Source organism: Saccopteryx bilineata, chromosome 4, assembly GCF_036850765.1.
Source record: "Saccopteryx bilineata isolate mSacBil1 chromosome 4, mSacBil1_pri_phased_curated, whole genome shotgun sequence".
Classification (NCBI taxonomy): Eukaryota; Metazoa; Chordata; class Mammalia; order Chiroptera; family Emballonuridae; genus Saccopteryx; species Saccopteryx bilineata.
This window is the reverse complement of record NC_089493.1, coordinates 269,324,233-269,396,321: the sequence shown is the minus strand read 5'-3', so window position 1 is coordinate 269,396,321 and position 72,089 is coordinate 269,324,233. Positions and strand designations below refer to the sequence as shown.

Below are 72,089 nucleotides of genomic sequence, written 5' to 3'. Positions count from 1 at the left end.
GGAAGCTAACTGAAATGTCCATCTTTTAGGGATCAAAAATGGGAAAATCACCCAAAACTAGAAAAAAAAAGTGCCAACTTGCTAGAGTTTGACTTACTGTGTTTATGCATTTACTGCCTAAATATGTAATAAGTTTAAATGATAATAAAAGCATATACAAATATCTGGGAGTAAAATGAAAATCCAGTTGACCCAAGGTGGTGTTTGTTTTACATCAGCGGTTCTCAACCTGTGGGTCGCGACCCCGGTGGGGTCCGATGGCTTTAGGCGACCCCTGTGTTTTGGTCGTTCGACTCCCGCCGGGGTCGCGACCCACAGGTTGAGAACCAATGTTTTACATGTTGCCAAAAACCTGAGGTTGTTTTGAGGTATGACATATGTACGCACATCTAAGTAGATGAATTTTTACACAAGCATATGTATACATGCAACCACCATTTAGATCTAGGCATATAATATCTTCCAGCACCCAAGGAGGGTTCCTTTTTCCATTTGTCTCCTCAGCTGCCCAACCCAGTTCCCTGCAGGTGAACTTTTTTCTGACTATCTAGGGTTTTTGGAAATCATGGTCAAACTGCTGGATTTTTTCACCAAAAATGTTTGGTGTCAAAATAGTTGGGCTTAATGTTTTCTTTTTCTTTGGTGTTATTCTGTCCCAGAATTATACTCACAGAGGGAACCAATTTCTTTCTTGGCACTTTCTCTGTCACTTTCTATAATTTTCCAAAAAGAATGAGGAAAACAAAAATTTGTCTTCCTATCCTTTTATCTGTCAGGAACTACTGAAATATCTGCTCACCTACCTAAATTTCTCTTGTAAGTAGCAGAGTAAGAACCACAAAAGAAACTATTAATAATAAACAGCAAAGAGTTTAATTAACAACCCTTTAGATGAGTGAAAGTAATGGTTAAGATAATAAGTTGGTGAATTAAAAAATCTTAAAAAATACTCATGATCTTAGCCCAGCAGTTCTATATCTAAATACTTATTTGAAGATGTGTGCAAAGATTCACATACACAGTATAAAAAATTGGAAATGAACTAAATGTTCCCAAATGAGAGAATGTTTAAATAAGCTATGGAACGTTCATACAATAGAATGCCATGTAATCCTTAGAAATGAAACTATTAAAGTAAATTTATAAACAGAATATCATAGTTAGGACATGTAAATTAAAAGAGCAAGTCACAAAATAGTTTATATAAAAATATCCCATTTGGGGCAGATTACCACTTATAATCTGAGATGTTTCTTGGATAAGTTACTTAACATTTCCAAGCCACATGCAACATTATTTTATATTTATCTATAAAATAAGGAAAAAAACAAAAACTACATAATGTCATTGTGAAGCTGAAATAATATTTGACACATTTATATATTTTGTTTGCTATGATCAATAGCAATTTATTAATATTAATTAGCTATTATTAATATATCTATACTTAAACATACTTAATATTAATTATTAATACAATAATTGTATGTTATTGATGTAATTTTCATGTTTAAATTTTAAAATGATATCCAAATATTTTCTTCATATAATGGCTGAAATATTGCTTGTGAAGCTAAAATCCATTTATTATCTTTCTTTTTACCTAACTAGCACTATAAATTTTGGATTATATTAGGTTATCAATAAATCTTAGTGAAAACTCATGCATTATAAAACCATCCTGCCTGACCTGTGGTGGTGCAGTGGCTAAAGCATCAACCTGGAACACTGAGGTTGCCAGTTCGAAATGACCAGCTTGCCCGGTCAAGGCACATATAGGAGTTGACGCTTTCTGCTCCTCCCCCACTTCTCTCTCTATCTCAAAATGAATAAATAAATCAAATTAATAAAAAACCCATCCTGATCGCAAGATTGCAACAATAACTTACAATATACAGATTAAGCAAAACATTAATTTATCTTTTAGAAAATAAAAAACATACCTAGAAGAGTTCATAGAATTTCTTTTAGTTCAAGACCTTAAATTTATGAAGAAAGGAAGGAACGGAGGTTCAGTTTGGGTCTTGAATCAATTTTCTTGACTTAACATTTTCAGCTCTGTTTTCTGAGAGCAGGCATCTAGCAATTGTATGTGACAAAGCATTTGTTTATTAAATAAATTAATTAAATGTTAACTAAACATTGTTGATGATGAATCAGAAAATGACTGAGTTTCATAAAAAATAGGGTGAATAAAAATAACTTTTGGACAGCTAAAAATAAACAAGATTACTAAGCAAAATCTTCCATTTGTAGCTATTTTCTTTACTTATGTAATTTAGAGGCACAATGTCTCTGATGGAAGCAGTATATTTTTTAAAATTAACTAAAATGCACCATGACAGTTCATTGTCCTTTTGGAGATTACCCAGTCTCTGAAATGTCACCAATAAGAAGGCTGTTTACTAGTGATTACATTTAAAAAATCTCTATCTATTTGTGTCGCAGGAGAATTTACTTATCCAAGTGTAATATGTGCTTTTACAAATTCAACACTGTTTGCTTCCTTTTGAAGGTTTTCTTCTGTTTCAGTCCTCTTGTCCTTTTAACTTCAATTTTTACATTGTCTTTCAAATGATCTAATCAGTGGGAGTTTTGTACATTGTTTTCATTTTCTTTCTCTGTTCTTTCTAAGGATAATTCTTCATACTTGACTAATCTTGTGTACTTGCTTATGCAAATGTCATATTTAATTCTAATTATTTTTGCTTTGTATGTATTTTTAATTACCTAATTCTTTTCATATCATAATTTTCAAGTTGACTCTCCATGTTTTTCCTAAATGCCTGTCATTTATCTACATCTCTAAAGTTTAAGTCCCTTGTAGATCACTGAGTAATCACACAATTTTTCATCCATTTATTTGGCATTACATTTTAAGCACTTCCCTGTGTTAAAAGATTTAAATTGTCTCTAGTTATATTTCACTTATATAATATCAGTTCTCTCTGTATAATTGAAGAAACCCTTTTTCCCCCTATATAGTTAATTCTCATTCCATACATTTGCAATTTACAAACAACTATCCTTCCCTTGGGGACCAAGAAGCCATCAGAAGCCTTATGTCAAAACACTGGATTCTTTAGAGAAGCAAAAAGGGGATGAGGCTGAAATAGGTAGGCATGCTTAGGAGAGCTGTCTTATAAGAACCTCACTACCAAATATCCTCCTTCACACTTAAAAATTTTTTTCCCATTGATTGAGGGGAAGGAGAAGAGGAAGAGAGAGAGAGAAAAGCATCAACTTGTTGTTCTACTTAGTTGTTCTATCCAGTTGTGTACTCACTGATTGCCTCTCATTGACTGGGGATTGAACTGGTGACCTCTGGGCTCCAGGATGACGCTTTACCACTGAACTACCCGGCCAGGGTCCTCCTTCACACTTTTTGAAAACCTCAATGGTCTCTGCCTGGGAAAGTTAAGGGACATTAATCATAGATGCCTTAGAGTTGACCATGAGTTTGACAGCTTCCCAACACCTAGCATAGATACCAGTACTGGAGGCAGTGTGTCTGAGAGAAAAAGCCTTCTTTCATCTTTCTTTCCCTTCCTTTTCCTTTCTTTGTTTCTATTCCTCTTCTCTCTTGCATTTATCACTTCTTTCTTCCGGGACACAGGCTGGTTTTAGTGGAATTCTCATGAAGTTAGAGTTTTAATGGTTAAACAGCTTTGGCGGGCCGCTTCTGGAACTTAGTCGTCGGTTATCACATTGCTTCTGGGGGGAAGTATTTCTCAGTTACCAAACCAGACAGTGAATAAAATCAAAACATCACAAACTTCCTTATAAATTGCAGACTGATGTTTTATTTCCAGGCTTAGAACTTGAGTTCTATTTTCAGATTCTTGTTCTTCCCATCTAAATATTTATGCGCTACCTTTCTTCAAAATCATGTAAGCCTTTTAGTAAATACTTTGGAATTTCACTTAAATTGCTTCTATTTGAGGCACACTTCTCTTTCTTACACTTATCATTGAACCTGATTATACTTTGTCTTCCTGAGCTATTCTCCTTTTGCCAAACTCATTAAGTAGTCAATTTTGGCCTCAGTTTTTATTGCATGGGTCCACCCTTGTCCTCCTTCTGTTCTCGGTGTTACAAATCAATCCCTGTCATGGCGTTCTTCTGGGCACACAAGTCCCATCTCCTTGTCAAAGCAACATGAATAATTTTATGTCCACTCATTATCTCTTTAGTATTTTGAAGTGCTGTCTCTGTTCTCTGCTAACCACCTTATTATTTTTTTTTCTTAACTTCCATTGATTTTTAAGATATTTCACTTTCTCTTGCCACCGTTTCATTTTATGACAGGGTATACCTGAAAGAATTCTTTTTTTCTTTGGTGGTTAAAGTTAACATTGCTCTTTCTGGCTGTTTTCAAATGCATTCACAGATTCCACTGTCTTCTTTCTCCATCCTCACTTCCTTCCCTCTTTTTCTTTCTTACCTCTAACCTCAACTCTTTTTTTGTTGTTGGATCTCCTTCACACGGTGGTCTTTGTCCTTTTTTCCTATCATTTTTGAGGGAACATTTCCTGTACCGACATATGATTTCTGTCCAGAGTTTCGGTCCTTACAACATCAGCTCTTCTTCCAGAGAGACACATATTAAATGTATGAAGCATTCCACAGAACTGTCTTTGCTTGTGTGCATGTGCTACTTCAGGATGCCTTGCTCTGGCTGTAATGTCAAGCCCAGATAAAAATACTAAGATCTTGGGCCACTGAGAGCTCCGGTAGGTGTTAGCATCTTTCCCCAGGCTGTTCACCCCTTACTTCAGTAGGATATGGACGGTGACTTCTTCCACGGAATCCATGCCCACCCATAATTCTGAGGGTTGCATTAGCTTTTTAGGATGGGGAAAGGCAAGGCTTATGTTTTCTTGTATTAACCGTGACTGTGTACTGAAGTTGGGCAAGTAGAGAAGTCATTCATGTGCAGAATATAGCAGCCAAGATGATAAAGAGATAGAGGTATATTTTCTCTTCAGATCTCTTCATCTGCAATAACCTATCATTTTTTCCCTTTGTCTTTGATTCTCAGGTGTAGTTTATAATGGCCTTCACTTTCTGTTTAAATAAGACTGTTACTCAATAGTGTATTACAGACTATTGCTACTAATGGCTTTGCCTTACGGTATACTCACGTACCGTTTAATGATATCCCAGTACAATACTACATGCTGATATGTCTTAGTTATGGTTATTTTATTCCTAATTAGCTCATTAATTTACGCTTTTATATTTCACATGTACTTGCATTCCTTTTAAAAGTTTTTTTCCCTCTTCATTCAAAGTAAATGAGGCTTTGTGTTTGCATTGTATTTATTAAGCACATACCATGTGCATTTCACATTTATTATGTATTGAGTGCCTAGCAAATTGCCTGACACATTTTTAAAATAGCTTTATTGAGATATAATTTACATAATATACAGCTCATCCATTTAAAGGATATGATTCAATGACTTTTCTTATAATCACAGAGTTGTACAACTATCACCACAATCAATTTTAGAATATTTTCATTACCCCCAAAAGAAAACCTGTATCTCTTACTTGTTCTGTCATCCCCCATTATTCCCTCCCCCACCCCCTCTTTCAGCCCCAGGTAATCACTAATCCAGTTTCTGTCTCTATTCACTTGCTTATTTTGAACATTTTTTTTTTGTATTTTTCCGAAGCCAGAAACGGGGAGGCAGTCAGACAGACTCCCGCATGCACCCGACTGGGATCCACCCGGCATGCCCACCAGGGGGCGATGCTCTGCCCATCTGGGGTGTTGCTCTGTTGCAACCAGGGCCATTCTAGCGCCTGAGGCAGAGGCCACAGAGCCATCCTCAGCGCCCGGGCAAACTTTGGAACATTTTATATAAATGGAATCATACAAGATGTAGTCTTTTGTGACTGGTTTCTATAATATAATATAATATAATATAATATAATATAATATAATATATAATTATACATATTGTAGCATATATCCATACTTTATTTCTTTATACTGCTAAATCATGTTTCATTATAGGGATATACCACATTTTATTTATCTATTCATCAGGTGCAGGGCATTTGGGTTGTTTTTACTTTTTGGCTATTATGAATAATGCTGCTAAGAACATTCATGTATGAGTTTTTGTGTGGCCATATGTTTTTTTTTCCCCCCTTGGGTATATACCTAGGAGTAGAATTGCTGGGTATTACAGTAATTCTGTGTTTAACTTTTTGAGGAAGTACCAGACTATTTTCCAAAGTGGCTGCCTCATTTTATATTCCCACTAGCAGTGTATGAAGGTTCCAATTTCTTCACAGCCTCACCCATACTTTTTATTTTATGTCTTTTTTATTATAGCCAGTCTAGTGGATGTTAGTGGTATCTGATTGTGGTTTTGATTTACATTTCCCTGATGGCAAATGATATTGAATATCTTTTCAAGTGCTTATTGGACAGTTGAATGTCTTTGGAAAAAAAAAAGTCTACTTGGATCCTTTGTGCCTGGTACATGTAATATGCATTAAAATTTTCAAATAATTAGATTAATTATAAAACTTAATCATCGTAGTAACCAAGTGAAATAGATTTTATGGACAAGGATTAGAAAGTTAAATGATTTACTGAAGGTCATATTAAAGGTCTATTGCTTATTTAGGCTTTTGGATCCCATTTCTCTACTATTGGGGACAAATGCTTCGGGTGATGGCCCTACCATATATCTCTAAAGATCACAGTGAGTAAGTGCCTCTGATAATGGCTACTTTATGTGCTGCCAACCGAGCCCCACAAAAGCCTGTAAATCAGAATAAATACTTGTACTTGGCCTTGACTTAATCTATCTGTTCGGTACCTTTCATTCTTATAGAGTTAATTTGTTACCTGTCTTTTGTTTAGTTTGTTTTTTAAGGAACATTTTAGGTGATTACAAACTGACTTATTTAGGCTCTTTCAGAGATCAGATTCAAAAAGAAGAGTTGAGTCTTGTTTTTCTATACTTCCAACACTTGTAGAAAGACCATTTCTAGAAGTGTCAAAGGTTACTTAAAGATATATTCATTTTATGATCAAAGAGGAAGTTGATTGCCAATCGTTATCAGTCCTTGTTTTAAAATTACACACATTATGGGCTCTGGCTGGTTTGCTCAGTAGTAGAGCATCGACCTGGCACATGGAAGTCCTGGGTTCTACTCCTGGCCAAGGCACACAGGAGAAGCACTCATCTGCTTCTCCACCCCTCCCCCTCTCCTTCCTCTCTGTCTCTCTCTTCCCCTCCTGCAGCCAAGGCTCCATTGGAGCAAAGTTGGCCTGGGTGCTGAGGATGGGTCCATGGCCTCCACCTCAGGCACTAGAATGGCTCTGGTTGCAGTGGAGCAATGACCCAGATGGGCAGAGCAGAGCATCACCTCCTAGTGGGCATGCCGGGTGGATCCCAGTAGGTGAATGCAGGAATCTGTCTGTCTCTCTGCCTCCTCGCTTCTCACTTCAGAAAAATACAAAATAATAATAATAGTAATAGTAATAATAATAAACAACTATACACATTATGAATTTCTAGTGTCCAGCCCTATAAAGGAAAAGAGAGTACTCTTGAAAGATTATCTCTGTAAAGCTAAGCTCTTTGGCAAAGCCCATCTGATGCCCTTAAATACTGTGGAATCTTTTCTAGCTCACCCCTTCACCTTCCTGTGTCCCCCGCCTTCCGCTTCCTGCTCAGTGTCACTGTGAGTATAGCTCTGAAGTTCCAGGAGGCTGAGGGGTTTTCCCTTGAGTGGAGGAGTTTGCTGCAAGCAGCACTCAGTTCAGTGAGCAGCAACCCTGATCAGTCACCCCAGAAATGTCACCACAACATTGTGGAGAGCATTGCATGCTTTCTGCCCTGCTGTCTGCCTTAGGGGCTTAGCAGTACAGATGTGGAGCAGCCTTGGAAATTTGCCAGTGTAAATGAACAGAAACGCTCATCATTTGCCCACATTGCACCACTGACCGGGGTGTTGAATGGAATCCAGGTCTGGTCTTACTTCCTCTGGCCTTGCAGTAAATATTAAGTGCCTGAGATAGAATTTGTATTATGTGTGCCAATGTGCTTCTCCTAAAGCAATGTGGTCTTCTCATAGACCTCAGGTGCCTTATTAGAGCTTTTTGTTTCTCCCGGATGCATTAAAATGGCTTTAGTCAAAATAAAAATCAGCTACATTCTGGGCCAAGCAGCAAGAAAGCAATTTAATATCAGCACACACAGGACACTTAGAGTGGTGGCGTTCGGTGGGGAGATGTTAGTGTGTTTATCACACTGCTCAATGGGATGGTGTTAGATGACATTTTTAGCTACTGATTCAGAGTCAGAATCCTCTAAGCCTTAGGATCACAAAACTGGTGAGTCTTAAAACTAGTTAATACCACTGAAGCCACCCCATCTAGCCTCTCACCCAATAAAAAGTTGTCTCCGTAGTGACCCTCAGGGATGTTCGCCCAGTACCATTGAAAATACTTTTGGTAAAAGGAGGTGCCTTCTTACAGGTAAGTAAGTCTATTTCAGTGCTGGAAAATTCTGGTCCTTAGAATGTCCTTCCTTATGTTGAGATTTTCAGAATGTCCCCAGACATTTCTTTTCAAAGGTGGTCTTTTATTTCAACAATAATATTGTCAAAATCGCAAAAACTAACGATAGTAAACTAATCACTTCACCACGTTAACTCTCTGGACATTGAAAATGCTGAAAGCCCGTATTATTATGAGCACCTGTGTTATAAAAGTGTTGTGTGTACGGCCCTGGCCGGTTGACTCAGTGGTAGAGCGTCGGCCTGGCGTGCAGGGGTCCCGGGTTCGATTCCCGGCCAGAGCACACAGGAGAAGCGCCCATCTGCTTCTCCACCCCTCCCCCTCTCCTTTCTCTCTGTCTCTCTCTTCCCCTCCCGCAGCCAAGGCTCCATTGGAGCAAAGATGGCCCAGGCGCTGGGGATGGCTCCTTGGCCTCTGCCCCAGGCGCTAGAGTGGCTCTGGTCGCGACAGAGCGACGCCCCGGAGGGGCAGAGCATCACCCCCTGGTGGGCAGAGCGTCGCCCCTGGTGGGTGTGCCGGGTGGATCCCGGTCGGGCGCATGCGGGAGTCTGTCTGACTGTCTCTCCCCGTTTCTAGCTTCGGAAAAATACAAAAAAAAAAAAAAAAAAAAAAGTGTTGTGTGTCCTAGATTCTTAGTCTAGGCAAAGTCTTATGTTGGAATTTATAGTAATAGAATGTATATTATAGGCTAGGAATTTAATAGAAAGCATTATTGGAACGCTGGCCTAAAATGCCTAATTCACTGCAATTTTGGCTAGTATTGCTTTGTTCTTTGGCAATCTTTTGGCTTCTTTTGCTTCTTACAGAAAATTGACTTTGATTTCAGATAAATTTATATACAGATTAGGTAGATATAATGATAGGTGATAGAATATATCTTCCTATTTGTATATACATATATTTAAAAATCTCAGAGTTCTAGAAAATAATTCAATACCCCTTCCTAAACAATTTTGAGTGTTTCTTAATTTCCAACAAGAGCTTTCTTCTGCCTCTCATTTCTATAACAATAAAATTTCATTTAAAGTAGTTTTCCAAAATAATTTTTTTTATATTACTCTGTTTTCCCTTTAAAATTGAGAGTGTTATTGAAAGTATTGGGGTTACTCTTAGGAATCACAAGCTTCCATGTATGAGGGGGCTTTGAGATGATTGTGCCCATGCATCCTGGCTTGCCTGCAGACAGCCTGTCCAGTTTTAGCATTTGTCCTGGCAAGAATATCTCGTTTTTACAGTAAATTATGTGATCTCCCTTCTTACAGCTCATTTAGTCCAATAGTCTCATGTTAGGGAAGAACTGAAGACCTGGGAATGACTTTCACGAGATCTCCCCATCAAGCTGGTGATGGAGCAGCCCGGCAGTCCACTAGCCCTGCCCACAATAAGGACAGTTCTTTGACCACAGCAGGCTCCCTTCTTCTCAAATGGGCATCTGATTTCTGGGGGACAGCTTGTGAGGCCCCACGAGCCAGAGAACATCAGCAAGTTATAAAACCAGTCTTCCATGCGATTACAGTGACGAAAGCTAACAGCCACTTCTGCCCTGGGTGCTCTTTGCCCATGAAGAGCAGTGTGAGATCACGCCTATTTCCCCCCTCCTGTCTAGCCCATGTTTCATTCCCCCACATGAAAGAAGCACCTTTTATTTCACAAACATTTAACTACCTCACGGCTCCCATTTGAATCACTTTCAAGTTCATCACATTTTTCTTTACTCAGGTAACTCATATTGGAAAATGCATTCTTCCAAATATATGCCTAAATATATATTTTTAAGATAAAAGTTAAAAAAAAAAAAGAAACCTGGCTAAACAATAGTGGCCAGAAAGAATACAAGGTATGAATGATGACATAGGAAAACGGAAAGAATGGCAGGTTTAGGCTTTGAGACTGAGTGTTAATGGCTCACTTGTCATGGGGTCCCCGGTGTGAAGCGAATTCGACTTCGTGCCAGTAGTAAGGCAGAAGGTCTCATTTAACTAAACAAATTCTAGCCTTCAGAGCCAAAGCCTGAAAGGAAATCACTTTGCTGATAGTTTCTTCCTGTTTGCCCTGACTTGAATTAATAACCAGAGTTTGATCTTAGCTATAACATTTACACTTGCGCACACATATGCACGTCCCAACAACTGTTGGCAACTCTTACAACGTATAGGGAGAGCAGGAAACTTCCTTCAACACATCCTTACTTTGTGTTTAGCCAGCAATTTGAGGCCGTTTCCCAAAGCTGCAGGGGGGGATGTGTTAGCCGAGTAAGACTTGAAGGACTGAGAGAGTGCTTTCCCCGTTCCAAGGAGCCACGAGGAGGGCTTAAAGTGCCCCACAACATCGCAAGCATTGCCTAGAGACTTGAAAGGAGAGAGTGTTGCGGTGCCTTTCACAGGCCTCTTAATTTTTCCTAATCCATTCAAATGCGAGATTTGTATATATTTAGGGGGCTCGGTTGTTTAAATGATCAGTGAGGATTAAAAAGAATTCTGGAGCCTCCAAACCCCTGCTGGGCCACTAAGTTGCAGACTGTTGTGGGAGTAAATTTTTTCAGCTGACCCATGCTTCCATTGCCAGTGGAAATAAGCACAAAATTGGCTCCTTTTCTGGGCTCTAATTAGGATTAAACTTCCCAACTGGTGGCAGAACAAATAATAAATCCATGTGCCTTTGTGCGGGCCGTTTCCTCTGTCTGCAAAGCCTTTCATCCCCACCACTTCCCATGGGTCAAGACCAAGCTCTTGACACTGCAGCTTGATTTCCCCAGGTGGAAGTTATCAGTCCCTCCCTTGAAATCCTATAGGACTTTGTCTCTGCTGCCAGCTGTTTATATCCTTATGGCCTCACTTCTTTAATTAAAAAAAAAAAAAGAAAACTCTTGGAGAGAAGATCTGTTTTATGCATCTTCACATACATCCCTCTAAAAACCTAACTCTTTGCTTGGCATATAGTAGGTGCCCAGCAAATATGTATTGAATACATGGATGATACATAAAAAACACTTAATTTTTTTTTTTTTTTTTTGCATTTTTCCGAAGCTGGAAACAGGGAGAGACAGTCAGACAGACTCCCGCATGCGCCCGACCGGGGCGGAGAAGCAAATGGGCGCTTCTCCTGTGTGCCCTGGCTGGGAATCGAACCCGGGTCCTCCGCACGCTAGGCTGACGCTCTACCGCTGAGCCAACTGGCCAGGGCAAAATCTAGTTCCTACATGAGCTAAAGGAGAATTCAAAGGAGCTTTCCCTTAGGTGCCTTCATAGGCCTGAAATGCTGCTGGTTGTCAAATGAAAAGTACAAACAATTCAGTTATTCGAGGTCGTGTAGACAGCTCCTCACTCACCCGGCAAACATAACAAATCCAGTTATTGGTTGTCTGTTCTCTTGACTGTAGTTAAACCAGTGTGTCTAACTTGGATAGGTAAGATCTGGAAGATTCTCTTCGCCCCTCTCAAGTAGTTAGTAGAAAAATGACATTATTATAGCTATTCTAATCTTTTCCGTGATGCTTTTTACCTGATCCTTCCTGTATTACCACCTTGTCAGTCTTTTAGGTAAAGACTAGCATTTCTATCCTAATTAGACAATTGCACATCATGATGCACTAATTTGTTAACCTATGTTCACAAATCATTTAATTACTACTGCCGGCTTTGATGTGTGCTGTTATTATTCAGTTACGGGAGTAAACAATTTGACAGCTAACAGGACAGAGAAACTCATTATTTTCTGGGACATATTATTGTTATTTTCACTGTTTTAAAAATACCTTAATCAAAACTTTTAAGAAATTTGACATTGTTCTTATAACCACAGTAAATAAACAGAGTATTCATTCTTTTAATGTGCACAATTATTTAAGGGTCAAACAATAGCTCCTGAGTTTCACAATAAATAGATTTCTTAGAGGAAAAAAAAAGGATAAACTTTTCTTTCTTTTTTTTTTTTTCCTCCATGCCAATTCACAATCTCCCACGATGGTGTAATTTATAAAATGCAGCTCCTAATATTGATTTGTGAAGCACTTTGATGGCCGGAGATAAAAGGAGCAATCTCTTTCCTACTTGATGCTGCTATATATGTCGTTCAAACTCTCTTGATCTTCTAGTAGCTTTAGTTCCATTTGGTAAGCAGCCTAAGTCCCAGACACATCCCGGGAGCTGTAGGGTCTTTTGGGTTCTTTCTTGTGGCTCCTTGATAAACAGGGAAACCTGGCTGCCAGGTGCGAACTCCCATCAGGTTTCACAACTGCTTCTGCTGATAGTTTGCATCCAGGATCAATAATATCATTATGCATTTATGTGCAAACATCAAAATTACTCTAAGCAATTAAGTTTCTATCTTCCATATACTCCCCCAGTAATAAGATTTCCTATGGAAGGGAGATGCCTGTTATATTATTAAAAGAGAGATCTATCTCAACCTTGTAATAATATTATTGACCTATACTGTCGCCATTTATCACATAGCCTATGCCTGCTTAGATTGTTATTTATCGTTTAGATTCCTGGTTGTTTCTCTTTGACAACACTGTGACTTTCTCCAGGGCTGAGAGACTGTGGCCGTTACCTCTTGAAATCTCTGTATTACCAGGAAGACACCTGGCACATAGTAAGTAGTAGACTCTCAAAGGAATGTTTGTGGCTGGTAAGTAATGTTTTTCCTTTGTAACTCAAGGGATAGGCAAAATTGTTCCTTGTCTTCCTGTTATGCCAAAATACTCTCTTTCTCGGCTTTCCGTGAGACTTTTAGTTGATGGCACTGCGCGCGTCCTTGGAGTGAAAACTCAATCTTCAACTGCAGGAGAGCATACCAAGTGAATGCTAATCCAAGGAGTAGAGACGCAGACCTCCCTTATGTCCCTTTGGTTAGGATTAAAGAAAAGCTGAGCCGGTGGTATTTTTGCATTCTTCCTTTATCCTCTATCAGTCAGCAGCTTTACCCGTTGTCCACACTTTCTGACAGTTTGCATCTTCATTTCCCACAGAACGTCAAGGGAAATGACATCAGCAGGAAGGGTTGAAGAGAGCTAACTCTTGAAGTTTTTTGACAGGAAGGCTCCCTAACATTCTGTCTTCAGTGGTATTAGGTATCACCCCTTCTAGCAACATCAGGGTACGATGCTGTGATTCCTCCTGCAAAGGCACAGAAACCAGGCCACCCAACTGAAAGTGATGCTGGGGCAAACCGGAAGTGCAGGGAACAGTGTGTGTTGCTAACCAGCACTAGCGAGGTGCTAGTTTTCAGGCAAATCGGAAAGCCTCCTTTGTTGGGAATAGTTGACCCTCTAGAACTGCAGTTAGAAATATCCTTAAATGATGCTTTTTAAAATTCATGAGCTTCGGGGTCCTCGAGCCACCCTAGGAAAGAGCACTTGAAAGGATTTGCTGAATGCCGTTGTCTTGGGAGGAAAAAGTTGATGCACTTTGTAACGGCTGCTGTCAGTCTTCCAAATCCCAGAACTCACATGGTGCTGTGAAGTTGTTCACAATATCAACAGGTAACCAGCAATGAGGACCTATCAGTTCCAGTGGGAAATCCTTTATAGGGAGCCTCTTAAAAAAAAATGTATCTTGTGTGGAAAACATTGTAGATGATAAGAATGTAAGGCTTTTGTTCCAGTTTATTCCTCCATTTACTGGATGTCTATGTGGGAAGAAACATTTACAGATCTTTGTGGGAAGGAACAAAAAGAAATCACAAAAGCGATGAAGAGAGTGCACATAACGGGGTTTATGGCAGTAATGCACAAGGAACCTGTGCATCTCAAAGACCCTGAAGTTCGTAACATCAAATAGAGGGGGTAAATTTTATAAAGTTATCGTCGATAAACATTTTAAAACAAATAGTTGTTGACTCAATCTGTAAGATTTAATAACCTTTAGAAAATTAGGCTAAAATAAATCTTGCCACCTATAAAATTCATGAGCTTGGGCTTACAAGAAGGGGACACTATATATCTTTCCCGATTTGGTCACCTTACCTGAGCTGTGAAAGGAAGAGGGCCAAGTGCTCCTTACCCTTGACTCGACCTCCTCAGAGGAACCCCACAACCCTCTCTGGTCCCTCTGGGGTTCACTTCTTCCCCACCAGCTCCTCCCTCTTCCAAGGGTCCCAATTTGAGGGCAAGTAATGGTATAAAAACATATGACAAACCCCTTCTCCTGGTAAGGGAATGTTAAAGCAACAGGGGACAGCTTTTACTTGGCCTCTGAACACCATTAAAATGATTGCTTCAGTTGATGAGATCTAGTTTCCTCTTTTTTTTTTTTTTCAATAAAAGATAAATCCCTTAGTTGAAACCAACTAAATGAATAGATACTAAACATTAATAAATTTAGACACATAATTATTCCTGGGTGTTATGAGGTAAGGAACATTCAGGATTCTTTATTTATTCTTATTTATTTATGTGGTGGGGTTTTGATGATCTCTTGGTTATCACTTACAGTGTCGAAAGCAGCTTTGGGGCCAATGCAGTTAGGTCTTACTTTGAAAATGCTTGCGCTTGGAAACTTTTCATAGGTTAATTGAATTAGCTAGAGAATTTCCCAAATCTCTTGGTCTCAGCTCAACTGAAAAAATCTGCTTGCAACTGAAAATTTTCACTCGAACTTACCAATTTCTCTGACGGTGTCAACAGGAAAAAGTTATGGTAGAGCGACTGAGATTGAGTCCAGGTATCTGAATGCTTAGAGTGACAGTGGTTAAATGTAGATTCCTGGGCCCTTCCCCAGGTTTCTGAATCAGTATTTTAGTTTGGCTTCTGCCAAAAGTACAACCTTAGACAAAAATTTGTGTGCCAGGAGTTTGAATGGTCATCCCAGTAGTGCACTGGAGGAGATCTAAGGAAGGGAGACAGGGAAGAAAGGCAAGCCAAGAAAAAGGTATGCTAATGAGAAGTTACCTCCCTGGGCAAATAGGACTCAATTCCAAAGGGTTCTGAGAGACTGGGAGCCACATAATCCAGAAGTCTCCCACCGATAAGCAAGGAAACTGGAGTATTTATCTACCAGCTCCTGTTCCTCATTGGTCCAAAGTTGCTCCTGGGAGCATTAACTCCCTGATAGTTCTAGCCTCCTGCGTGGGTGTACACAGCAAGCTTCGGAGACCAGAGAAAGCCATCAGACGAAGACTCACAGAGATATTGAGATAGGAAGCTGTCTGTGTGCCTGGAACCGGTCATAGAAGTGGCAGATACAGGAGAGAATATGGGCAAGGTAACAATAACATCTACAACCAGAATCTCTAGATATGCAGCTGGCAATCTGTATTTTTAATGCCAGATGATTCTAATCTTCATAAAAATTTGAGAACCACTGCTCTAAAAGGCAACCTGATCCTGTTACCTCCGTGCTCTACTGCAGTACTTTTCTCTCTTCTGAGAATCCAAAGCCCTTATGATGGCATAAAGAGCCCTCCAGGGTCTGGCTTCTTCTGGTTTCTATGGCTACCTCTCCGATTCCATTATTTTCCTCCTTAAACTCTGGATTTAGCCACCTGATTGCTTGCAATTACTGGAAAACCAGGCTCTAACACTTTTGCCTTGTGCTCAGAATGTTTCTACTGCAAGCAACAGAAAACTTGACCAACAATGGCTAAAACAAATATGGACTTATTTTTCTAACATAGCAAGAAGTGTAGGTAGAGCGTCGGCCTAGCGTGCGGAGGACCCGGGTTCGATTCCCGGCCAGGGCACACAGGAGAAGCGCCCATTTGCTTCTCCACCCCTCCGCCGCGCTTTCCTCTCTGTCTCTCTCTTCCCCTCCCGCAGCCAAGTCTCCATTGGAGCAAAGATGGCCCGGGCGCTGGGGATGGCTCTGTGGCCTGTGCCTCAGGCGCTAGAGTGGCTCTGGTCGCAACATGGCGACGCCCCCGGAGGGGCAGAGCATTGCCCCCTGGTGGGCAGAGCGTCGCCCCTCGTGGGCGTGCCGGGTGGATCCCGGTCGGGCGCATGCGGGAGTCTGTCTGACTGTCTCTCCCCGTTTCCAGCTTCAGAAAAATGAAAAAAAAAAAAAAAAAAGAAGTGTGAAGGTGGGGGGCTGCTGACACTGGTTGGTTCTGTGGCTTAGTAAAGTCAGGGCACTTTCAGCCCCAGCGGGGGAAGCACTGAGCCAGCAGCGCCTCCACTCTGCCCCGGGTGCTTCTGTGGCACCCTTTGTGACGCATCATGGAACAGGCTATCTCCTTTGCCAAGGACTTCCTCCCTGGAGGCATCATTGTCACCATCTTCAAGATGGCGGTGGCCTCCATCGAGCAGATTAAGCTGCTGCTGCAGGTGCAACATGCCAGCAAGCAGATAGCAGCTGACAAGCAGTACTAGGGCGCCCTGGACTGCATTGTGTGTCCCCAAAGAGCAGGGTGTGTTGTATTGTCTTTCTGGAGAAGCAACCTGGCCAAAGTCAACTACTACTTCCCCTTGCAAGCCCTCAACTTCACCTTCAAGGATAAGTACAAGCAGGTCCTTCCTGGGGGGCGTGGACAAGTGCACACAGCTGTGGAGGTATTTTGCTGGCAACCTGGCATCAGGTGGTGCTGCCTGAGCCTCTTCCCTCTGCTTTTTCTACCTCCTGGATAAAGCCAGAACCTGTTTGGTGGCCTGGGAGACTGTCTGGTGAAGATCACCAAGTCTGATGGTATCCAGGGCCTCTACCAGGGCATCAACGTCCCCCTGCAGGGCATTATCATTTACTCGGCCGCCTACTTCGGCAGTACCACATGGCCAAAGGTATGCTCCCTGACCTCAAGAACACCCACATCGTGATGAGCTGGATGATCGTGCAGAGACATCCCGGGCAGCCATGGTCTCCTACCTGTTTGACACTGTGTGGAGGCGGATGATGGCGCCCATGTCATGTCCAGTGGACTGCTGGCAGAAGATCTTCAAGGTCAGGAAGACAAGGTCTTCTTCAAGGGTGCCTGGTCCAACATCCTCAGGGGCATGGGTGATGCCTTTGTGCTGTCCTGTATCAAGAGCTGAAGAAAGGCATCCAGGCATGTTCCTCATCTAGACATGGTGACCAGGAGAGCCACATAGAAGACTTCACTGTTGCAACTCATTGATTTCCAGATTTCAATGTTCTTGCCCAGCCAGATCATGTGTACAGCGCTGGGGAGGGCTCTGGAACGGGCTCCTTGATCGTGGCCACTGGTGCATTGATTGGGGGGATGGGGACCCTGACGTCCTCCTGTATCCATGGGTAGGGCTGCTCCTCCACACGGGCCTAGAGCTCAGGTGCTGGCAGGACCAAGCTGTGTCAAGTGTTTATTTAAAGAAAATCATGTCGCCATTTTTACTTAAGCACTTTCCTCTTTGCACAGCTGAATATTTGCAATTATTTTCTATGTTGTGTATTCTGCTGCAAACAATTAAAACCGAACAGACAAAAAAAAAAAAAGAGGCAGGATTTGTATTCTTTTAGATTTGTCTTCACAATTGCGAGGGGCTGCTGCCGCCTTAGGTATCGTATCTGGATTCAAGTCAGGAAAGAGCAGCACCAGCTCAGCAAAAGCCTTCCCAGAAGAACCAGCAGAGTTCCCTTAATGCTTCACTGGTCAGAACTGTGCCACATGGCTACCCTGGCAGCTAGGAGGTAAGTAAATATTTGGCTATTTCAGGCTCTCTGGAGGAAGTGGGAAAGGCAAGCGAGGTCTGGAAGATTGAAAATGGCGTTAGGTTAGCCTTTTGCCTGGGGAGTTCCAAGTTAATTTTTTTTGTTTTTAAATAAGAGGAGGGAAGATAGTGAGACAGACTTCCACATGCGTCCCCACCCGGATCCATCTGACGACCCCCCTCTGGGACCGATGCTCAAATCAACTGAGCTATTTTTAGCACCTGAGGTGGACACTCAGAGCATTGAGCTATCCTCAGCACCCAGGGCTGACACTCAAACCAGTCAAGCCACTGGCTGCGAGAGGAGAAGAGAGAGAGAAGGGAGAGAGAAGGGAGAGAGAGAGGAGAAGAGAAGCAGATGTTTGCTTCTCATGTGTGCCCTGACTGGGGATCAAACTGGGATGTCCATACATCGGGCGGACTCTCTCTCCACTGAGCCAACCATTCAAGGTTCCTATGTCACTTTCAAGACTCATGCTCTCCCCTCCCCCAATATTTCATTTTGAAAAGCTTTCAAACTTTCAGAAAAGTCTAAAGCATTGTACAATTGTATACCTATTACCTAGATTCTACAATTGACATTTTACTCTGTGTGCTTGATCAAATCACAAATCTTAAGTGAGTTTTGACCTTCTATAAGTTTTGACCTTAATAAACAAACCCTTATCAAGATATGGAATATTATCACCACCCAGGAAGTTTTGTCATGTTCCTTCCTAACCAGAAGAACTGCCACCACAGCCCTCCCCTCCAAATGCAATCTTTGTTCTTGTTTCTTTCATAGTAGATGAGTTCTTCTTTTTCTAGAATTTCATATAAATGAACTCATAGAGTATGTACTCTTTTATCTAAAACTCAAGACATTTTGAGATGCTTAAGGACTGACGCTTTTGAATATCTTCTTTACATGCACTGCCTTCCGAAATAGTAACTGTAATATATGTATATATGTTTTAACTTACTGTTTACACATTGATCTTTCCTTTGTAGTATGGGATTCCTTCAAGGGAAAAGATCTTTTGTATTCATTCATCTTTGTATTCTTAGCACAGCCTCTGCAGACATTTAATAAATGTTTTTGGAATGAGCTAATGAAGGAATAGATTAAAGTTATTGGATCATAGTAGGTTAGTAGAAAATTTTAATTCATTTCCTTTCCTTTTATACTTATCCCATTTCATTAGAGTTAGCTGTGTGGGCATCTGTCTTCCCTGCTATGTAGATGTGCCCAATTCAGGTAGGGCTGTTTCTTAGGCACCCTTGTAACCAAGTGCTTAGCACAGTACTTGGCACATGGTGTACGTTTTTTTGAAGGTACAGATAAGTAATCTGTACACAGGTTCATTGTAGGACTGGGGTCCTGAAGATTCTCCTCAGTGGTCCTTTTCCATTAACAAACGGATCATAGACATTTGTTGAGAAGGGCAAAATGATGTGATGTTTTGTTTTCCATGGACCAGAGCTCTACAACCTGTGGTCTAGTGAAGCAGGCAGAATGGGTCTTTGCCCAGCCTTGACCAGGAAAGTCCTCTTCCTCTGCTCAATTCTTGCAGGTCAGTAACCCCGTAGTAATAGCTCATGCCAAAATGTTAACTGATCACTGAGATGGGGTTGGTAAGTGTTTGTGGGGTATTTTGCATTTGGCTTGGGGAATCTAGACCTCTCATATTCTGTCGAGTCCCTCCTGCTACACATCCAGGCAATTAGCATTTCTCTCCAACCCAGGTTCTGTTCCTAGCTTGGCATCAGAAGAGGTTGCCATTCTCCATTACCTTTGACTGCCTGGGCCCACTTCCATCCTCATATTCATCACTTCACGGAGAAATAAATCCCAGAGTGAAATGCTTAGGAGAGAGAGATCTCTTCCCCAGAGGAGATTATGTATCGGAGGCACCACCTTGTACCTCTTCCTAGCCCCACATATGTAAGAGCGAGAAGCTGTTTCTTGTCTCCTTCTTTTAAGATTGGTTCCCTTCTCCCCAAGCACCATGGCCGCTCCTGCACATTTTGTTTTTAGCACGCCTTTTGGAGCCCAGGTCCAGATTTCACTGGCGTGTCCTGAAAGCATTAGCTCACGGACAGGATCTGGGCTCGGCAGAAGAAAATGGTCCTGCAGCCTGGGGTCATGACCTGAGTGTTAGACCTGAGTCCCGGCCCCGGCTTTGCTATTGACCCCTCTGTGTTAGTTCCATGCTTGGAGCCTCAGTTTCCCCTTCTAGGTAAAACATCCTAGATTCCATCTAAAATCACTGCCAGGTCTAAAATTGCACAAGCTATTCAAGAGTCAGGTTCAATTTGAAATGTCAAATTTAGGCTCCACATGAGAAAGACCTCAGCTGGCAGATCAATAAGGATTCCAAAGAAGTCATTTTTCAACTGCGAGTCCTTCATTCATCATTATCTTCCTTAATCATCTCGTCGCCAGTGCCGGCCCCGAGCCAATGGATCTGCCCAGCTGCCCAGCTCCCGCTCTTCTGGACGGGCAGCAAACGCCGGAGGAAGCAAACGCAGCTCGGTTGGACCTGGCACAGGGCGAGACGAAAGTATTACTCAACACAGAAGCGGCTTCCGGCCAGAGATCAGAAGGCTTTGTCCAGGTTCAGTGAGTGAGGAGGGCGGCCGTGTACGCTAGGGAGGGTGCAGAGCGTAAAGGCGTTTGTTTGGGACTGGCCACCGCAGAATGCTCTGTGCAAGGGACACAGTGATTGGAACACCTTGTCCGTCTTGATGAAGCATGGAGCACCATGTGTTTTATGTTGGTGCTGAAAACCACCTAATGGATTATTTTGGGCATCTTGTCTCCTCCATGTGAAGGCAGTGGTGTCAGGCATCCCCAAACTACGGCCCGGGGCCACATGCGGCCCCCTGAGGCCATTTATCCGGCCCCCCGCCGCACTTCCGGAAGGGGCACCTCTTTCATTGGTGGTCAGTGAGAGGAGCACTGTATGTGGCGGCCCTCCAACAGTCTGAGGGACAGTGAACTGGCCCCTTGTGTAAAAAGTTTGGGGACCCCTGCAACGGAGGCCAGAGGGCTGGCCAGCCTTGAGAGGGGAAAACCAACGAGGACAGAGACACTGAAGCTTCACAGAGCTTGCTGGAATGCCTTTCCCCAAACTAGAGCTTAGACACAGAGGTGCTTACCCGCTCTGTACCATCCATCCACTTCCAGACTGCGTGCCTTAATTAGAGGCAGTATTTTGGATGCGTGTCATACCCCGCTGCTTGTTAACAGCACCTCGCCTCTCCACTGTCGGCTGCACGAAGTGACTTCCTCAGGAATATTTCAAAAGCTGGAGTGCAAAGGGAAAAGTGCTTTTCAAAGGCAAATGCAGTGTAAGAAAGAATTGAAGGAAGTCAAGCATTAATCTTTATCAGAGTATCTCAACCATTTCTTTACTACACATTGTTATTGGCACAAATGTACCTAGTGCCTTATGGAAACCTGATAGATGAACATTTAGGCGATTATAAAGGAATAAATCCAGGGACATTTATGCCTCCTACAAAAGGACTTCTCACTTTACTGAAGATTGCCTTCAGGAGTTTTTTTTTTTTTTTTTTTCTTCCAAAATAGCAGCTTCTCTGTGTGATTAAAATGTGGTCTGATTTATACACCTGAATTGATTCTATTCTAGCCCAGGCTAACTTTAAACTATCTTCCTAGAGGCAGGAGAAGTGCCTGCTTCTCTCTCTCTGACTGCTGCTCTCCTTTCCAACCTTCCCCAAGAAGCCATGCCGGGGGAAGGTTGGAAAGACCGGCGGGGTCTGGGCGTGCTGCCGAGGCCACGGTGCCAGGGCTGGGGGGGCCTGGAGGTGCATTCCAACCCAGATTTGACATGCGAAGACTGGGCTCCCAGGGAGAGGACATACCTTCTTTGAGATGATCTAGCACGTTAGTTCTATTCCCACTCCACAATATTATCCCCTTACTATAGTGCCTTACTTTATACCTGCTTATGTTTTTTTTTTTTTTTAATTATGATTGATTTTAGAGAGATGAAGGAGGAGAGAGAGAGAGATCTGTTTCTGTATGTGCCCTGACCAGGGATCAAACCTTCTGCGTATCAGAACAATGCTCTATCCGGCCAGGGCTACCTACACTTGCCTATTTTTCTTTAATTAAGTGAGAGACGGAGAGGGAGAGACAGACTCCCACATGTGCCCTGACAGAGATCCACCCGGCAAGCACCCTACTGGGAGATGTTCTGCCCATCTGGAGCTGCTGCTCCATTGCTCAGCAACTGAGCTACTTTAGCACCTGAGGTGAGGCCATGGAGCCATCCTCAGCACCCAGGGCCAACTTGCTCAAACCGTATGAGCCATGGCTGCAGGAGGGGAAGAGAGAGAGAGAAAAGGGTAAAGGGTGGAGAAGCAGATGGTCACTTCCCTGGTGTGCCCTGACCAGGAATTGAACCTAGGACTTCCACATGCCGGGCTGATGCTCTACTGCTGAGCCAACCGGCCAGGGCCTACATCTGCCTATCTTAAATCGTATCCCTAGCCCAGGGGTTGGGAACCTTTTTGGCTGAGAGAGCCATGAATACCACATATTTTAAAATGTAATTCCGTGAGAGCCATACAATGACCCGTTTACCTTACACATTATCCAATAAAAATTTGGTGTTGTCCTGGAGGACAGCTGTGATTGGCTCCAGCCACCCGCAAATATGAACATGAGCGGTAGGAAATGAATGGATTGTAATACATGAGAATGTTTTATATTTTTAATGTTATTATTTTTTTTTATTAAAGATTTGTCTGCGAGCCAGATGTAGCCATCAAAAAGCCACATCTGGACCTGGCTGGTTGGCTCAGTGGTAGAGCATCAGCCTGGCGTGCAGGAGTCCTGGGTTCGATTCCCGGCCAGGGCACACAGGAGAGGCGCCCATCTGCTTCTCCACCGCTCCCCCTCTCCTTCCTTTCCTTCCTCTCTGTCTCTCTCTTCCCCTCCCACAGCCAAGGCTCCAATGGAGCAAAGTTGGCCTGGGCTCTGAGGCCTCTGCTTCAGGTGCTAGAATGGCTCTGGTTGCAACAGAGCGATGCCCCAGATGGGCAGAGCATCGCCCTCTGGTGGGCGTGCCGGGTGGATCCTGGTCGGGCGCATGCGGGAGTTTGTCTGACTGCCTCCCCATTTCCAACTTCAGAAAAATACAAAAACAAAAACAAAAACAACAAACAAAAGCCACATCTGGCTCTTGAGACATAGGTTCCCAACCCCTGCCCTAGCCCCTCTGATGTAAGGAATTGTTCCTAGTGAAAAGGCAAACCCTTAGCCTAGAAGGTTAACACACTCAGCTCCCATTAACTTTCACCTTTGTAAGACCTGGTTTGCCAGGTTTCTTCTCAACATGACAGCTCTCTAAAAGAGGTTTGGGGTGCTAAGTCATGGAGGCAGGGAGCCAATGGGCCAGTGGATATGGGGTCAGGCTGGAGCAGAAAGCCTGAGAGCAGCGTGAGCGGCTGGAGAGAAGGTGGCAGGAGAGGAAGGCAAGATGAACCGCAAAGCAAAGTGTGCTTGGCTTCTTACGTTTTTTCCCATTCAAGCTAAAAACTGGCCTTTCTTACCTACTTTTCTTATGTTTATAATTACATGTGCCATATGTGCCTTTTGATTGCAGATGCCTTAGAGCCTAAGCGTGCTTCCAAACCAAACACTGAAATGGCTAGTTCACCGTCACCCTGCCTTCATCTCCCCCTCTCCAATCCATTGCAATCTGGTTTCTGGCGCCCACTCTTCGGGTCCCCAACAACCTCCATGTCCCTAAATTCAGGGTATACATTTTTCAATTCTTATATCTCTTAACCTCTTGGCATCACCTAACAAGTCCCTCATTCTTAAAAACCTCTGTCTCCCATTCGACTGGTCCTCCTGAATTCCTCCAGGCTCTCAGGCCATTCCTTCTCTGGTTTATACAGATTCACTTTTAAGTCTCTTTCCTGAACCCTCTTCTCATTTTATAATCTCTCTGGACAACCTTTTCTTATCCACATCTATAGCTTTAATTATCACCTTCATGAAAATGACTCACAAAGTGGTACTCCAACCCAGACCTCTGTGTTCCACCTCCATGAATCAACCCTACTCGGCCCTCTTGTTGGATGTCTTAGGATCTGAAGCTCAACACATCCCAGACCGAACTCATTTTCTTTGTCCCACAGATCCAGACTTCTTGCAGTACTCTGACTGGTACAACCATGGACCTAGTTACTCCAGCTTGAAATATTGAGGTCACCTTTGACTTTTTCATACTCACTCCCCCCCCTATTCAATCTGTCATCCAATTCTGTCAAGTTTACCTACTAAAAATCTCTCCAATCCATCCGCTCTCATTCTCCACATCCACAGTCCATCCTCTTTTACCTGGACATCTGCAGTAGTCATGTGACTATTCAACCCACATCCATCTTAGCCTGCTCTAATGTGTTCTCTACACTGTATCTGGAATAATCTTTCTAAAACACATGTCAAAGAGTGCCCATCTTTCCCCGTGCCTAAAGACCTTTTATGGCTTCTGGTTGTTATTAGAATAAATGTTTAAAGCCTTTCACATAGATGCATCATGCTGGGCTCTATTCTTTCACGCCCTGCCACCCAATCACATTGACCTCCAGTTGTCTTGTTGAGCTCTTTCCCACCACAGGGCCTTTTCATGTGCTCTCCCCTGTGCTTGGGACGCTGATCCCTTCCCTTTCCATGTACTCTCCCCTTTCTCCTCAGCTCACTTCACTTCCCCAGGACAGCTATACCAGGCCTCCTCCACAAGGCCAAGGCCTCATATTCTAGTTCCCGGAGCAATATATTCTTGATCTTTTCATAAAAAACCTGACATGTTTTTCAAACACATGACTTCTGCAATGTTTTTGATGGAATATCTGGGTGAAAGATGATCAATTTTAGTTGAAAATTTACATTTTTGGTATAATTACTTACTTGTCTAATCCCCACACTATACAGCAAACAATAAGAGGGGATACCTGACCAGGCAATGGTGCAGTGGAAAGAACATTGGACTGGGACGCAGAGGACCCAGGTTCAAAACCCCGAGGTCACCGGCTTGAGCGCGAGCGCGGGCTCATCGGGTTTGAGTGCAGGATGACCAGCTTGAGCAGCAGGGGGTGGTGTGGTGGTGATGGGGGGGGGGTGGTGGAGAGGGATGGGTTTCCTGGCTTGAACATGGGATCACAGACATGACTTCATGGTCTCTGACTTGAGCCCAAAGGTTGCTGGCTTGAGCAAGGTGTCATGTGCTCTGCTGTAGCTTCCTGGTCAAGGCACATATGAGAAAGCAATCAATGAATAATGAAGGTGTGACAAAGAAGAACTGATGCTTCTCATCTCTCTCCCTTCTTGTCTGTCTGTCCCTCTCTTTATCCCTGTCACAAAAAAAGTGGGTCGATTACACCTGCTTTTTCTTATCATTGTTCCCCTAGCATGTAATGCAGTGCCTGCCACACAGTAGGCATGCCATAAGCACTTGACTACCTTCTTATTAACTGTACCTTGGTTTTCTTGTCTAGAAAATGGGAATATTACTAGGAACTCAAGCTAGATCACAGGGTCTATGACAGAACCGAATACTGTAAGTGACTATGCTTTGACAAACTAAGGTGCTAGCCAAATATTAACGTGAAGTATTGACACTAATGAAGGAAATAGGTCACCCACATGTATCACAGAAGAAACACATTAAAAGCATTTACCCCATTGCCTAAATGAGGCAAAAACAGCCTGGTCTTGTGTTCTGAAAAGTCTGAGGACTTTTAGCCTCAAAAGTGAAACGAATCAGACAGCGACCTGTCTCAGTTTGGGACTCTTCAGGTAGCAGGCGTGATAGACAGTTTCTCAGCCGATTTGACCCACAGCATAGGGAACAGCTGGGTCTCGAGGTTGTTCACTTCACTACAGAGATACTCATTGTCTATAGATAGTTTAAGTAGTTAAACTCTCCAGATAAATTATAACTCTTGAGATTATAAGCAAATGTAGGCTGTAAGACTTTATCCCTCCAACTGTCTGTTATTTAGAAAGTCGCCTGTCTCTGTGGCCTTACCTGTCAAAGGGAATACTAAAGCCCACCTCACCTCATCTGCTTCAGGGTCATCGGTAGAGTCTAAAAGGAAGTTAAACAAGTGAGATTATTTTGTGAATTATAAAGCTCAATACATGATGAATTCATTCTTGTTAACAGTAATGGTTGGTATGATTATTATTAACATTCTACATGTAAGTCATCCCTATAAATAGCCACGGTGATTAATTAGGTTACGATGTTCCTGCCCAGACACCTGCTATGGAACGAGAAATGCCTCTCAGATGACTTGGGTGAAAAAAGAACAATAATTAGGAAATCAGAATGTTTCTAGATTTAGCACTTTATGGTCCCCAAGTGGCCTTTTTCTGTCTTTGCAAAGAACTGTGCTGTGTCACCAACAAGAATGGAGTTTTCTTGGTCAAAAATAAACAGGTTACCTTGATAATGGCAATGTAGGGCTTCAAACAGAATGGTCGGATGCTCTGAGCATCATTCAGCTGGTGTCCTCCGTAGGGCTCTGGCCCTTCAGCCACATACCCATTAAAACATTGAGTAAATAATGTGTTTTAACCACACGCCAGGTTTCAGGGAATAAAAATCTCTTTAATTATGAAACGGTGTGCACATCTGTTAGGTGCACATGCTGGGTGTCCATTTTATAAACGTACAACTATGAGGGAAAAAATGAAAAATCATACACAGAGAGATGAATCCGGAGTACAATAGGAGAGGCAAGAACATTGTTTGAAGAGAAAGACCTAGAGGACTCTTTTTGCTAAATTTCTGATGGTTCAGAATTTTGCACCTGTCAGTGCCTTTTATTTGCTTCAGTATAAGATATTTCTTCAGGCTTACGGACAACTCTGAAATTGCAAAATCTGCATGGAAGCACATTCGCAGAAATGTAATCTTGTCTTCCCCTAGACCTGCGGGGACGACAAGTGCCTGGGTTTCCATGAGCTGCACTCGGGATCCACGTGCCAGAGAGATGCAGAAACCCGAGCTGCCCAAGCGAAAGGTGACCGCGAAGAAGGACCTTGGACTCAAGGGCCTGAGTGCAGCAAAAGTGAAAGAAGTTCACACTTTTAAGTAATTGAAACAACTGCTAATAAATACACTTGCCCCAAGGACGTGAGATAATAAAGGCAGGCAGCTGATCCAACTTCCCATGCAGCGGAAGAGAGGGAGAAGGAGGTAGCGTCCTTTATTAAAATGCAGCCAGGGCGTTCGAGGGTAGGCACCAGGAGCAACTGGTGATGCCCTCAGTAGATGGCAAAGACTTGTTCAGTTCAAGGACATCAGCACCAGAGCTTGAGGAATTTTAAACAATGGAATGGAGGCTGGAGTGGGGGGGGGGGTGAAAAGGAGCTCAGGTTGTGTCCTCCTTGGCTGGCTCCTCTTTCTTCTAAGCACACTATCTGAGCTGAGCTGAGCTGGTGTCCGTGTGCCTAGGTTTGAAACCCGATCTACTACTTACTAGCTGTGTGACTTTAGAAAAGTTACTTAATCTCTCTGTGCCTTAGTTTCCTCTTCGGTGAAACAAGGATGATATTGATAGAAAATTCCCTTCAGGGTTGTGAGGATTAAATGAGATAAGCTTTCCCTTTCCAGACCTGATGGAGCCTACATGAGGAAAGTTGACATCTGCCACAACAAAGACCAAAAGTCTTGGCTCAGGAAGAGCCAGGGCATCTACCTACCACTGTTGGTCAAGCTGTATAGGTTTCTGGTCACAAAAACCAACTCGACCTTCAACCAAGTTGTGCCGAGAGGTTGTTTCTGAGTCACATCAACCAGCCGCCTCTGTTTCTTTCCTGGCTGATCTGTAAAGGAAGTAAAGCTTCTTGTCCGGGAAGGCAGAACCGCTGTGGTTGTAGGGACTGTAACCAATGATGAGTGTGCGTGAGAGGTACCCACACGAATGAGTGGGCACTGTGTGTGAGCAGCTCTGCCCGAAGGTGCATCCTCAAGGCTGGGGTCAAGAGCTTCACCTCAAACCAGCTGGCCTGGGACTCCCCCAAGGACTGTGGCACTGTCCTGTTCTCTGGTCTCAGGAGGACACGGAGAACACCATGCAGTCTCACCAAACCCTGCGTATGCTCCAAAAGCCTGAAGTACCAGCGTGCCGCAGGCCGACAGACGAGCTTTGCTACAGAAGGATTTTAGAATGCTGATTAGAAAACTAAAGGCCTTTTATATCTTGTCACCATTACAGGCTCACTGATTCCCTTACTTTAGCCCGAGATTCTGAAGCCTGCCCCGGCCCCTATTGGCTCCCTCATTCATTCCGACCACCCCCACTGCCAGTTCATCCCAGTCTACTCACTCCAATCACTTGACTAATCTTCCTAAAGTTCCACTTTGCCTTGGTGAATCTCCTGCTTAGGACCAAAAGCGACTTCTGACTGTCGCTGCAGTCCAATTCAAAGTTCTATCTTGGAGTCAGAATTATTTTGTATCTGGATTTGGGTGGTGCTTCAATGGTGTGTTGATTAGTCTGCATGGACGGCCCTCACAGATACCGCAGACTGGAGGGCTGAGACAACAGAAATGTATGTTCCCATAGTTCTGGAGGTCAAAAGTTGGAGATCAAGGTGCCTGCAAGTTTGAGGTCTCTCTTGTTGGCTAATAGGTGTGGGCTTCTCCCTGCGTCTTCACATGGTCCTCCCTCTGTGTGTCTGGGTCCAGATTTCCTGTGCTGGTAAGGACACCAGTCCTACTGGATTATGGGCCACCCTGATGATCTCATTTTAACTTAATTACTTCTTTAAAGACCTCGTTCCAAATACAGTCATATTAAGAGGTACTGGGAAGTTAGAACTTCAACACATGATTTTTTTTTCATTCTGGCCAGGTAGCTCAGTTGGTTGGAGTGTCATCACAATGCACCAAGGTTGTGGGTTTGATCCCTGGTTAGGGCACATACAGAACTCAACCAGTGTATGCATGGATAAGTGGAAAAACTGGTTTTTTTTTTTCTTTTTCTGTCTCTAAAATAAATACCTAAATAAATAAATAATTTAAAAAACATATGAAGTTTTTTGGGATAGGGTGGACATAATTCAGCCCATAACAGTGTATGTATGGGAAAATTCATCAAGCCATACTCTCAAGGTACAAAAGTATTTTATCTATATTATACTTTAATAAAATATTTTAAAAACCAACAATCATAATAAAAAATCAACCTCATTTGCTTGACCTCCAATCCAATTTTCTCTCATCCCTTCCCAGACAAACCCTCTGTATTCTTCTCGCTTCCCCAGTTCCCTCTGCACACTCTTCACCATCTTTGTTTCCACCCCCACACTCTCCCCTTTCCTCATCTCCATAGCTATTAAAAATCTACCCTTCAGGGCTCAGCTCAAGTTCCATCTCCGGCATGCACACACTTATTCACACGCTCCTTTTTCATTCCACAAGCATTTAAGGAATGTGTTCTATGTGCTGAACTCAATGTTCTGGAGATGGACCGTGAGAACATACTCCCTGCCTTCAAGGAGCCTGCCACTTGGAGAGACTGATGAGTAATAAGCTGCCAGGATGGTGATGAACACAGGGTGTCTAAGTCTGCTTAAGCTGCTCTAACAAAATACAACAGACTGTGTGGTTTGAATAATGGATATTTATTTCTCACAGGTCTGGAAGTTGGAAGTCTAAGATCAAAGGGCTGGCAGGGTCGGTTCCTGGTGAGAGCCTACTTCCTGACTTGTAGACGGTTGCCTTCTGGCTGTGACAGAGAGAGAGCTCTGGTGCCTCTTCCTCTGCTAAGAAAGGCTCTGATCCCATTATGGGGCTCCACATCATGACCTCATCTAATTACCTCCCTAAAGCCCCACCTCCTCTTAATACCATACATTAGAACAGTGGTTCTCAAAGTGTGCACCAGGGCATATTGGTGCACACTAGAAGATTTTCAGGTGCGCCCTATGGTATTCCAGAGAAATATGTGCCTGTTGGGGACCAAAAAACCAACAGGGATTTGGAGTTTAGATTTTGGGGGAACAGAGGTGTGGGGAATTGGCTGTAAACTCTCAGCCTGCCCAACCCCCCACCTCACTTGCCTGATTAGGTTGCAAAAGGCTGTTAAGCTGTGGTGCTGGATTGTTTACACTACCCCCCATGTTCCCCAGAAAGACTGGAGGCAAGTTTCTTCTATCCTTTGTTTGGTGTAAAGTTAAGATGATATGTATGGTGGGGGTTTTCTGCACTCAACACAATTAAGAGTAAAAAGAGAGGAATTCTTTGATGTATTGATGAGGAAATGAGAGTTTGCTTTTCAAATATATGCCCAAACATTGAAGAAACCGCTAGGACACATCAGGCTCATGTTTCTCATAAACACAAGAATGAAAAAACTTAACACATTGCGCTGGGACCTGCCAAATTTACTAAATCTTACTAAGAATGTATCTATATATATAAAAAAATAATTTTATTGTCTTTTTAAATTTTTTTAACCCCTCTTTTTTATGAATTCTAAGAAGCATAACAAAAAATGTAACATAAAAATGTTTTTTAATGTCAGAATAAATTTAATTTTGTCATATTTATTTCATTTAATTACATAAAAGCATGCTTGAACTTTATATTTTTTCTTTAATATTTGACTTATTATTATAACATATTTCTCAGAAATTTGTATATAGTGTACCTACAATTATTTGTAGGATTTTATTCTATTATTATTTTATTTATTTATTTATTTTTTTTACAGAGACAGAGAGTGAGTCAGAGAAAGGGATAGATAGGAACAGACAGACAGGAATGGAGAGAGATGAGAAGCATCAATCATTAGTTTTTCGTTGCGACACCTTAGTTGTTCATTGATTGCTTTCTCATATGTGCCTTGACCGCAGGCCTTCAGCAGACTGAGTAACCCCTTCTCAAGCCAGCGACCTTGGTTGGGTCCAAACTGGTGAGCTTTTGCTCAAACCAGATGAGCCCGCACTCAAGCTGGCGACCTCGAGGTCTCGAACCTGAGTCCTCCACATCCCAGTCTGACGCTCTATCCACTGCGCCACTGCCTGGTCAGGTTATTTGTAGGATTTTAAATGTGCCCTGACTTCAAAAGTTTGAGAACCACTGCATTAGAAGTTAGAGCTTCAACATAAACATTCAGTTCACAACACAGGGCATAATGGGAGAACAGAGGAGGGGCACTGAGCCAAATTTTGCAGGCTGTTTTCTGATGGCATGTGGTCAGAGGCCCTATGGATGAACAAAGATGAGCCAGATGAGAGACTGGGAGAGGGGGAAAGGCGTTGATGCTTCTTGCGAAGGGGTGATGCAGACAGTGGGTGCTGAGGCTGAAGAGGGACTCCGGGGGCAATTTGGACACTTTAGACTTTACCCTGTGGGTAGAGAGGTGTTACTGAAGGTGATAGTTGGTCAAAATGATGGTTTAGAAACTTTTTTCTGGCAAGGGAGAGGGGGATGAATTAGGGGTGTCCCAGTGGGAGGTTTCCCTAAACTCTTTACATCCCAGTTTAGAATTCGATGTTGCAATTTTTTTCCTCCCAGGACTCTAGATTTCTCCCCTCTCCTAATTATTATAAGCTTGTTCTGGCCAGGGCCCCTGTTTTCTCCAGGGCCACAGCATACATTCTCCATAAAAACCCTAAAGGGATCCCCTCCTGGGTTTTTTTTGCCCCATTGCCATGTCAGATGTCCCTACAACACTTTCTTTGAATAGAGAATGCTTTTTCCTACATGCTTATTGTGCTTGTTTTATCGGTCTTTCTTGGGCATGTCCAGAAAATGGTCTGAGGTCAAGTGCAAAGGTCACAGAGCTGTGGGCAGAAGCAGTAGGACATGGAGCAGAGTTTCTCAGATCTTGACGTGTGCACAGACACGGGGTGGGGGTGGGTTGTCTCTTGTTGAAACTCAGATTTTCATTTCCTGGATCTGGGGTGAGGCCAGAGAGGTACTGCTTTTCCGACAAGCCCCTTGGTGACACACATGCCACAAGCGCACAGACCACACGTTGAGTAGCAGGACGTGAAGGAAAGCACCCCAGCTAAACACCTGAGGGCCTGGGTTTGAGTTCTGCTTTGTTGGTGAGAGGATGCGAGACCTGGACCGCATTGGAGACCATTTCTGGGCCTCAAACTTTATCTTGACAGAAAGACTTTGCCCCGTACATCTCTAAGGCTCTTTCCAGCTTTAAAAATTAATCTCCGATTTGGTCAGTTACATCTGGCAAAATCATTTTGAGATCCTTGAAGAAAAGAGGTATATGAATTCAGTCCATTATAGTTATTAATGTTACTGATAGAGGGGCCGTGGTTTGAGTTCCAGTGGATTAAAAAAAAAAATAATCCTTTAATCCTCCTAGCATAGTCATTCACCACTTGGCTTGGCACAATGTAGATTGCCGCTTTGAACGTGCTGGGCTGAAACAAAAATCTCAAGTTGGGATCCTGTTGGCATTTCTATTCCCTTTGTGGCTGCGCTGTCTGGGCTAAATGTTGAAATAAATTTTCAGTCTCAAAACAAGCATCCATTTACTTTAAAATAAAAATTTTAAAGAGATGTATACAAGCCCCAAATTTACCACGGTAGCCTGGAAAGAACAGGTGCAACTGAGTGTGGAGATCTGAATTTAAACATCGCTAACTGGGGATTTGGTTGATGTGATCCCTGAAGGTCTCAGCCCCGCTACTGTACATGGATGAAAAGGGTGGATAATGAAGAGAGGTATAATCTCATTTGTTACGGAAAGCTATTCGTGACAGCTCATTGGAGCCTCCGCGCTGAAGGCCAATAAAGAGGTTAAGCATTTCTTTTTTTCTCCCCCCTCCCCCCCACCAAATGCTGATTATTCAAAGCAGTGGCAGGAAAATCAGAAAACAGCATCACAATAAGATAAAGGCAAATACTTGCTTTCAAATGCAATCCTCTTCTTCAGAATTAACAAGCTGCCAACTGGAGGAACAAGTGGAGGAACATCGTTGGGACTGGTGGGCTCCACTTCATTCCCACAGGGCTGGTGGAAGGGAGAGGAAGAACTGCAACTCAGGGGCAGCAGGGGCAGCGGGGCGTCTGTGCCTGTGTGTGCCGTGGTGGGGGCGGGGGAAGGACAGGATGCGGGGCGTCTGTGCCTGTGTGTGCCGTGGTGGGGGCGGGGGAAGGACAGGATGCGGGGCTGTGAGGGAAGAGGCTCCAACAATGGGCCACTAAGCTTCAACAAATTACTCATCTCAAAAATAAAAAAAAAACAACACAAAAACAAAACACTTACAGACCCTCCATTCAAATCCGGCTTATAAGATGTTTTTCTTTTGTAATAAGTGATTTTGAGATAGCATGTGCAATTATAAAAAATGTATAATAAGTACAGTCATTTGCCACTTAATGATTGGAATACATTCTGAGAAATGGCCTATGTCGTTGTGCAAACATCACGAAATATGCTTACACAGACAGACCGAGATGGTGCAGCCCACTACACTCCGGGGCTGGATGGGATAGCATATTGCCCCTAGCCTGCAAACCTGTGCAGCCTGTGACTGTACAGAATACTGAAGGCCACTGTGACTCCATGGTCATTGTGTATCTGAATGTGTCTAAACATAGAGAAGGTATAGTAAACATTGGTATAAGAGACAAAGTGTGTGTGTGCTGAGTGTGTGCGTGTTGGAGGGGCTGGGGGAGAGAAGTGGACTGAGGTGACAGAAGAGGTTTGAGTAAACATGAGGAGGAGGGAAGGGGGAAGGATTGGACAGACGGAAGGAAGAGAAGGGGAGAGAAAGGGAAAGCAGAAACAGAAAGCCATGCAGAGGTAAGGCTTGAAAGCAATAATGAAATGGAGAGGCAGTGAGACAGGAGAGAGACAGAAAGAGACATGGAGAGAAGGGAAGTGAGTTTGTGCACACGAGCATGTGTGCAAGTGTAGGTGTGCAGGGACAGGGAAGAGTGGGCTGGGGGGGACTCTGGGCTCCCTCACCCCAGCCCACTCCCCTGGATCTCGCCAACTCCGGACCCCAGCCAGGGACTCACGGAAAAGTGGACAGCATGCTGAGCCTCCTTGTTCATTCAATCACTCAGAGCTAGTAATAAATGCAGAATCGTAGTTGAGTCCAGCCTTTTCTTTCAATGTTGCCCAGGCCCTGACCAGTTAGCTCAGTTGGTTAGAGCGTTGTCCCAAAACATCAGGTTGTGGGTTCAATCCTTGGTCAGGGCACATACAGGAAGCGAGCAATGAATGCACAACTAAGTGGAACAACAAAATGAATGCTTCTCTCTCTCTCTCTCTCTCTCTCTCTCTCTCTCTCTCTCTCGTCCTCTGTCTATCTCTCTAAAATCAATCAATAAAAATAATTGCAAGCAAACGTTTTGCTTATAATCCATTACAATCTTAAGGGACCACTGTCATATATGTGGTCCCTCACTGACCAAAACGTTGCTATGCAGCGCATAACTGGAGGGTCCGTCTCCTCTTTGCCAGCCTTCTCACCCTGCAGTTATAGCTGATGTGAGTTGATATGACAATAGTAAAACTATTGTGGCATGTTTTAGGAGAGGCCACCTTTCCCATAGGCTTGGTGCAGAAACTCCTAACTGTCCAGATTTTCAGGAGGCTGCCTGCCCAGCCCCGCACCCATGATGCAGTTCTCCGAGGTCCCACCTGCATTGCTAGAAAGCTGTCATCTCTCAGCCCAAGCTGCGGGCCTTGCAGTATGCGAGGCTCCTCTTGTTAGGCCTACATCAGTTCCTCTGGGTTGTGCAGCCTCTAGACTGCCTGTAATTCCATTTCTAAGAGGATCCTCTTCCCAAGCAACATGGGGCCATTTGGATGTTGTGTTGTCTCTTTCCTAAGCATGCTGCTTAGCCAGAGAGAGAATTCCGTTACTTCCTTGTCCCCCTAAGTCACAAAGCTCTTCTTTTCTATCCTGAACCCAGGAGGCCGGCTCTCCCCAACCCCCACCGCCTCACCTGTATTCAGTCAGCCCCTTCCTTCTCCCTGGATTTCAGTTGGTCAATTTGACTTCAGTATTATGTTTTTTTTTCTCCAAAGATTTTGCTACAAAAAGCCCCCCAAACAAACAAACAAACAAATACCAAGCAGACATGTTCTTGGGGATTTCTATTTTTTTTTTTGTAATATCATAGTGGGAAAACAACTCACATGTACATCTTTAATTTCTTCTATTGCTGTCCTAGCTTCCAGGTGCTAAGATCTAACAGGGCTGTGGCTGGTGTTAATGGCGGTGCAAACGGCCCCTGTATACCCCGTGTGCTCACAAACCACAGCCTCGAGTGCGTACGCAGAGCATGAAGGCATTTCACAGAGGATGACTGAGGAGGAAGCCTGGACTGGCAGCCAGACCACGTGGGCTCAGCTCTTTAGAGCTGGTATCGGTTACTGCATCTCCCTGAGCCTCCGTGTCTTCATAAGAAGGCCAGACGAACACTCGGGGAGGACACAGAGACTCTGCCAGTACATGTGCCGGCGTGCACATGGGAGCCCAGAACATACTCCTCTCCTCACTTTTTTCATTGGTTTCTCCTCAGTCAGGAAGACAAAAGCTCTGACCCTTGGCCTGTCTCCAGAAAGCTTTGCTGTTTGCTTTCCTTTGTAGACAATCTGGACACTGAGAGTTGTTTTCGTGGGACGTTAGATAAAATAAAACTTGGGCAGTACCCTGAGGAAGGAACTCTCCTGGGGTGTCGGTCAGTTCGCCAAGCCTGAGAGGCACTCCCCCTCCGGTCTGGGTAGGCTCAGAAGGGGGAGCTTTGTTGATTCCCATGGGCTAAGGGAAGGCCCCAATGGGCAGAGCTCTATACCCTCTCCTCAATGCCGCTTCCTCAAGGTAGCTAAAGGGAAGAAGACCTGGGTTCAAATCCTACTCCACCTCTCGTGTCCACATGAACCCAAACATCTGTGCACTGAGCTCTGCCGCATTCCCGCCATTGTTTTAGGAGCTGGGGATCCCGCGAGGAACAAAACGTCAGGGGTTCTGCCCTTACAGATCTCCTGGCCCAGTGGCAAGCTGCTTAACTGCTCTGAGCCTCAGTCTTCTCGTTTGTGAAATGGAAATGCTACTACCTAGCTCGTAGGTTTGCTGTAAGAGTCAAACAAGGTACAGCTGGGGAGCTGAGATCAGCGCCTGTCACACAGTAGACTGCATGTTTTGACATGAGCACTTCAGTTATTTATTACAACTCTGAACACAGGTGTGAGTTTGTTTTCCTGGCACGAGAGAGGCATTTATCAGTATCTAACCAGTAGAACTAACTGCCTTGGAGAGGAAAGTTCCCCCTATATATTTAAAGATGTTTAGATATATTTAAATAAATGTAGGAGAAATGGCAAACTCAGAATGGTGAAATGAGAGAGGAAAAGGGAAAAACTATTAATATGGTTTGCCTCTGAATGATATGATTTGCTTAAACTATTATGCATTCTTTCTTGAGTAAAATTTTTAAAATAAAATTTTTAACAGCAAAAAATATTTTAATATATAAAACACATTGCCTGGGCTGGCAGCGCAGTGGATAGAAAGAGCATCATCCTGGAGCACTGAGGTGGCGGGTTCGATTGCATGGGTGCTGGTTGGAGCCCCAGTCAGGGCACGTATGAGAAGCAATCAGTGGGTGCACAACTAAATGGAACAACGAGCTGATGTTTCTCTCTCTCTCTCTCTCTCTCTCTCTCCTCCTTTTCTCTCTCTGTCAAATAAACAAATAAAACACATTAACCAGTGCCACTGTGGGAACTGATCAATCCATTGGATGAAATTTTCTCCTAAGGATATGGACAAGTTTCCCAAAATAGCCCCTCCACAATTATTCCCCCTGCACCTGGCCTCAGCTGCACTCTGAACCCGGAAATAAGGGCTCGTGCTGCTGTTACACCGTTTCCTTCTGCAGCCTTCCTCCAGGCCAGAGCGACCTGAGTGAACGAGAATCATTATCATCTCTGACAATCCCCGAAGATTAGCTCTAAGGGAAAAAAATGGAAAAAATTGCGTTGTGCAAGTTATAGTGTCTTAATTTTAAAGCCACGACGAAACCACAGAGCACAGTAGCACACTGCTATTTATCAGAGACAACGGTTAAAAATGCCAGTTTGCGTAGTACGTATTTATGTCTGTGAAAATGCAGTACATAGTGACCCGTCTGGTCTCTGAACTCCAGATTGCTCTTTCGTTTAGATATCTTAATTCCTCCCAGTCCCCAGACCAAACAACTCAAGTGACAAAAGAGCTATTTGCTCCTCTGGGTAGAGTAACAGGGTGTCCCAGAACAGTTTTCCTTGTGGGCTGCCAAGCAGCCTGCCAGAGCGCTTGGCCTGAGGGAAGGCTGAGGTCACAGCTTGGAGCAGGGCTCCGGCGGTGGGCCAGGCTCCCCGGGGAGCACCTGGAAGGCTTTCTGAGCACTCCAGGGGGATTGTAACCGGGAGGGGAACGCCAACAGGGTCAGGAGTCTGCCAATTAGGCAGTGGGATTTGGCACGAGATAGACTTGGGATTACTTGCTAATGTAACACTATTTGTACCCCACGTTGGTAAGGTCTAGAAAGCATTTGAAATCAGAATAAGAATTGCAGGTGCTTTATCCTCTTGGGGGGGGGGATTCCTAATTATTAAGTTCTGGAGCAGGAGTGGGAGCTATACCTTTCAGATCTAACTTTTCCACTTTGCCCACCCAGGAGTGGGTCCCTGTACTTGAGCCCTTCTAGAGACCCATATTCTTCCCTCCGCACCCCTTAGGCGCGAGTCAGACAGTGAGTCCTATTTTAATTCGGAGAGGGGGACTAAACCTCTCTCTGGTACTGGCTGAGTTTGTCTTCTTCCAGGTGACAAGGTCCCTTTCTGCCTCCAGGCACCTATATTTAAGTCTGGACATGGTTACCTCTGTTACTCCCCCCTCCACCTTCTCCATCCCAACCTCCAGCCTCAGGACTGGGAGACAGACTCGAGGGCATTCCGTGGGTTGCTTTGCCTCAGCCTCATAAGCCTGCCCTAAAGTCAATCACCAACCCGCACTACAAAGGGACCAGGGTAAGGAGAAGTCAGAGTTCATGAACTCTAAGGGAACCCCTCAATTGCTAGGGTTTGGCTTGGTCCCTGATGCTTTGAATAATTTATAAGCATTTATAATCCCCCACCCCCAGCATTTATAAGATTTTTAATTGAACATAGAGCATGCAAAATACACCCTGTTTGGATTCTTTTATACCTTTCCATTCTTACTCTCATCACCCCCGGGGTGGGTAGGGGAAAGCACATTGGTGCAGCTCCTCTGTAGAGCCTCAAAAACATCCCGGCTCTCTGCGAGGATGACTCTCCTAGGCTGTGTGACCACAGTTTCCTGCTGCCCTGGTGTTACTAACAACAGGCTATTGGCTAATGGTGAGTCAGGTGCCTTGGAAGCCTTTGTAGTCTTCAAGTTCAAGAAATGAATCTCAGGAGGCTTCTAACTTGCCCGATCTCTACATCATGGCAGGTTATTTGTGGCAGGAGATGAACAAGCAGAACCAAACCCTTGCTCTCAAATCCCCGTTCAGAGAGTCCACGGAGCTTGCCTGCTACATGCTCTTAGCCCTAGTCCCTCCAGCCACAGTCAGTCTGAGACTTGCATACCAAAAAGTGGTTTTATAACATTAGTGATTTATTACCTCCTTTTCCTGTATCAGATGACTCTCAAATGGTTATCATGAAGTTAATCTGATATCCTTTCTTCATCCATTATCTTATCAGTTGTGGAAAGGTAAAATATTTGCAGTAGACACACATAAGCATTTGGGGCTAAGCCTGACAGAGTGTAAGGCTGAGAGTTTTGACTCCGACACTTGAATGTTAGTGTCAGCCTCACTATCTGTCTGACCTCTCTAGGCTGGTGATTCTGCTGGAAACCCTGTTTTCACGAACTGCTGTTCTAGACCAACATTCCACCACATAGAATCAAATGTAAGTACTGTTTGCTTATCTTATGGTCAAATTGAATAGGCTAACTGCCATTTTATGTAGTTAATCATGATGAGACCGAACAGTAAGTGTGACTGGCACAGTTAGGCTTAAACAAGTCTGCACAGGGCTGTCAGGATCATCTTGTCCTTAGGACTTCAGTTAATTCTTGCAAACCATTTAGCTTCATGATCATCTTTCTTTTGCTAGTTGCTGTGCTTAAAAGGCATACCCTTCTCCTTGGACAAACCTAGAAGCTATAATTACTACTCTGATGCCAAGCAGAATTTTGATAATAGACCCAAGTTAGAGATATGATATTAGAAAGTCAAGTATGTTCTGAAATCTTTTGACCAGGGAATAATGTCTCTGAAAAAACAAAACAAAACTACCCCAATATATTATATAATCCAAATAAAAAATTATGCCTAATGATGTTCACTATGGCATTACTTAAAACAGTGAAAATTTAGAATAAATTGTAGACTAAGTGTAAAGTTTAATAACAGATTAAATGAGCATACCATATATCAAAAACCTATACTCTCTTTCCAATTTTTCTGTAAATCTAAAACTGTTGTATGTATGGAAATATCAGGGACTCACAATGTTCAAAAAAAGTCTTGAAAAAAGAACACATTTGGAGGATTCACACTTTGCCATTTAAAAACATACTCAATAGCTACAGTCATCAAGACAGTGTGTACTGGTTTAAGAATAGACCTACGGATCAATGGAATAAAACCGAATTCAGAAGTAAGCCCTTATATGTATAATTAATTGATTTTAACAGGGCTCCAAACTAATTTAGTAGAGAATGAATAGTCTTTTCTTTCTTTCTTTTTTTTTTTTTTTTTGTATTTTTTTTTCTGAAGCTGGAAACGGGGAGAGATAGTCAGACAGACTCCTGCATGCGCCCGACCGGGATCCACCCGGCACGTCCACCAGGGGCGAAGCTCTGCCCCTCCGGGCGTCGCTCTGCCGTGACCAGAGCCACTCTAGCGCCTGGGGCAGAGGCCAAGGAGCCATCCCCAGCGCCCGGGCCATCTTTGCTCCAATGGAGCCCTGGCTGCGGGAGGGGAAGAGAGAGACACAGAGGAAGGAGGGTGGAGGGTGGAGAAGCAACTGGGTGCCTCTCCCATGTGCCCTGGCCAGGAATCGAACCCGGGTCCCCCGCACGCCAGGCCGACGCTCTACCACTGAGCCAACCGGCCAGGGCCGAAGGCATAGTCTTTTCAACAATGGTGATGGGACAGCTGGATATCTACATGTAAAAATGAAGTTGGACCGTTTCTTCACACATGCACCGAAGTTATCTCACAAAGGATCATAAGAAAACGGTAAGTCTTTTTGAAGAAAAACAGGAGTAAATCGTTGTGACTTTGGGTTAGAAAAAGTTTCTTAGATATGACATGAAAGGCACAAACAACAACAACAAAAATTAGATAAATTGGACTTCAAAGTTGAAAACTTTGTACTTCAAAGGACACTACCAAAAAAGTGAAAAGACAACCTAAAGATGGGAGAAAATATTTCCAAGTCATGTTTCTTACAAGGGACTTGTATCTAGAATAGATCCAGAACTCATACAATCAATAATGCAATGATAAATAACTCAATGATTTGAAAGAATGTTTCTGCAAAGAAAATATGCAAATGATCAATACTACAAAAAAGGTGCCCAACATCACTAGCCACCAGGGAAATGCAAGTCAAAACCCCAGTGAAAGACTATTCCACATTCACTAGAATGGTTATAATAAAAAAAGGCAGATAATCATGGAGTTTGGTGAGGATGTGGAGAAATTGGAATCCTGATATATTGCTTGTGGCGATATAAAATAGTCTAGACACTTAGACAACAGTCTGGCAGGTCGTCAAAAAGTTAAACATAGAGTTGCTGTAAAACCCAGCTGCTCTACTCGTAGGTATATACCTAAGACAATTAAAAGCTTATGTTCACACAAAATCTTGTCCACGGATGTTCATAGCAGCATTATTCATCATAGCCAAAATGTGGAAACAACCCAAATTTATTCATTGCCTGATAAATAAAATGTGGTATAGCTGTAGTTTCTTTATTTTTATTTTTAGATTTTATTTATTCATTTTTTAAGAGACAGATGAGAAAGAGAGAGAGAGAAAGAGAGAGAGAGAGAGAGAGAGAGAGAGAAATGGAGGAGGAGCAGGAAGCATCAACTCCCATATTTGCATAGCTGTAGTTTCTAGTACGACTGATTTTGAAGCTATTCTTGGGCAGTAGGCCCTTCCATAAAGTTGGTAGTGAATATTTCAAAGCTTTTTGTCTCCCATTCTATAAAAAAAAAAAAATGAATTAACTTTTGGAAAGTTCCTTAAGCCTTTAGTGCCTCAGTTTCTTCATCTAAAAAGCAAGAAGATTAATACTCTCCACGGCTGGGTTGTAAGAGGATTAAAATGACATACGATGTCAAATCATCATGCTTATGGAGGGGCACATGTGAGATCCTTAATAAATGTTTGTCTCTTTTCCCAGCAGGGCTGGCATTTGAGAAGATCTTTCCTGGGCATGGTGCTGCTCAGGGCTCTCTTGGTTGCCAGCCACTGAAACAGTACAAAATAGGTGAAGCCAAGAGAGGACTGACTGGCTCATGAAAGACAACTGGCCAGAGGGTGGTGGGGTGGGGTGAAGATGGTGAGACTGGTCCCGGTCGTGCCCTGGGCCTCCAGGGACTCTCTCCAGGCTCACTTGTCTGTGTGGCCATCATTATTCATTACGGTGCCCCAGCTTCTTCCACGTGGTGGGAAACGCTCCCCCCCCCCCCCCCGCCCCCGTGCTTCTGGTTTCACCTTTTTTCCCCTTGGCCCCTCTGACAAAAAGATTCTTTTTTTCTTCACTGAAAACTTTCAGGAAGGACTCTGATTGTCCCAGCTTGTGCCATACATCCACCCCTGAGGCCATGTGTCTGAATACCAGGGTACTCAGATTGGCAGCTCCCACCAGACCTGTGACCTTGGAGCTGAGAGGGCAACCCCTCTTCAGGAAAAGAGGCGTGTTGATGGAAGCAGGTGGAGCCAAAGGTGTCAAACGCGGATGCTGTCACCCATTAGGTGCTGATGAAATGGAGATAATGTAAGTCTTGGTCATGGTATTTCAGCCCCCATGTATTATCTTGGCTAGAAGAGCTAGTACAGTGAACAAGTTGTGCAGCTCTGCATAGCGACTCTACGCTCCCCGACTTTCACCTCCACCCCAACAGATGTCAGGTGAGCAGGACTGTTGAGCAGGCTCTGTGGGCAAAGAGTTTGTGTTTAGGGATGACACGCTTATCCAAACTGGAAATTCCATTCAGCTAGGTAGACTACCTGATGGGGACTAGCCAGAGAGAGTCTTTAGCTACAGTGTGAAAACCGGACTAGAGGGACAGAGCTCAAAACATAAGGGGGAGGGGCCAGCTCCAGCTGCATTTCAGAGGAATCTTGACCCAGTGTGGGCAGGGACAGAACTCCCTATGCTGCAGCTCACGTTGGTCACAACCGGGTCCCTGTGGGACTGTGATAATAACTCAGTACCTTCCCCGGGCAGCAGCACAGAGCCCTGCTGCCCCAACCCACAGTCCTGTCCACGTCACCTTCCCGAGGAGGGTGGTCTAGAGTGGGAAGCAGCTCCAGCAGCTGGAAGCGGCTCTAGCATCAGTAGGAGCCGCAGCACAGAAACCCCGAGACATGGTGACACATTCCCTAAAGTGGGACTGCCCCAGGAAAATAAACGGGCAGCTCCCACTGGTTAATAGAACCTCTGGTGCCCATTCGTACTTGATTTTGGAAACTCCTCAGTGGTTTGTGAAGGCTTTCCCTGGATTTCCTTTCAACAGTGCACTTTCCCTTTCTCTTAGATGTGCATGGAACAAACCGGGCTTCCCAAGAATGCTTTCTAGGTCAGGTGGTGGGCTGCTGCTTCCCTTTAGCTAAATAAGGGACACTGTCTTCAAAGGAGGAGGAGGCGAGTCCATCTGGTCTCTCTGATTGCGCTGGTCAGGGGAGTTCCAGCCAAGTCCCAAGCTCTAGCTATGTGGACAGTCAGCTCATACCACCCAGAATCTACATCTGGCTGCCAAATGCACCTTGCTCTGGCCACCCACATACACGAGATCCAATGAGCAACAGCCTCGGCATTCTCCTGGCTGAACAAAGAGGGTGATTGCCACAAGCAGGGCTATTGTTCAGTTGGCATTGGCATCAAAAGCCCGGGCCAGCTCCTCTTTGTCTGTGAGCTGCTATTCAGAAGGAAAAGAGAAGAAAAGCAAACCAATAGGTTTCTTGGAAAGAATCATCTCTGGATGCGGGACATATGCTGTAGCGCTGCACTAACGTGATTCTAATAACAACTTGTAAAGCTCCTTAACATGAAGAACCTTACCAACGCGGATTCCAAAATGTCACGGCACCTGGTTATCACGGGCCCGCTGTATTCCAGGTTTAGAGCTGTTGAGAGTTGAGTCATCCCTGCCTGCTTGTGTGGAACAAGGTGAGGTCTGTGCGCGGTGTTTGGGGCAAGTTAGCAGCCTACCTCAGGGTTAAGAACATGTCATCTGGTCTTCAGATAACATCCTCCAAGAGTCTCTTTCTCAGAAACTCAGATGATTCTGTGCACCTGGCCTGATGCCCATCACCTGCCTCCAGTAACAACGGGCTCTTGACAGCTTTGCTTATGTCAGCTGTTTCCCGAACCATTCACCGGCACAGTCCTGCTCATCAGGCGTGAGTATTTCTGTGTGTGGATCAAAATTTTATTTATACTGTAAAATAGTTCAGAGGTGTAAAAAAAACCTCCAGATAATAAAAGTAATGAACTTGTGGTTTTCACTGCTAGATTTAAAAAAAACACTACAAATAATGATGTATTGCTTTCCTTCCTCCCCACTTCTAGGCGTCATTACTCTCCACGTTGATCATGTTTACAACGTGGTTCCCCCACACAGCCCTCATTCTATGTGTTCTAAAGCTTTGTATAAATAACGTTAGATGATGTAGACCTCTGCAATTAGTAACATTACGGTTGGGAGTTGCCCAGGTTGATATATGGAATGCTGGTCCAACTGTTTTCACTGCTGTCTAGTGTTCCCCTGTACGAATATAGCACAACCCATTCATCTGTTCTTTAGGTGAGGGACATTTAGGCTGCGTCCGGTTTTTCACCGTTACAAACACTCCTGTCATAAGCATTTTTAAACAGGAGTATTTAACTGACGTTTCTTAGGATTGCTGGCATGTGGGAAGAACAAAAAGCAGGTAAACTACTAGGGAGTCTGATACAGTTTTTAAATTTCTAGAGACAATGCCTCCTTTATCGATGTGTCCAGGGTGGGTCCAGCTTACCGCCACTCTCCATTCGCCATCCTGTTTCCTAACCTGCACCCGGTCCCTTCATCATCCATTGTCTGATGTTAGCTTGCCTGTTGTCTCTGATTCCTTGCATTCATTCTCTCTTCCATTGGACTCTGGCTTCCCTTGCCCCTCTGATTATACAATTTAGAGCTGTTTTAAGTGAAACCTTCACACAGTCTTGCCCCAGCTCTTGTTTCAATGTCTTAGATGCTCTTGGCAGCCTCCTTGCTGAGTATTTAGGCCCCTGGAGATAAGAAGGGGAGATGTACAGTTTTCTCGGCATCCCCACCATCCCTGAGAGGGATGGCTGCAGAGAAAATGCTCAGAGATTGAATAATTTACTGAACAAAATAAGAGAGTAAAATGGGATTTGATAGACGTGGTAGAGGGTCGGGCTTACATAAGATCCTTCTAACAATAAGAGCAGATTGACTCTCATTGAATAGAGATCTTTTATGGAAACACTATGGCACATAAACCAAGTTATTGAAGAGAGCATAATAAATCTGATGTTTCCTTTCACCTGACTGCATTCCTGAAGAATCTTCAATGTTCAACACCCACATGTGCATACCCAGTCAGAAGCACACACAGCAACACATTCAATTCCTAAAAAGATTCGGTGACAATCTATTTCAAGCAATGCTAAGCAATTTAAATAGAAGACGACCAAATTGTCCTTTTAAGTCAACTTTTATTCAAGTATAACAAACAGAGAATGCACAAATCATGAGTGTACGGTTCAATGAATATTCACAAACTAAACTCACCTGGTAATCATAACACAGATTTTCAGTCACCATGTACTTCTCCCCAACAAAAGAAACCGTTATTCTGAGTTTTAACACTGTAGAGTCTTTTTGCCCGATTTTGAATTTTAAACAAATAGACTCATACAGTATATATTCTGACTATTTTGGTGCAACCATAAGCTTGTGAAATGCATCCAAGTCATTGTCATTGCTATGTGGTATTCAATTGCGTGAATATATCAAAATTAGTTCACTTTACTGTCGATGGGCATTTGGGTTGTTCCAGTTTTTAACTAAATAGGACTACAATAAACATTCTTGTATATGTCTTTATGGGTGCACTTATGATTTTTTGGAGGCAGGTATAAACCTGCAAGAGACTTGCTCGTGTATTCGATATGCATATGTCTAGCATTCATATCGCCAAAGAGTGCGTAGAATTTTACACTTGTGTCATCAGAGTGTCAAAGCTGCAGGTATTCCTCACTACTATACTGCTCACAAGAAGTAGGGGATATCTTATACTTGGTGTTTTCTGTCTGGGGCATGTCGCAAAACCTCTGTGCCCAGTCGTCTAAGTTGTAGTTGCTTCAAAATCACAAATTCTTTTTCTGTGAATTCTACCTCTTTCCTGATTCTCTGTTTCCTTTGCTGGCTCCTCTTCCTTTGCCTACTCTTTCCATGTTATCTTTCCCCCAAGGTTCCGTCCTCTTCCTATGCTACCTATACCAGGCAGTACATTCGGTTTTTCAGTCAGCAAATGGCGAGTTCCTGCTTTGTGCTGGGGATTGCGCTAGCTGATGAGCAAAACAGAGCTCGTCCCTGCCCTTGAGCCTCGATGAGAAGTAAACACTGAATGAGCAAACCTCATAAATGACTTTGCAATCACACATAACAAGCACAGCCATGAAGGAAGAGAAATGAGTGTCATGCGTGTACCTTGGGGGCTTAAGTTGGATGGGAAAGTTTGTGAAAAACTCCTTTGAGAAATCTGAGGTAGAAAGTTGAATAGAAGGCAAAGGGGATGGTTGTTGGGAATCAGCACATGCGAAGGTTCTGAGGGAGAAAAGTAGAGCGTTCAGAGACCATGGTAAGGCCAGTGTTGGAATCCAGGGAACAAAGTAGCTTGTTGTAAGTCTAGAGAGGGAGGCAACAGACAGAATATGTGGAGCCTTGAGCCATGTTAAACATTTTGTATTTTTTTTTGTTTGCAAGTGCCATAGGAAACAATTGGAAGGATATAAAGTAGGATGTCCACATGTTGTGATGGGCTTTGTCAGACTATTCAAGCTGCTGTGTGGGGAAAGGTTTGGAAAGAGAAAAGAGTGGAAGCAGGGAGACCAGTTGGAAGGTTACTGCAGTAATCCAGAGCAGAGAGAACGAGGGCTAGTTGTTGGGCAGTAGAGTGGAGATGGAGAGAGTAGATAAAGGTGAGAGAAAACTGGGGAGGGGAGGGAGCAGAACGGGCAGGATCTGGTTTCCCACTGGAGATGGTGACTGAGAGGAAGGAGTTGGGTAGGCTTGTTTCCCAGATTCACAGCTTGAGCAATTGAATGGATAGAGGAGCCATTCTCCTAGTTGAGGGAAACTGGAGATGATGCACATTCAGATATAAGAAGGATCACAAGTTTCAGTAACATTTGGGCATATTAGATGGATAATGTGATGCTCAGATAATTCTCAACAGTTTGGTTTGCCCTAGGACTCTCTATCCATCGAAGGCGAAGCATCCCATTGATTCAGAGAAGGGCAGACATAGCTGAGAACAAAGGTGTTAAGGATTAGCCTTGCTTTCAAAATAGATTCCTTTTTAAAGAAAACATAGGAAAAATCCTTTTCATTTACATGAGATTTTGCAAAGAAAAAAAAAAAGAATTTGTGATTTCCAAGGAGGTAAAACTTGGAGAACTGAGTAGACAGTTGTTTCTTTCCTTCCTTCCTTTTTTTTTTTTTTTGAAAAGCACAGATTTCATTTATTGCCATTAACAGGAAATCTTTGTCAGTCTCTTGCTATATAATACCACTATGCCAAGTGCTTTAAAATTCATAATTTACATTAAGTGATAGAACTGATATTGTAACCTTCATCAGTATTATTCCAAGATCTATATTCTTTTATTTTATTTTTTCTTTAAGTTCCAGAGAAGAAAGGATAAAAGACACTACATAAAGGCAGCTTCCCACCACACAAGCAGGCGGTGGGCTCTGCCAGACTGAAGGACAAGAGGCAGAGGTGTAGAAGGAGTATGCAGCCAGCGGGGAATAATAAGAGAGGTAGAAAGAGAACACTGTGAATGCGACATCACAGAAACCAGTGGAGAGGAAGTCTTTTAAGGAGTGAATAATCAACCTCATCAAATGCTGCTGAGAGATCGGGTAAGAATAGAACTTCTGAGTCTCTATTATTGGATTTAGCCAAACGGAGGTCACTGGTGGTCTTCACAGGAGCAGTCTCAGACCTGCGGGAGGGGCTGAGGGGAGAGTGCAGTGGACTGGAGAGTGCATAGAAATGAGGGAGTAGGCCTGACCTGTGGTGGCGCAGTGGATAAAGCGTTGACCTGGAAATGCTGAGGTTGCCGGTTTGAAACCCTGGGCTTGCCTGGTCAAGGCACATATGGGAGTTGATGCTTACAGCTCCTCCCCACCTTCTCTCTCTGTCTCTCTCTCCTCTCTTTCTCCCTCTCTGTCTCTCTCTCCCCCTTTCTCTCTCCTCTCTAAAATGAATAAAATAAAATAAAATAAAAAAAGAAACAAGGGAGTAGAAGCACCTCTGGAGGAACACTTTTTGCAGGGACTTGGGTATGTACGGGGACCAAAGAGGGCTTTCTTTGGAGGAGGATCGGAGAGCAAGAGATTTTATAAAGATGCAACTTCTTGCCTGACCAGGTGGTGGTGCGGTGGATAGAACGTTGGCCTGGGATGCAGAGGATCCAGGTTCGAAACCCTGAGGTCACTGGCTTGAGCACAGGGTCGTTGGCTTGAGTGTGCGATCATAGACATGACCCTATGGTTGCTGGCTTGAACCCAAGGTCACTGGCTTGAGCCCAAGGTCACTGGTTTGACCAAGGGGTCACTGGTTCTGCTGGAAGATCCCCCCTCATCAAGGCACATATGAGAACACAATCAATGAACAACTAAGGTGTTGCTATGAAGAACTGATGCTTCTCATCTCTCTCCCTTCCTGTCTGTCTCCCTATCTCTCTTTCACTAACAAAACAAAGACAAACAACAAAAATAACAACTTCCTAAAGCATGGTTGAGTTCAGATGGATAGGTCGAAGATATACGAGCTAAGTCTTACCTTTGCCTGAGTAGACAGGAAGCGACGGGTCCATCCACATTCTGGACCGCTACTATGGTGGCCATGCAAACCAGCTGCCTGCATCTCCTGCTGTGGCAGCATAATTGATGGATGGTCTCAGCTGCTGTCCTTCTGGGTCTACTCCCGCACCCCTGCTGGGGCCATGATTCCCACAGGCTGTCTCCAGTAAATGCCTAAGCGTGGCAGAGCCATTCCTGTGGTGATTTTGGCATGAGCAAATGCCCACCCCAGCCCCACCCCCTTCCTGTCATAGTCTTAGCCAAACCTTTCTCGGAACTCGGCTACAGGCTGAGATTCTTTACCTTCCTTCCCTCCTTCTTCACAGGCGCCACTCTTGCTCCTTATGCCTCCTTGTTTTTATCCCTTGCAGGTATTTCCCCCAGTAAAGCTCTTGTATGTTTAAACCTGCCTTTGCATAAGCTCCTAGGAGGACCTCATGGAGCTACCGACGCCCTAGTCAGCCTGTATCTATGGATCTCTTCTGACCATCAGACTTGTCTTTCTAACTTTTGATTGGACAACCTCAACTAGACTATTGCAGTGAGTGACCCCAGCTCACTTCTTTCCCATTATTCTCAACCTTTCTGCTGAAAACATTGTTTGCACTACTAACAGGTGATCTTTCAAAATAAGCATTTGGTAGTGTAATCTTTAAAAATTAACTAAATTAGCTTCATTACTTATCTGCTTTAGATTCTACAGTGGCTTCCTATTACACAGAGAATAAAACAGAAACTCCTCACCGTGGTCTCCCTGACATCTAATGACTCCTTGGACTATTTCTCAATCACGCACAGCTTGTTATTTCTTGAAAGCTTCTTCTCTTGCTGTTCATTGGGACACTTTTTCTCCAGAGCTTCAGATGTAGGCCTCTCACTTCATCTATGTTTCTGCTCCAATGCCACTTCCTTATGTGAGACATTACATGATCTCTATATCTAAAGTTGCTCACCCCATTCCCACTCACTGTCATTCTTTACCTTCTTACTCTGCTTCATTTTTCTCCCTCCCTCCCTCCCTCCCTCCCTCCCTCCCTCCCTCCCTCCCTTCCTCCCTCTCTCCCCTTTTCCTTCCTTCCTTCCTTCCTTCCTTCCTTCCTTCCTTCCTTCCTTCCTTCCTTTTGGTATTTATCATTCTGAAATTGTATTACTTATTTGATTACCTATTTGGGTTCAATAAATATTTAAATTAAAGAACCTGATAGGCGTTTGTTCATTTAAAGATTCTGACAACTACGTATTATCTAAAGCAATACAACCCGATAACAGTATAATGTGAATCACTTATGTAATGTCAAATTTTCTAGGAGCTCTCTGTTAGGTCTCAAGCATCTTGGCTAGTGAGTGTGGATGGCATTTGGCAGTTGTATGGAGAGAGGCAAAAGTTCCCCAGGTCGTAGCTGGTGTCAAAGGCAAACCCAAGTCACAGAGATAAAAGTCTTCTAGTTCATAAAGGAAGCACCAAAAGGAGAGATGTGTGACTTGGCTTTATCATGAAGTAGTCCTATGACCTTGGGAAGAGAGCTTGGGTCTGGGATGGCAAACAGGTATTATCTTTCATGTCATCTTCTGCCAATCAATAATGGCTGCCTGGAGATCTGCTGAGGAAAGGTTTCTGAGGCTTAATCTGAGCATCTGGGGTAAAAGTTCCTTGCTTGATTAGTGATGTCTTCCATGGGCACCATTAAAATTGCAGTAGCTGTTCTGTCTCGAAGTCTCAGTTTCACCTCAATCAACAGGGAATAAAAATAACAGCTCACTCAGCCCAACTTAGATGCTATGAAGCTCTAATGGAGTAGGCTGGAAAAAAAATGCTATGAAAGTCCAACACAACATTAAAATAGTATTAGAAATATATCTTAGTGGGGCCAGGGACAATATCATGTGTGTGTTCACGTATGCCTGTCTTTGTGTGCCTATATTCTCCTAGGAGGAAAAGAAGAAGTACAGGTTGATGTTTCCCAAAAAAGCTGGGTCTGGAAAAATGCTCAGTTACGCTAAGCTCAGGATGTGGAAGAGCTGTCTTGTAGAAGATTAAACCAACTGATGAACTTTAAAAAATCTTTGGTTTAGCCTGACCAGTGGTGATGTAGTGGATAGAGCATTGACCCAAGATGCTGAGGTTCCCAGGTTCAAGACTTTGAGGTCGTTGGCTTGAGTGTGGGCTCATTAACATGATCCCATGGTTGCTGGTTTAAGCAAGGGGTCACTAGCTCAGCTGGAGCTCATGGTCAAGGCACATATGAGAAGCAATCAATGAACAACTAAGGTGCCACAACTGTGAGTTGATGCTTCGCATCTCTCTCCCTTCCTGTCTCCCTATCTCACTCTCTCTCCCTCTGTGTCTCTCTTGCGTGCATGCAAAAGAATAAAAATAAAGAAATAAAAAATCTTCAGTTTAGCTTTTGTCCTCCCAAACCATAGAAGTCAATTTATTACTTATGTATATGCACATATTTAATCAATAAACTTTTCAAAACAATGGTCTCTTTGCAAGTCATTTGAAATTTTTTAAAAGTCTAAAATTCTGCTGCTTTGGGAAGCAGAGTGTCATTTTTCCTCTTTTATAGACCACTTATGGTTTGACCAAATTTATTTCTCTCTACTCGAGCGTCTTTCTCAGCTTCTCCCCTCTCTGCAGATGATCGGGCCACCTCAGTGAATCTGCTCTTATTGATTTAGAAAAAGGCTTTTGATTCTGCAAACCGCCAGCTGTTCCTCATGAAACTATGACAACTTGGTATTAGCTACAAATCAATGAACTTTTTAAATGCAGTTGAAGCAACAAAACTCTCTTACTGCTAAACCTTGATAAGCTCAGCCTGGAACTGCCAAACCTTTATCTTAACAGCCATGTGATCTTTGTTGCTTTGATAGCCCCCTTTGCTGCATTGATAAGGATTACACATCTTGTAGGAGCTGTTGTCCTCTCTAGAAAAAAAAAAAAAATCTAATTTGGCTGTAGGAGAAAAGGGAGTCTCTTTCTATGGGTGGGCTGTGCTGGGTCACTATTCTCAAGTCATTCTCAGCCCTCCTCCTTTGCACCCAGGCTGTTCTTTAGAGACGAAACAGGAAGATGTCAAGGAAAGGTTCAAACTGAGATCAGAGGCTCTGGGCATAGTTCACTGGCGAGGGTTTTTTAGATCTTCATTCTTGTGAGCAATTCTGTAGATAGAGCCCCCCTGCCCCTTGCCTCATAGCAGGCGTGGTTTCTCTCTTTATTTCTCTCTCTTAGTCCTTAGGCAATGAAATGCATTTAAGTAGGTCACTTAGATCTCTGGTGCTTGCCCTTATCCTCATGAAATGCCCTATCAAAAGCCCTTTATTTACATGGGTCACTTTACTTACGTGGCTGCCCTTGAGTTTAGTAAAATGTAAGGGAGCGAGGGGAACAGTTCCCCTAGGGAGACCCTTGGAGGTGTGTGTGGAGACCAATCCTGATGTCCCCCGTGTCATCGGCCTACGCCGGGCTGGCCTGGAGGTTGGTGGAAACTGCTGGTGAAGCTGACCCACTACTCGCCACATTTCTGAGCTGCCACCTGGTCGGACATGATCCCGGGCACCGAAACGTTCGGTATTTGCTTTCTCCCCATATCTTATTTCCATCCTCCTGTTTTCCTCCTTGTCTCAGACAGCCCTTCTGCCCCGTTTCACGTCTCTGCTCTTCAGCTTTCACCAGGCAGCAGGGCAGCCAGCAGCTCTGTACAGGGGAAAGCGGACACCCTGGCTCAGAGGGGCCGCCTGACCTTCCTTTTCTGCCCAGGGTCTAGGGTGTCTCTGTGTCAGGTGTCTTCGGAACCCTCTGCCACTCATGCACTTGCCTCCTGAAAGTGGGGAGTAGTTAACACCCTCGCGTTCAAATTTTGTCCAATGTCTACTGGAGAAGGTGGATAAATACTCTCTTTATCCATCAATAATCCCTTTATCTATCCCTCCTGTGAATGGTACTGAGGCGCGTTTTACTGGGCTTCTCAGAGATCTCGGCGGGGTCGAGCCCCAGTGTCCCACAGCGGTGAGGGACTCAAGGATTCTCTACCCTCACTGTGGCTTTCCTTCCCTTCTGTCCCCGACTGCCACCCTGGAATCACCTCCCAGATTAGGAGTCTGGACGCAAGCCTGTCTCAGGGTCTGCTTTCCAGGGGAAATTGAGGCCAAAATGGTCTACAAACAAAGCTTCAGGGTGCATTCTGGAAGGGGGAGCATTCTCAGTTAGCGGGCGGTGGGGATCCCACGGCATATGGTAAGTGGGGTGGGCTCCCCCCCTCCAGTAATACCACGGTTATTAGACTCTCACTTGAAGGACAGTGGCCTGAGAGGCTTCTGCAGCATCTGCGATGTCTGAATAATAGGGGGACAATGGTATTCACAATGATTGTAAGGTTGGTTGACTTCTGCTAACTGCTTTAGGAGCTGTGGTGAATACTCTGTCACCTGAGCTAAGCTGGAACTACATTTCCCAGAAGTCCCTTTCTTACATGGTCTGATTTAGTTTGGGCTACCTGAACTTGGCTGATATTTGGAAGGTAGTTATATTTATTTTGCAATTGGAAGGCGTCTTATTCTGTTCAGGCTGCTATATAACAAAATATCACAGATTAGGTAGCTTAAGACCTAACGAATTTACTTCTCACAGTTCTAGAAGCCGGAAGTCCAAGGTCAGGATGCCAGCATGGTCTGACGAGGGCCCTCTTACAGGGTAAAGACTTCTCATTGTGTCCTCACATGGTGGAAGGGGCTGCGGGGCTCTGTAGTTCTGTCTCTTTTTTTAAGAGACCCATTTATTCTTTCATAAGAGGGCTATTCCCATTTATGAGGGCTGCAGACTCATGACCTAAGTACCTCCCAATGGCTCTACCTCCTAATACCTTTGCATTGATGGTTAGGATTGCAACAAATGATTTTTTTTTTTTTTTTTTTTTGCATTTTTCTGAAGCTGGAAACAGGGAGAGACAGTCAGACAGACTCCCGCATGCGCCCGACCGGGATCCACCCGGCACGCCCACCATGGGGCGAAGCTCTGCCCACCAGGGGGCGATGCTCTGCCCATCCTGGGCGTCGCCATGTTGCGACCAGAGCCACTCTAGTGCCTGAGGCAGAGGCCACAGAGCCATCCCCAGCGCCCGGGCCATCTTTGCTCCAATGGAGCCTCGGCTGCGGGAGGGGAAGAGAGAGACAGAGAGGAAAGCGTGGCAGAGGGGTGGAGAAGCAAATGGGCGCTTCTCCTGTGTGCCCTGGCCGGGAATCGAACCTGGGTCCTCCGCACGCTAGGCAACAAATGAATTTGGGGGGAACACAGACATTAAGATCATAGCAGACGGTGAGCAGGGGTAGCAGGTGCCATTGTAGCTCACAAATATTATTGCTGATCTGCTGGCTCACCTCGGGGGTGTGAAACAGCTGCCACCCATCAGGTCTCTTTCTTCAGCTTTTCTGACTCCTGAGCCAAGCTGCCTGCCTGGCCTACTTCAGTCTTAGTACCAGATGCAGAGGCCATAGCTGAATATAGATGCATAACCAGCTTCTACAGCTGCATAAGGTTAAATCCCTGTAATAAAGCCCATATTCTATATCATTTCTAGTACAGTGGTACCTTGAGATACGAGTTTTATTCATTCTGTAACCGAGCTCGTAAGTCAGTCAACTTGTATATCAAACACATTTCTCCCAATTAAAATAACTGAAATAGATTTAATCCGTTCCAGCCCTGTGAATCATCCCCAAAACATCCTAAATTATGAAAAAAGACATGTTTTTAATTAAGAAACACACATGTATACTTTACCAATGCATAACAAAATATATGAAATAAAAGAAAAAAGTGTTATTTAGTACTGTATTCTTACCTTGGAAATAGACGAGTGCAGCTAACGGAGGTGAATGGTGGAGGAGGGAGGGAGGGAGGAAGAGATGCAGGCACTGTAGACACGTAAACTAAAACTGCACTTTCTTAACACTAAATGTAAACTAAAACTGCATTTTTTTTACTTTAAACAAAACTAAAACTGCACTTTCTTTACTGAAAATGAAACCATAAAAACTTAATTGTAAAAAAATGTACTTTCTTAACTTTAAACTTAACCTAAGCTTAATATTACATATTTTTCATTTAATCATCACCTGTTTTTGCCTTTTTGGCTGCACTTTAGGCACTTTCATTTGCAGGGCTTTTGAATAAAAGTTTATCTAAAGAGGTTTGCTTTTGCCCGCCTTTTAAAATGTTACAGAAATGTGACAAACAAGTGTCATTAAATAGTGCTGAAGTACAACCAGTTGAAACTTTTTCTGGATGTTTCTTTTCAATGAAACTTGAAAGCTTCTCCCACATTGCCAGCATGTCTTTAATTTCACTTGTAGAAATTACTTCCTCCGACTCTCCCTCCTCCTCACTACTAATCTCTTGCAGAAGCTCTGTATGTTGCATCATCTGTAGCTCCTTCAACTCCTCAGTTGAGAGTTCCTCCTCATGTTCCTCGATGAGCTCATTTACGTCACCCTCAACTACCTCCAGACCCATTGACTTTCCAACGGACACAATCTCCTCTAACACTTCTACCTCGGTCTTGGTCTCTGATTCGAACCCTTTAAAGTCCCTGTCTGCAGCAACATCAGGCCATAACTTTTTCCATGCTGAGTTCAAGGTTCTTCGTGTAACCTCTTGCCATGCCAAGTCAATAATGCACAAACATATCACGATGTTGTAGTGATCTTTCCAAAACTCTCGAAGGGTTAGAATTGTATTCTCAGTCACCTCAAAGCAGTGGCGGAACAAGTGCTTTGTGTAAAGCTTTTTAAAGTTGGAAATTACCTGCTGATTCATAGGTTGCAAGATTGAAGTCGTGTTGGGTGGGAGGTGAAGGACTTTCACGAATTTGAACTCATCAAGAATGTCATCTTCAAGACCAGGTGGGTAGGCTGGAGCATTTTCAAGTATTAGTAATGCTTTCATTGGGAGTTTATTTTCTTGAAGATATTTCTTCACTGCAGGACCAAAGACTAGATTTACCCATTCAATAAAAAACTGCCATGTAACCCATGCCCTAGCATTGGTACGCCACATAATCTGAAGTTTTTCTTTAAGAATCTTGTGAGTCTTGCCTGACCAGGTGGTGGCACAGTGGATAGAGCGTCAGACTGGGATGCAGAAGACCCAGGTTCAAGACCCTGAGGTCGCCAGCTTGAGCACGGGCTCATCTGGCTTGAGCAGAAAGCTCACCAGCTTGAACCCAAGGTTGCTGGCTCGAGCAAGGGGTTACTCGGTCTGCTGAAGGCCCGCAGTCAAGGCACATATGAGAAAGCAATCAATGAACAACTAAGGTGTTGCAACAAAAAACTGATGATTGATGCTTCTCGTCTCTCTTCGTTCCTGTCTGTCTGTCCCTGTCTATCCCTCTCTCTGACTCTCTCTCTGTCTGTATAAAATAAAAAGTGAAGAAAAAAAAAAAAAGGATCTTGTGAGTCTTAAAGGCTGGAGGATTTTTGGAATGATACACTAGCAGTGGCTTTACTTTACAGTCACCGCTAGCATTTGCACACAATGCAAGGGTCAGACAGTCCTTCATGAGTTTATGGCCTGGCAGCTTCTTCTCCTCTGTGGTGATGAAAGTCCTCCAGGGCATTTTTTTCCCAAAACAATCCTGTTTCATCACAGTTGAAGACTTGTTGGGGGATGTAGCCTTCCTTTGTGAGAAGTGCAGCAAAATGTGCGACGTACTCCTCAGCTGCCTTAATGTCAGCACTCGCAGCTTCACCATGCCTCACCACCGAGTGGATGCCAGATCTCTTCTTGAAATTTTCAAACCAGCCATGACTTGCCTTAAACGTATCTTCTCCTGCCTCTCTTGAGGTTGATGGTTCTTTCTTCTTCAAGTTGCCATAAATAATACGTGCCTTTTCGCATATTACAGTCTCTGTCACTGTATCTCCTGCCAGCTCTTTCTCTTTCACCCACACCAGCAGAAGCTTCTCCATTTCTTCATGGATATTTGTCCTTAATTGGAACAGAATTTGTAGTTCCTTTCACTGGATTTGCGCTTTTGATGTCATCCTTTTGTTTAAGGATGGTACAAATTGTAGATGTAGTGCGGTTGTACAGCCTTGCCAGTTAATCACTCGTACACCATGCTCATGTTTTTCTATTATTTCTTGCTTTACTTCCATTGACATCATTCTCTTCTTCTTCTCACCACTGTCCTTTACACTCACTTTCTTCGGCCCCATGATAGCACACAAAAAAAGTTAATAAAAAATGCAAAAATGATGCAAGAATGAGTACAGTGCACGAGATTCGACTTGATTCTGTGGGTAGCACGTGAGAAAGAATGAGATGTTGGTGTTGTGCTGCTGATAGTGGACCCGTGTGCCAATAGACCAACTAGCAGCAGCTTCCTCAGTCACAACTTGTATCGCGGAATTTCACTTGGATCTCGAACAAAAATATGAACCGAATCGCAGCTCATATCTTAAAAAAGAATTCATATATTTTTCTGCTCGTATCTCAAGGTACCACTGTAGTTCTATCTTTCTGATCAAACCCTAACTGACACAGAAGACCTGAAAATAGAAAATGCAGGTTCAGTTCAGCTAACTGTCAACTCAGGCACACTGTGAGTGTTGGAGAGCCCTCAAGGCAGTTTTTAAAGAGATTCATCTCCTGCATCTGCAGTGAAGACAGTGTTGAAGTCCCGACTCAGGAACCAATTGTGAGGATGATTGTGTCTAAGATGTAAAAATAGTAATGCTACAAAGGAGACTGAAGAAACAACCCCACCAGGTCTCCTGTGCCGAAGGATTGAGGACTGAGGTCTGGCAGTAAGACATTTGAATAGCCAGGCCTGAGAATCTTGGCCCCTAGATTCTTGTGTAACTCTGATCTGGCAGAAGCAGAATTTCTCCTTTACTAGGGAAAGGTCGCCTTCTTTTGCCTCAAAACCTACAAAACTTCACAAGATGATGCTTGTATTCCTGATGACATTTCCACTTGTTACCTTCTGACCAGTAGAGTCACAGAGCAGCCAGAGTGAAGAAATACAGTCACTGCTCTGAATGGAAATAGCACCACACTCCCCCAAGTTGCTGGCTGATATAAAGTGATGGAAATTAGGGTGGGGGAAACATGTGGAGGACTAGATCCTGAGAAAAAGCCACTGGTGACAGAACACCAGCTTTTCTGAAAAGCCCAAAGACACTCAGAATGATTTCCTAAGATTTATCTTCCAGTTCACTAAAGTTCCTTTCCCCAGTGTCTAATCTGCTTTCCAACCTACCCTCCAATTATTTTTATTTCATGGACTATATTTTTTGTTTTCAAACTTGTATTTGGAAAGTTCTTTTTTAAAAAAAGTTATTTTAAATAAGTCTTGTCCAGTCTTGTTTAATAAATTCTATTTTTTATATTTAAAAATTAAAATAGTTATTTTAAGGATATTTTAAAAGATTTAAACTATTTAAATTTATTAAGGGTGTACATTCCGGTAATTTGTTGCTTTTATTGACTCTTCTGTCATCGGATTCGTTTTCCCATATGAATTGTAAAAACAACTGGTACTTTGAATAACTATGTAATCAGAAAACAATTTCACTTTTATTTCTGCCACCTTTTAAATTTTTTTCAGTTGAATTTGTTTTCCCATGTCTTTGGATATAAGCTTGTGCAAGTCCAACATTTTTTTTTTAATACTTTCGTAAACAAAAGTTCTACAGTCGCTTTACATTGAAAGCACAGTCTCATACATATATCCAGTCTCACGTAATCATCAACACTTCAATTTTCATTGAAAAACCAACACCTTGCCCTTCTACTGCAGCAGGTTCTTCTGGAAAGGGGGGTATGGTTGAGTTCTTTCTTTCCCCAGCTCTTTTCTGTTGGTTCAATAAGAATGGTTTCTGATCCCCTTGGGGTTGGAGGAAAGATGAAGAGAGGGGAACATTCCTAAATGATTGGTACCGTCATTACATGGCTCTATATCTTGGCTTGGCAAATGTTTCAAGTTGGCTTGTTTTTGCAGAGCATGTTTGCGGGTTCTTCCAAGACTTCCCTTTCCATCTGTTTAATGTTCCCTTCTTGTGGGTGATGCACATGCCTTGAGGGGGTCAGCTGCTGTTTACACAGATCCTAGAATCTGATGGTTCCTTCAGTTTCTTTCTGCTGAGACCTCTTCATCCCTCTTGGTGAATCTTATATCAACTTTCTCCTCCATGGCCCACAACTAGTCCATAGGAAACACACATGCATCTTTTGCCTCAAAACATTCTAGGGGGCAGGCTGGTCAGAGAGCATCTGTCCACAATCTACTAGACTGCTTCTTGCACATTATTTTTCTTATGTGGGAATCAGACCCTAGTCCACGATGTCTATTCTTACCTTCCTCCCTCTCTCTCCATTGTGTGAAGTGGGTCATGGCACACCAAAAATTCCTTCCAAAGAAATTCTTCACCAATACCCAAGTCCCCTCCTTGCTGCGGATGAGGGGTTTAAGAGTCATCTAACTAGTTCTTGACCACCTCCTTTGAAATAACTGTATGGAAGTCTGCCTCACAACTTACTTTGGAATCCTCTATCTATCAATATAGGATCTCAACCTGTTAAACAACTTTTATTTTTTTTTAACTGAAAGCCCATTTTGAATGGGACTTTCTTTGTGTGAACCATGACCTTGGATTTTAGAAGTGTCTCAACCAGATGGTTCCATATTTGTTCTTCAAAATTCATGAGTTCCAAGCCAGTATACATGATGAATTCTCAGTCTGTGGGTCTTGCAACCTGTAAGTGGTTGTGAATTTGGACTCCACTCCTAAAAGTGGTATCAGCTTGGGTTTGATTTCTCTCAGGTGACTATTTTACTACTTGAGACTCCATGTAGATGATCCATCCTTCTAATCAGCCGAAAATGTTTTTTAGGAATTTCAATTCTTTCATCCAATTTCTCCACTAACCTTGATTCTTTTGAAACACTTTAAGGGCAGTAGAGGGGATGATTTCTGATGCAAACAGCACAACATTCAACCTAAACTAGCTTAATCAGAAAACAAAAGTAGGGATTTACAAGCTCATGTTGAGGTTCAGGTTAAGTCTGGTCTCAGGGGAGGGTTTTTCTTGGCACAAACAATGTGACCCACATTACTATGCCCCCCCCCCCATTTCTCAGTCCTGCTTGCTCACAGATGCTCTTCTCAGGAGAGTTTGCTACTCAGGTTGCCCAGCCTGACATTCCGCTACAACTGTTGAGGCAGTGGTTCTCAACTGGGGGCAATTTTGCCCCCTTGGGAACATTTGGCAGTGTGAAAAGACTTTTCCAATAGTGGATGGAGAAGGGGAGGTATGGAATGCACCCTTTAGATCTTGCTTTGATGACTTATATGTACATTTGTTTTACATGATTGAGAGCACGTTATGTTCAAACACACAAAACATAATATTGAACATTATGGTGTTTTTCCTGTTGTTATTGTGGGATAGGTATTTTACATGCCATTAAAAGCCCTTTGCAATGACTGTATAAAAATTCTGCATAAGGATTTATTATATAGACAACCCACACATAAATTAACCATTACCTATTAATTTTCCTTGACTCTGGTGTCTTTTAAAAAATTTTTATTTATTGATTTTAACAAGAGAAGAAGAAGAAGAAGAAGAAGAAGAAGAAGAAGAAGAAGAAGAAGAAGAAGAAGAAGAGGAGGAAGAGGAGAGAGATTCATTAATCTGTTTCTGTATGTGCCCTTACTGGGAATCAAACTGTCAATCTCTACACTTCAGGATGATGCTCTAAAGCCATCTGGCCAGGGTGACTTTGCTGTCTTTAACAGTAAATTTATAGAATACAAGAATGGAGTTTTATGTGGCCACTTCTTGAACTTTAGAAGAAAACTAATGTAGGCTATTGTTTACCTTCTGTGTGCTAGGAGTATAAGGGAAGGTTTCAGCAAGTAGTTCCCAAACATTTAAAGACAGATTGCATTTGAATTATCTAGAAAACTTGTTTAAAAAAAGCAGATTTCAAGGCCCTGACTCCAACCTACTCAGTCAGAATCTTTACATGTGAAACCTGAACAAAGGTCCTCTCTTCATTCTAATGAAGAATTACGTTTTAGCACCATTGGTATTGTTTACCTAAAGAAACAGCTCACTTGCTTTTTGCATAAAATTTTTAAACACTTTTTTTCATTGATTTGAGGTAGGGGGGAGGGACAGAGAGCGAGAGAAAGAACCATCAACTCATTGTTCCACTTAGTTGTTCCACTGAGCTGTGCGCTCATTGATAGCTTCTCATCTATGTGCTCCCACTGGAGAGCAAACCGGCAGCCTTAGTGTGCCGGGACAGTGCTTTACCCACTGAGCACCCTGCCGGGAAGAATGCATATTTATTTTTCTTAAATCTTATTTATTATAATGATATTTTTGAAATGTGGAACCAAATGATAGTTGTATTAAATATTTCCCATTCATCATGGCCAGGCAGCAACTGAATCCTTTTCTTTTGCTTAGAGAATGCTTCAATTTTTGTTTGTTTGGTTTTGGTTTTTTTTTTGTATTTTTCTGAAGCTGGAAACTGGGAGAGACAGTCAGACTCCCGCATGCGCCTGACCGGGATCCACCCGGCACGCCCACCAGGGGGCGATGCTCTGCCCCTCCGGAGCGTCGCTCTGTCACAACCAGAGCCACTCTAGCGCCTGGGGCAGAGGCCAAGGAGCCATCCCCAGCTCCCGGGCCATCTTTGCTCCAATGGAGCCTTGGCTGCGGGAGGGGAAGAGAGAGACAGAGAGGAGGGAGAGGGGGAGGGGTGGAGAAGCAGATGGGTGCCTCTCCTGTGTGCCCTGGCCGGGAATCGAACCCGGGACTTCCGCACGCCAGGCTGACGCTCTACCACTGAGCCAACTGGCCAGGGCTGAGAATGCTTCAATTTTTGAGACTTGGTTTGGGGTGAAAACTGCCCTGCATATACCCTAAAAATATTGTATACTTGTTTTCTTAGTGACCTTTGAAACTAAGGCTCATGTATGAGATTTGGGCTCTGCTATTTGGTTTTTATCCATGTCACTATAACTTTGGACCTGAAGTTTTAAGAAAGCAAGATGTGGCTCTTTGTCAGAACAGGGGGAAGCAGTAGGCGGTGACAAAGTGGCTTTCCTGATGGTAAAGAGATCGAGAGCCAAATGAAGTGCCCAGAGCTCGAGCCAGTGTCCACGGGTTCCCCATCTGCTCAGTTCTATGGTGTCATTTTGGTCATCGTTTCTGGAAGCTGACCCTCAAACCTGATTCTTCAATCCATGGTGGTTCCATGAGCTATCCAATAGCTCACAGACATACCAACAAGAAGGCTTTCTTTCTCTGATTTGCCATACAGATTCATCTTCAGTATATGAGCTTGCAAGGATGGGTCTATTGTATTATTATTTTTTTTTTGTATTTTTCTGAAGCTGGAAACGGGGAGAGACAGTCAGACAGACTCCCGCATGCGCCCGACCGGGATCCACCCGGCACGCCCACCAGGGGCGACGCTCTGCCCACCAGGGGGCGATGCTCTGCCCATCCTGGGCGTCGCTCTGTGGCGACCAGAGCCACTCTAGCGCCTGGGGCAGAGGCCAAGGAGCCATCCCCAGCACCCGGGCCATCTTTGCTCCAATGGAGCCTTGGCTGCGGGAGGGGAAGAGAGAGACAGAGAGGAAGGAAGGGAAGAGGTGGAGAAGCAAATGGGCGCTTCTCTATGTGCCCTGGCCGGGAATCGAACCCAGGTCCCCCGCACGCCAGGCCGACGCTCTACCGCTGAGCCAACCGGCCAGGGCCGGGTCTATTGTATTTTAATCCAGGGAAGCAATAGATATGTACTTTAGACCCCAGTTAACAAAGGTGCCTTTCTATTCAGGAGAGCATTTGTAAAAACACATGTTTTTTTTCCCTGATGCAGGGGTTATCTCAAGTTTGTGTGATAGTAAGCCACACAGGAGCCTGTAGACAAGAAAAACATTTTCCTCTAAACAAGGCTAGAAATATACTTCAAATGCCTGGAAAAGTTCTCATAAAACCAGGAAGGAAGATAAGGCAAATTGAAAGGCCCTGGTTCTAGTTGGCTTCCCAGATATGAAGTGGCCTGTAGGAAGTCCCTGCTGAAGCCTCTTTGGAAGCACAGTCCCCTGATAGGCTCGGGAGAATGAATTAGCTAAAAATCATACCTTCATATTATGGCACACAATAATTTGATGAATTGAGCTCTGTAGTGTTGTTCATTTGAAAACTGACAGAGTCCTGCTCAAATCAATCATTTCTTCTTGGCATAGTTGAATGTGAACTGCTCTTTTTGACAGTGATTAACTGAGCTGGGTCTTATGGCTCTTCCTGTTGTAAAATTTCACCCCGGTCCTCCATCTCCCATTTCCGGATTTTCCTTCTAACTATGGTGGGCGGGGCAGGCATCCCATGCATCCGAAATAGGAATCAAGTTGCCATATATCTAAGTTAATTTGAAGTAGGACCCAGAAAGCCCTGTTTTATGCTATTTAAAAATGAAATTTGTCCAGCCTCAGATCATTCCTAGCCATTCTGATTCAGGCAATTGTGCTATGATACAGGTTTTAGGCCATGATAATCATCTGGGATTTTTGCCAAGACCATCAAGTTTAGTGCAAAGACACTTTCTGTCCACAGAACCAAAGGCCAATGATAGACTAATAAATGTGTTATAAAGTCTTCATTGTTTATAACTCACTCCTCAGAAGATTTATCATATGGAAGAAGTAGAGTATAGATTTGTACTTGTGTATAAGTTATACTGAAAACCTACCTGCTCTTCACGCAAGATGATTGGTTGAGAGGCTTGCTGAGAAGAAAGACAATATGAAAATCTGTGAATAAGTCCTGTAAGTTAATGAGTCTGTAATCACTGACAGATGACAGAAAGCTCTTTCTTGAACATGGAGTAAACTTTACCTTATGTTCAGTCTAAGGAATCTATACTCTGAAGGGTCATTTTCTGTCTACTTTTCAGTAAGGATGGAGGCAAACATCTATACTTTTTCTTAAAGATAATGAGATGTGGCCTGGCCTGTGGTGGCGCAGTGGATAGAGCACTGACCTGGAAGGCTGAGGTCACCAGTTTGAAACCCTGGGCTTGCCTGGTCAAGGCACATACAACAAGCAATCAATGAACAACTAAAGTGAAGCAGCTATGAGTTGATGCTTCTTGCTCTGCCTCACCTCTATCTATAAAATCAATAAGTAAAATCTTAAAAAGAAAAAAAGGATAATGAGCTATGTTGTTGTGGAAGAGTTTTCTATACCCAGCTATAGAGAATTCTGTAATTGATGAAATAGGAACAGGTCATTTTAGGACTATTAACTCCAAAAGACGAACTTTCTCAGTTGTCAGCAGTTCTTTGTTTTTCTACAGTTCCTTACAGAAGTCATTTTATGGGCAGCTATGCCACCAAATCTATTGAGGATAAATCCAAATTTTATTAAAAGAAAATTCTTGGCAAGCGAAATTGTTTATGTGAAGCTTTGAACTTGAAGAATTTCTATAGTATTTCTTATGTGTTTCAACTGTGTGATGTTAATTCCCTAATTTTGTTAAGTTTGTATTTTTTTCCTCTCTGGCATTCAAACAACTGACCAGGTCACCATTCTTCTGATGGCTCAGATGTGTTGGATGACAATCAGAAAAATCTTTAGTCTGATTCTAGTGAGATATTCTTTTTAAAAAAATATCCTTTGGACCCAAGAATGTTATTTATCAAAAGTTAAAACCTAGAACTTATTTTGAAGACATAGGTGTTTACTTATAGCAAGATAGGATAGCAAATAGATCAGGGGCTGGAACTTGATGCTTGGTCAAGGCAAGAGGAAACAGTCTTGGTTTAGGCAAACTGTCTGCCTAAGGGGTCCAAGAAGTGATGAAACTCAGGTTCAAATCCAGTTCCATTTGGTTTTTGGGTCCACATTTTTTATGTTTTAAAATTTTAGGTTATCCATTTCTATGAGCTTTCAGAATAAGTTAGTTAGAAGTGAATTAAAAAAAATAGGAAATAGGACTGAGTAGAAACTTCAGTCAACTTCAGGTATAATTAATGTTTTAAACAGCTTTATTGAGATGTAATATTGATAGCATTTAATTTATTCATTTAAAGCAGGGTTAGTCAACCTTTTTATACCTACCGCCCACTTTTGTATCTCTGTTAGTAGTAAAATTTTCTAACCACCCACTGGTTCCACAGTAATGGTGATTACTTACCAAGTACTTTATGTCGGATTTTTGCTAAGTTTGGCAGAATAAATCTTTATAAAACAACTTACTATAGTTAAATCTATCTTTTTATTTATACTTTGGTTGCTCCGCTACCACCCACCATGAAAGCTGGAACACCCACTAGTGTGAGGTAGGGACCAGGTTGACTACCACTGATAAAGCGTACAATTCAATGTTCTCTAGTATATTCACAAGGTTTTGCAACCTTCACCATGATCTAATTTTAGCACATGTTTATCCCCCCCAAACAAACCCCATGCCTATTAGCAATCATCCCCCCGCCTCCCCTATTCCCTAGCTTTAGAAAACTATTCATCTACTTTCTGAATCTGTTGGTGTGCCTATTTTGGATGTCTTATATAAATGAAATCATACAATACTGGTTCTTTTATCCAAGATAATGTTTTCAAACTTTATCCATGTTGTAGTATGTATCAGTACTTCATTCTTTCTTTCTTTTTTTTTTTTTTTCATTTTTCTGAAGCTGGAAACGGGGAGAGACAGTCAGACAGACTCCCGCATGCGCCCGACCGGGATCCACCCGGCACGCCCACCAGGGTCGATGCTCTGCCCACCAGGGGGCGATGCTCTGCCCATCCTGGGCGTCGCCATGTTGTGACCAGAGCCACTCTAGCGCCTGAGGTAGAGGCCACAGAGCCATCCCCAGCGCCCGGGCCATCTTTGCTCCAATGGAGCCTTGGCTGCGGGAGGGGAAGAGAGAGACAGAGAGGAAAGCGCAGCGGAGGGGTGGAGAAGCAAATGGGCGCTTCTCCTGTGTGCCCTGGCCGGGAATCGAACCCGGGTCCTCCGCATGCTAGGCCGACGCTCTACCGCTGAGCCAACCGGCCAGGGCCATTCTTTCTAATTGCTGAATAATACTCCCTTGTCTGGATATCCCACTTTTGTACACACACTGTTACACAAATCCATTCATTAGTTGGTGAATATCTGGGTTGTTTCCACTTTTTAGCTATTATGGATTTAGGGAGGAAAATACTTCTCCTACCGTTCTAGGGTCCTTGGCTGGTCTAATACATTAAATTGACATAAGACAGACTAAGATGAGGAAAACACACAAAAGGTTCATAACACGTGTACATGGGAGAGACCCACAAAAACTAAATAACTCTCTGAAATGGTGGAAGCCCTCACTTTAAATACCATTTTCAGCTAAAGATAAAAGAAGATTTGAGGATAGGCAGTCATTATGGGAGGTTATCAGGAAAAGCCCAAGAAACAAAGGTAAGGTTGTTAAATAAATAAATATTTAAATACATGTATATTTAAGATTTATTGATTGATTTTGGTGAGAAGATAGAGAGAGAGAGAGAGAGAGAGAGAGAGAGAGAGAGAGAAAAGCAGAGGGGAGGAGAGGAAAGCATCAACTCATCATTGCTTCTCATGTGTGCCTTGATTGGGCAAGCCTGGGGTTTTGATCCGGGACCTCAGCGTTCCAGGTCAATGCTTCATCCACTGTGCCATCACAGGTCAGGCAAATACATAGATATTTAAGTCCTTGCCTTTTACACCGATAAGACTTTTTAGAGTTAAGGTTGAGCCCTCTTCCTAGTACAGTGAGGGAACCACCCTACAAATGGAGATGTCCTGATACTTGTAAATATGTCTTACAAAAGGGTAACTTCTCAGATTTAGAGATTTTTCTATAGCTGTAGTTTCTTAAACATAATCAGCCTAAGATAATCCTTATGCCAAAGAGACATATTTTGGAGAAGGCAAATTCTGCTCCTCTCCAACTGCTATGAACATTCATGTAGAAGCTTTTGTGTGCACATATGTTTTCAATTCTCCTGGGCATATATTTAGGAATAGAATCACTGGGCCCCTTTGAGGCACTGCCAGACTGTTTTCCACAATGGCTGTGCCACTTTACATTCCCACCAGCAATGCATGAGATTTCAATTTCTCCACATACTTGCCATTGCTTGCTATTATGTTTTTATTACACTTAGTTTTTTTATTTTTGCTTAAGCCTTTTTAGTTTTTCATTCTGTGCTTTCCTGTGATTTCCTGACACTCCTGTTCACTAGTGACAATTATTCTGGGCTGTGTCCTCACTGTCTCTGGACCTCCACTGCACTGTGGTACCTGAGATTATTTGTGCAGAGCTCATGTTTCGGACTTTCCCTTTCCTCCATGGGAATATAATCATCCCGTACTCTATGGCATTGTGGTTCTGCTGTGTTTATACGTCGATGTGATAAACTCATTTTAATGAAAAGTAATGAATGATAATACTTTGCTATGCTACCTCTCCCTGGAATTCTGGATTTTAACAGGGGATGCTTAAAGATAGACCTTATTTTATGGGGTAAATTATTCATAGCAAAATTTCCGCAGGATGCAAGGACTTGGTTGAGAAATGTGTTTCAGTTGGGCCCACTAACCTGACTTAATTTTGGTTCCTTTCTTGTATAGCTCTACACAGGTGTCTGGAATAAGGAGTTCCCAGGACTGGAAGACTCAATTCTCTTTCTTCCTTTCATAGAAAACTGCCCTGGAAGCAATGATGTATATTATTGATGTAGTCTATCCATAGGTAAAATCTAGCACTAATTACTTAGCCAACTTTCAGGACACTGGAAATAGTTACATAATTTCCTAGTGGATTATAGTGGTGTTGTGAAGTGGATCAACCCATAAATGCAAACCAAGCTATGTAAACATATTTTTGAAGACTATCTGAAGGGTTCTGTTCTTCCCCAAATGTTATCACCTTGGATTTGGGGTTTGCATTCCAGGGATTTATTTGAAGACTACTGAGAAACACCCAAGATCTTAGAGGACATTTCACCTCTTTTTGAATCATGGCAAAATTAGGCTTTCTAGTCATTCTTAGTCGAACAAATCACTTGGTTGAGTTGTAAATGCCATTATTTATGCGGTTGTTTCTTCCCCTGGCGCACACTTGGTCATCGCCATGTTATGGGAGTCGGCTGTTATGGTTCCGCTCTCCATGAGAAAGGGAGCTACCCAGAACAGGGTTCCATACTGTGTAATTTCCATGGCTTATATTAATGCAGACAGTATAGTCACCATAAAGAGGAAAAATTACCAGTGGAAGATAAAACTAAAATACTAGTTGCATTACAATCGTGTTCTAGTGCTGCAATAAATCGCATGGAGCCAATAAAGCAAAACTAACTGAAAATATTTGGCACAAACCAAAAATGAAATGAGAGTCATTATGCTGTCTGCTACAGGGATGTGCCTCGCTGTAGTTAAAGCAATAAACTACCTGGGAGTAATCTTTAACTTATTTTAAATTGCGTATTCCAATTACAAAGCTGTTTCTGGCATTTTTGCCACACGACTTTACTGAGCTCAGGAAAAAAAAAATTACATGTCTGAATAAGTCATGTTCTACTAAACGTGCTTCCCCTCTCCAGTAACTCATAACTCACTGGAGTCATAATATTGTTTATTTTAAAATTAATCATGGTTTTCTGCCACGAATTAGCTTTACTCCAACAGACTGGAACTGAATTGATCCTGAACTACAATAACTACTCACTTTATCAGTAGCTTCTGATCTTTCCTTATTACAATCCCTGGCTTTTTAGGTTTTCAGGATCAATGAGCCTTTCTTGTGACTAACGGAACCTAAATAAGTCAATTCTGTTGGGATTGGAGGATTGAACTTTTATACAGTGTTAAGTAGTTTTCCAGAAAGGCAGATTATCTGAGCCGATGGGTGATTGCCCAGGTGTTCTGTCCTTTTATGTGTTAACAGATCTTTTTTTTTTTTTACTATACAAAGAAATGGTCCCTTGAATCAGCAACCCAGAAAGGAATCATATCTTTAAAATGATAAAAATTTACAAAGTTAGATACAATCTGGCCAGCAGCATCCAGGGATCTATAGGGAGTGAGCACCATTGTTTCCTGGATAAGCAATGACCGGTTAGGGCTGTCCTCTTGATAGTATGATGGCAGAAGGAGGATAGAGAGTTCCTGGAAGAGGAGGAAGCCCTGTCGAGAGGACAGGATAAACTTATTTCTCCTTTCATCTAGTGGCATTTTAAAACTGCATTAACGGAGCTGTTTACATTCGCTGATTCAGCAGCTTTTCATACCTTGTTTTTAAAGAAAGCATTCTTTTAGTGGGGATCTGAATCAATGTGTCCTTTGTGCAGGTCATTAAAAGCCTGAAAAATAAATGTGTAAGGCCCTGGGAGGTTGGTCAGTCCGTTACTGTTGTCCTGAAACACCAAGGTTACACGTTTAATCCCTGTTCAAGGCACACACTGGAAGCACAGCTACATGGAACAGGAAACGAATGCTTCTCTCTCTCGAAAATCAATCAATAAAAAATTTAAAAACAAAAGAAATAAAATTAATCAATAAGAATAACAAACAAACAAGCAAGCAAACAAACCAAAACAAAATCCCCCCCCAAAACCAAGCATGTAATTTGGCCTCGCAGTTACATTTAGGAATTTAGCTGACGGAGGTAATAATCATTATTAGGCTAAATCTGTGCACAAAGCATTGTTTATAGTAATAAAAGGCTAGAAACCACCTTGCCGTCTCAGCATTGGAGACTGAGCTCTAGCACACACACCGAGGGGAGCAGACGCCTACAGCCATTCAATGAGCTATCACGGAACTCGAAGGGTAACACTGAGGCTCTGGGAAAAGGTGGGCAAGATAGTATCTGAAAAGCAGGTTACAAAACGGCATGAACAGCATGATGTCAGTTTTTGCTGTCAAAATATATGTATTTGCAGAAAACAAAACAAATTAATGCATCAGACTGTTAAATGCGGTTGTGTTTGGTAACTTTATTATAAGTGACTTATACTTTTTACTTGTACATTTTCTAAATCTATTATAATGAACAGGTATTACTTTTGTAACCAGATAAAAATATGGTTCGAAAAAGTCCTCAATGACAGTCACGTATTACAACAATTATTCCAATGTGAAGCAGTCTTCTTTGGTCCACAGGCTAGGAGTGCTGAGTCCCAGCCAGCCCTGCTCCTTCCTCCTGGGCCTCCCTGCGCCGTCCAGGTATCAGCAGCTTCGGAACCATTACTGTCTGGGCAGCTTCGGGGATGAGGGTCATTTGATCTGTGGGACTGGCGGTCTTTGATCCCATGAGGATTATGTCAGCTGCCATTGTGGCAAAGAGGTTTATGGAGAGGGTTCTGAATGTCTTCTGATAGTCTATTCCTCACCCAAATCCACCCCTTCTTCGTTGCCCCGGAAGTTCTGTGGGCGGTGGGATGCGTGTCCTCTGATGACCCTCATGCCCATTCTGAAGAGAGGCAGTCCCTAATTATCGTGAAGAACTGCTCTAACGTCAAAGGGCGTTGGGTTCAAATTCTGGTTCTGTGTGCCCTTGGGCAAGAAAACCTCTGGACACCTCTGTTTCCTCATCAGTAAGATAGAGGTCACGACAGTTTCTACCTCACAAGGCCATTCTTATTTCATTGCCTTGGACCTGGGTGCTGCCCCAAGCATGTGCAGGTGGTGCAGGATGTCATAACATGCCATGCCACAATGTGCCACTTTGGCATATTGATACTTTTAAGTTCAAGGCATTTGAAGGGAAGCAGATGCAAGAGGGGCCCTCTGTTCTTCATTTTTCCTCTTGAGAGCAGGAGATAAAATGCTGCTCTGAAAGGTGTCCGCTCTGTACCAGGAGGCAAAATTGTTCTTCTCACCAGGGATGGAGGCTGGGAGGATTTGGTGCATTTGTCCGACTTAGCATACAAGCGTTGGACTTTAAATGCTTCTTTGGGTTTTTTATTTTTCTTGTGAAGTCTCCTACCTACATGTAAAAGTTATGAAATAAAATGTGTATGGTGGCCTCCTGTCAATCTTATGTCAGTTTAATTCTCAGGCCCAACCCTTCAAGATAGAGGAGATATTTTACTTCCCTTCTACTAGTCACTGAGGAGTATTTGCAAATAATTTGCAAAGAGGGCTAACTTTGTAATCTTGTCTACAGCAGTGGTCCCCAACCCTCGGGCCGTGGACCGGTACCAGTCTATGGGCCATTTGGTACCGGTCTGCAGAGAAAGAATAAATAACTTACATTATTTCCGTTTTATTTTTATTTAAGTCTGAATGATTTTTTTTTTTTAAATGACCAGATTCCCTCTGTTACATCCGTCTAAGACTCACTCTTGACGCTTGTCTCAGTCACATGATACATTTATCCATCCATCCCACCCTAAAGGCCAGTCTGTGAAAATATTTTCTGACATTAAACTGGTCCGTGGCCCAAAAAAGGTTGGGGACCACTGGTCTACAGCATACCTTTCTGTTTGGCCTGGCATGTTCATCAGGTTTTTGCAGGAAGTCTGTGACATCACAATGAATATTGTCTTAGCTTCCTTTTAGGGTCCTCGGAGGTGTGGGAGGCAGTTAGACAGACAGGAGCAGAGCAAGTACGATGGTCCAGGTACAGAAGGATACCAGGGAAGAAAGCCCCAGGTGCCTAGTGACAGGCAAACCTGGGAAAACAAGGACCTCGCCCTCAGGGTGACCTTCCCTCCCCTAGCATATCGCTGGTCATGTGATTTAGACCCCCTGACCTTTCATATCACTGGTCATGCGGTTTGGAGCCTCCCCTGACCTTTCCTCCCCTGGCATGGTGCTAGTCATGAGGGTTAGATCCCCTTAGAAGGAGAATGAAGAGGGGGGCCAGAGAATAGCTCTTAAGCATTAAGCCCCCAGGACAATGAGGTTCTGACAGCATCAAATACATCTGGGCTTTAGTTACGTTTCAGCTCCAGGCTCAGAAAATCGGCTAAACCAGACAAACGATGCCATGGCTGACTCAAGGAGCAGCTTCACTGACTAAGGACCACTGGTGCTGACCAATCAGTGGAGACACAACCTTGAATGGACACACCTGGAAAGCTGATGAATATTCTATAAATCCTCCCCTGGGAGTTCCCCTAAATTCTCCACCCTTGAAAGCCCTCAGGATGGAGGACCCAACATGCAAAAGTGTGCCAGTGTCCTCCCCTCCCGCACTTCTTCCAGGCCAGGTGAATCACCTTTACCCTTCTCTCTCCTGAGCACCAAAGACCCCTCCTTTTGTCTGTATTAACTTGTTTCTTGAACCCATTTCTTTTACTGCTCTCTTCTTCTACCTCTGTGCCTTTCTAAACAAGCTGTCTCTTATAGTTTGAGTCTTGGCTCTGCATGCTTTCTTAACCAGAATTCAAGTACTAAGGTTGCTGAAACGAGGTCCAGTCTGACCTTGCCGGTCTAACACCTGGTGCCGTTTTTGCCACCGCCAACCAAGGTATCAGGAAAGCCATGTTTTTTTTTTTACAAAG

At 43.3% G+C, this 72,089-nt stretch overlaps 2 pseudogenes; both read left to right on the top strand.

Moving 5' to 3' along the window:
- Positions 1-16,706: 16,706 nt before the first annotated feature.
- On the top strand, positions 16,707-17,599 carry LOC136335708 (ADP/ATP translocase 3-like; annotated as a pseudogene).
- A 2,991-nt stretch (positions 17,600-20,590) lies between these two features.
- LOC136335707 (large ribosomal subunit protein eL18 pseudogene) lies at positions 20,591-28,348 on the top strand (annotated as a pseudogene).
- The last annotated feature ends 43,741 nt before the right edge of the window (positions 28,349-72,089 follow it).